Source organism: Carcharodon carcharias (assembly GCF_017639515.1).
Source record: "Carcharodon carcharias isolate sCarCar2 chromosome 24 unlocalized genomic scaffold, sCarCar2.pri SUPER_24_unloc_1, whole genome shotgun sequence".
NCBI lineage: Eukaryota > Metazoa > Chordata > Chondrichthyes > Lamniformes > Lamnidae > Carcharodon > Carcharodon carcharias.
In genome coordinates this window covers 3,944,184-4,014,549 of record NW_024470584.1, presented here as the reverse complement: position 1 = coordinate 4,014,549, position 70,366 = coordinate 3,944,184, and the positions used below count along the sequence as shown (strand labels likewise).

Here is a 70,366-nt window from a genome sequence, read left to right as displayed (position 1 = left end):
GAGATGGGCAGAGAGAGAGACGGAACAGGAGAGGGAGAGAGAGAGATGGAGCAGGAGAGAGAGAGAGATGGAGCAGGAGAGAGATAGAGATGGAGCAGGAGAGAGAGAGAGAGAGACAGAGCAGGAGAGAGAGGGAGAGACGGAGCAGGAGAGAGAGAGAGACGGAGCAGGAGAGAGAGGGAGAGACAGAGCAGGAGAGAGGGAGAGGGAGACGGAGCAGGAGAGCAGGAGAGAGTCAGAGAGCAGGAGAGAGGGAGAGATGGAGCAGGAGAGGGGGAGAGAGTGAGAGACGGAGCAGGAGAGGGAGTGAGAGACAGAGCAGGAGGGAGAGAGAGAGACGGAGCAGGAGAGAGAGAGAGACAGATCAGGAGAGAGATAGAGACGGAGCAGGAGAGGGAGTGAGAGACAGAGCAGGAGGGAGAGAGAGAGACGGAGCAGGAGAGAGAGATAGACGGAGCAGGAGAGAGAGAGAGACAGATCAGGAGAGAGATAGAGACGGAGCAGGAGAGGGGGAGAGAGAGACATAGCAGGAGAGAGAGAGAGACGGAGCAGGAGAGGGAGAGAGAGAGTCGGAGCAGGAGAGGGGGAGAGAGAGACGGAGCAGGAGAGGGAGAGAGAGAGACGGAGCAGGAGAGAGAGAGAGAGACGGAGCAGGAGAGAGAGGGAGACGGAGTAGGAGAGAGAGCGACTGGGCAGGAGAGAGAGAGAGAGAGAGATGGAGCAGGAGAGAGAGAGAGACGGAGCAGGAGAGGGGGAGAGAGAGAGAGACGGAGCAGGAGAGGGAGAGAGAGAGACGGAGCAGGAGAGAGAGAGAGAGACGGAGCAGGAGAGAGAGGGAGACGGAGTAGGAGAGAGAGCGACTGGGCAGGAGAGACAGAGAGAGAGAGATGGAGCAGGAGAGAGAGAGAGACGGAGCAGGAGAGGGGGAGAGAGAGACATAGCAGGAGAGAGAGAGAGACGGAGCAGGAGAGAGAGATAGAGCAGGAGAGGTGGAGAGAGAGAGACGGAGCAGGAGAGGGAGAGAGAGAGACGGAGCAGGAGAGAGCGAGAGACGGAGCAGGAGAGAGAGAGAGAGACGGAGCAGGAGAGAGAGAGAGAGACGGAGCAGGAGAGAAAGAGAGACAGAGCAGGAGAGGGAGAGGGAGAGATGGAGCAGGAGAGAGAGAGAGAGATACAGAGCAGGAGAGAGAGAGACGGAGCAGGAGAGAGAGAGACGGAGCAGGAGAGAGAGAGAGACAGAGCAGGAGAGAGAGAGACGGAGCAGGAGAGAGAGAGAGACAGAGCAGGAGAGAGAGAGAGACGGAGAAGGAGAGAGAGAGAGACGGAGCAGGAGAGAGAGAGAGACGGAGCAGGAGAGGGGGAGAGAAAGACGGAGCAGGAGAGGGGGAGAGAGAGACGGAGCAGGAGAGAGAGAGAGAGACGGAGCAGGAGAGAGAGAGAGAGAGACGGAGCAGGAGAGAGAGAGAGATGGAGCAGGAGAGGGGGAGAGAGAGACGGAGCAGGAGAGGGGGAGAGAGAGACGGAGCAGGAGAGAGAGAGAGAGACGGAGCAGGAGAGAGAGAGAGAGAGACGGAGCAGGAGAGAGAGAGAGAGACGGAGCAGGAGAGGGGGAGAGAGAGAGAGACGGAGCAGGAGAGAGAGAGAGACGGAGCAGGAGAGAGAGAGAGACGGAGCAGGAGAGAGAGAGAGAGAGACGGAGCAGGAGAGAGAGAGAGAGACGGAGCAGGAGAGGGGGAGAGAGAGAGAGACGGAGCAGGAGAGAGAGAGAGACTGAGCAGGAGAGGGGGAGAGAGAGACGGGGCAGGAGAGGGGGAGAGAGAGAGACAGAAAAGGAGAGAGAGAGAGACGGAGCAGGAGAGAGAGAGAGAGACGGAGCAGGAGAGAGAGAGAGAGACGGAGCAGGAGAGAGAGAGAGAGAGACGGAGCAGGAGAGAGAGAGAGAGACGGAGCAGGAGAGAGAGAGAGAGAGACGGAGCAGGAGAGGGGGAGAGAGAGACGGAGCAGGAGAGAGAGAGAGAGACGGAGCAGGAGAGAGAGAGAGAGACGGAGCAGGAGAGAGAGAGAGAGACGGAGCAGGAGAGAGAGAGAGAGAGACGGAGCAGGAGAGAGATTGAGAGAGACGGAGCAGGAGAGGGGGAGAGAGAGAGAGACGGAGCAGGAGAGAGAGAGAGAGAGACGGAGCAGGAGAGAGAGAGAGAGACGGAGCAGGAGAGAGAGAGAGAGAGACGGAGCAGGAGAGGGGGAGAGAGAGACGGGGCAGGAGAGGGGGAGAGAGAGACAGAGCAGGAGAGAGAGAGAGACGGAGCAGGAGAGGGGTAGAGAGAGAGACGGAGCAGGAGAGAGAGAGAGAAAGAGCAGGAGAGGGGGAGAGAGAGACGGAGCAGGAGAGAGAGAGAGACGGAGCAGGAGAGGGGGAGAGAGAGACGGAGCAGGAGAGGGGGAGAGAGACGGAGCAGGAGAGAGAGAGAGAGAGACGGAGCAGGAGAGGGGGAGAGAGAGACGGAGCAGGAGAGGGGGAGAGACGGAGCAGGAGAGAGAGAGAGAAGGAGCAGGCGAAGGGAGAGAGAGACGGAGCAGGAGAGGGGGAGCGAGAGACAGAGCAGGAGAGAGAGAGAGACGGAGCAGGAGAGAGGGAGAGAGAGACGGAGCAGGAGAGAGAGAGAGACGGAGCAGGAGAGGGGGAGAGAGAGACGGAGCAGGGGAGAGAGAGAGAGAGACGGAGCAGGAGAGAGAGAGAGAAGGAGCAGGCGAGGGGAGAGAGAGACGGAGCAGGAGAGGGGGCGAGAGAGACGGAGCAGGAGAGAGAGAGAGAGACAGAGCAGGAGAGAGAGAGAGAGACAGAGCAGGAGAGAGAGAGAGAGACTGAGCAGGAGAGAGAGTGAGAGAGACGGAGCAGGAGAGGGGGAGAGAGAGACATAGCAGGAGAGAGAGAGAGAGACGGAGCAGGAGAGGGGGAGAGACGGAGCAGGAGAGGGGGTGAGAAATACGGAGCAGGAGAGAGGGAGAGAGAGACGGAGCAGGAGAGAGAGAGAGAGACGGAGCAGGAGAGGGGGAGAGACGGAGCAGGAGTGGGGGAGAGAGAGACGGTGTAGGATAGAGTGAGAGACGGAGCAAGAGAGAGAGAGAGAGACGGAGCAAGAGAGAGAGAGAGAGAGCAGGAGAGGGGGAGTGAGATACGGAGCAGGAGAGGGAGAGAGAGACGGAGCAGGAGAGGGGGAGAGAGAGAGACGGAACAGGAGAGGGAGAGAGACAGAGCAGGAGAGAGAGAGAGACAGAGCAGGAGAGAGGGAGAGACGGAGCAGGAGAGGGGGAGAGAGAGACGGAGCAGGAGAGGGGGAGAGAGAGACGGAGCAGGAGATGGGCAGAGAGAGAGACGGAACAGGAGAGGGAGAGAGAGACTTGGAGCAGGAGAGAGAGAGAGATGGAGCAGGAGAGAGATAGAGATGGAGCAGGAGAGAGAGAGAGAGAGACAGAGCAGGAGAGAGAGGGAGAGACGGAGCAGGAGAGAGAGAGAGACGGAGCAGGAGAGAGGGAGAGGGAGACGGAGCAGGAGAGCAGGAGAGAGTCAGAGAGCAGGAGAGAGGGAGAGATGGAGCAGGAGAGGGGGAGAGAGTGAGAGACGGAGCAGGAGAGGGAGTGAGAGACAGAGCAGGAGGGAGAGAGAGAGACGGAGCAGGAGAGAGAGAGAGACAGATCAGGAGAGAGATAGAGACGGAGCAGGAGAGGGAGTGAGAGACAGAGCAGGAGGGAGAGAGAGAGACGGAGCAGGAGAGAGAGATAGACGGAGCAGGAGAGAGAGAGAGACAGATCAGGAGAGAGATAGAGACGGAGCAGGAGAGGGGGAGAGAGAGACATAGCAGGAGAGAGAGAGAGACGGAGCAGGAGAGGGAGAGAGAGAGTCGGAGCAGGAGAGGGGGAGAGAGAGACGGAGCAGGAGAGGGAGAGAGAGAGACGGAGCAGGAGAGAGAGAGAGAGACGGAGCAGGAGAGAGAGGGAGACGGAGTAGGAGAGAGAGCGACTGGGCAGGAGAGAGAGAGAGAGAGAGATGGAGCAGGAGAGAGAGAGAGACGGAGCAGGAGAGGGGGAGAGAGAGAGAGACGGAGCAGGAGAGGGAGAGAGAGAGACAGAGCAGGAGAGAGAGAGAGAGACGGAGCAGGAGAGAGAGGGAGACGGAGTAGGAGAGAGAGCGACTGGGCAGGAGAGAGAGAGAGAGAGAGATGGAGCAGGAGAGAGAGAGAGACGGAGCAGGAGAGGGGGAGAGAGAGACATAGCAGGAGAGAGAGAGAGACGGAGCAGGAGAGAGAGATAGAGCAGGAGAGGTGGAGAGAGAGAGACGGAGCAGGAGAGGGGGAGAGAGAGAGACGGAGCAGGAGAGGGAGAGAGAGAGACGGAGCAGGAGAGAGAGAGAGACGGAGCAGGAGTAAGAGAGACGGAGCAGGAGAGAGAGTTAGAGACGGAACAGTAGAGAGAGGGAGAGACAGAGCAGGAGAGAGAGAGAGACGGAGCAGGAGAGAGGGAGAGACGGAGCAGGAGAGAGGGAGAGAGAGACGGAGCAGGAGAGAGAGAGAGAGACGGAGCAGGAGAGAGAGAGAGAGACGGAGCAGGAGAGGGGGAGAGAGAGAGATAGAGCAGGAGAGGGAGAGAGACGGAGCAGGAGAGAGGGAGAGACGGAGCAGGAGAGAGGGAGAGAGAGACGGAGCAGGAGAGAGGGAGAGATGGAGCAGGAGAGAGAGAGAGACGGAGCAGGAGAGAGAGAGAGACGGAGCAGGAGAGAGAGAGCGACGGAGCAGGAGAGAGGAAGAGACGGAGCAGGAGAGGGGGAGAGACGGAGCAGGAGAGAGGGAGAGAGAGACGGAGCAGGAGAGGGGGAGAGAGAGACGGAGCAGGAGAGGGGGAGAGAGAGAGAGACGGAGCAGGAGAGGGGGAGAGAGAGACGGAGCAGGAGAGGGGGAGAGAGAGAGAGATGGAGCAGGAGAGAGAGAGAGAGACGGAGCAGGAGATAGAGGGAGAGACGGAGCAGGAGAGAGAAGGAGAGACAGAGCAGGAGAGAGGGAGAGAGAGACGGAGCAGGAGAGAGGGAGAGGCGGAGCAGACGAGCGGGAGAGAGAGAGAGACGGAGCAGGAGAGGGAGTGAGAGAGACGGAGCAGGAGAGGGGGAGAGAGAGAGACAGAGCAGGAGGGAGAGAGAGAGAGGGAGCAGGAGAGAGAGAGAGACGGAGCAGGAGAGAGGGAGAGACGGAGCAGGAGAGAGAGAGAGACGGAGCAGGAGAGAGGGAGAGACGGAGCAGGAGAGGGGGAGGGAGAGACAGAGTAGGAGAGGGGGAGAGAGAGAGACGGAGCAGGAGAGGGAGAGAGAGAGACGGAGCAGGAGAGAGAGAGAGACGGAGCAGGAGTAAGAGAGACGGAGCAGGAGAGGGAGAGAGAGAGAGACGGAGCAGGAGAGAGAGTTAGAGACGGAACAGTAGAGAGAGGGAGAGACAGAGCAGGAGAGAGGTTGAGAGAGACGGAGCAGGAGAGGGAGAGAGAGAGAGACGGAGCAGGAGAGAGAGAGAGAGACGGAGCAGGAGAGGGAGAGAGAGAGAGACGGAGCAGGAGAGAGAGTTAGAGACGGAACAGTAGAGAGAGGGAGAGACAGAGCAGGAGAGAGGGTGAGAGAGATGGAGCAGGAGAGCGGGAGAGAGAGACGGAGCAGGAGAGAGGGAGAGAGAGACGGAGAGGAGAGAGAGAGAGATGGAGCAGGAGAGGGGGAGAGAGAGACGGAGCAGGAGAGCGGGAGAGATGGAGCAGGAGAGAGAGAGAGACGGAGCAGGAGAGGGGGAGAGACGGAGCAGGAGAGAGAGAGAGATGGAGCAGGAGAGAGAGAGAGACGGAGCAGGAGAGGGGGAGAGAGAGACGGAGCAGGAGAGGGGGAGAGGGAGAGACGGAGCAGGAGAGGGAGAGAGAGAGACGGAGCAGGAGAGAGAGAGAGACGGAGCAGGAGTAAGAGAGACGGAGCAGGAGAGAGAGAGAGAGAGAGATGGAGCAGGAGAGAGAGGGAGAGACGGAGCAGGAGAGGGGGTGAGAGAGATGGAGCAGGAGAGGGGGAGAGAGAGACGGAGCAGGAGAGCGGGAGAGATGGAGCAGGAGAGGGGGAGAGAGAGACGGAGCAGGAGAGAGAGAGAGACGCAGCAGGAGAGAGAGAGAGAGACAGAGCAGGAGAGAGAGAGAGGTGGAGCAGGAGAGAGAGAGAGAGACGGAGCAGGAGAGAGAGAGAGACGCAGCAGGAGAGAGAGAGAGAGACAGAGCAGGAGAGAGAGAGAGGTGGAGCAGGAGAGAGAGAGAGAGACGGAGCAGGAGAGAGAGGGAGAGAAGGAGCAGGAGAGAGGGAGAGAGAGACGGAGCAGGAGAGGGGGAGAGATGGAGCAGGAGAGGGGGAGAGAGAGAGAGACGGAGCAGGAGAGGGAGTGAGGGACAGAGCAGGAGGGAGAGAGAGAGACGGAGCAGGTGAGAGAGAGAGACGGAGCAGGAGAGGGGGAGAGAGAGACAGAGCAGGAGAGAGAGGGAGAGACGGAGCAGGAGAGGGGGAGAGAGTGACAGAGCAGGAGAGAGGGAGAGACGGAGCAGGAGAGGGGGAGAGAGACGGAGCAGGAGAGAGTGGGAGAGACGGAGCAGGAGAGGGGGAGAGAGAGATGCAGCAGGAGAGAGAGAGAGAGACAGAGCAGGAGAGAGAGAGAGGTGGAGCAGGAGAGAGGGAGAGAGAGACGGAGCAGGAGAGGGGGAGAGAGAGAGAGAGAGCAGGAGAGGGGGAGAGAGAGACGGAGCAGGAGAGAGAGAGAGAGAGACGGAGCAGGAGAGAGAGAGAGAGAGACGGAGCAGGAGAGAGAGAGAGACAGAGCAGGAGAGAGGGAGAGACTGAGCAGGAGAGAGAGAGAGAGACGGAGCAGGAGAGAGAGAGAGAGAGACGGAGCAGGAGAGGGGGAGAGAGAGACAGAGCAGGAGAGAGGGAGAGACTGAGCAGGAGAGAGAGAGAGAGACGGAGCAGGAGAGAGAGAGAGAGAGACGGAGCAGGAGAGGGGGAGAGAGAGACAGAGAGCTACAGAGATAACAATGGACAGAGCTAGAGCGAAAGAAATGAGGGTAGGGAGGGGGTCCGGAGGGGAGGGGATGAGGGGGTGAGGGAGGGGAGCGGGTGAAGGGGTGAGGGTGGAGAGGGTTTGTGGGGCTGAGGTAGGTGAGGTGCGAGGAGGTGAGGGAGGGGTGGGGAGGGATTGAGGTGCTGAGGTAGGGGAGGGAGTGTGGGGCTGAGGGGTGAGGGGGTGAGGGGGTGAGGGTACGGAGGGGGTGAGGGGGTGAGGGTACGGAGGGGGTGAGGGGGTGAGGGTACGGAGGGAGTGAGGGCGTGAGGGATGGAAGGGGTGATGGTACAGAGGGGGTGAGTGGGTGAGGCTATGGAGAGGGTGAGGGTACGGAGGGGGTGAGGGGGTGAGGGTACAGAGGGGATGAAGGGGTGAGGGGGTGAGGGGGTGAGGGTACGGAGGGGGTGAGGGGGTGAAGGTACGTTGGAGGTGTGGGGGTGAGAGGGTGAGGGTACGGAGGGGGTGAGGGGGTGAGGCTACGGAGGGGGTGAGGGGGTGAGGGTACGGAGGGGGTGAGGGGGTGAGGGTACGGAGGGGGTGAGGGTACGGAGGTGGTGAGGGTACGGAGGGGGTGAGGGTATTGAGGGTGTGAGGGGGTGAGGGTACAGAGGGGGTGAGGGGGTGAAGGTACGTTGGAGGTGTGGGGGTGAGGGTATGGAGGGGGTGAGGGGTGAGGGTACGGAGGGGTGAGGGGGTGAAGGTACGTTGGAGGTGTGGGGGTGAGGGTATGGAGGGGGTGAGGGGTGAGGGTACGGAGGGGGTGAGGGGGTGAGGGTGTGAGGGTATGTAGGGGGTGAGGTGGTGAGGGTATGGAGGTGGTGAGGGTATTGAGGGGGTGAGGGGGTGAGGGTACGGAGGGGTGAGGGTACTGAGGGGGTGAGGGGGTGAGGGTACGGAGGTGGTGAGGGGGTGAGTGTATGGAGGGATTGAGGGGGTGAGGGTATGGAGGGGGTGAGGGGCTGAGGGTACAGAGGGGGTGAGGGTACGGAGGGGGTGAGGGTACAGAGGTTGTGAGGGGTGAGGGGTTGAGGGTACGGAGGGGTGAGGGGGTGAAGGTACGGTAGATGTGTGGGGGTGAGTGTATGGAGGGGGTGAGGGTACGGAGGAGTTGAGGGTACGGAGGGGGTGAGGGTACGGAGGTTGTGAGGGGGTGAGGGTACGGAGGAGTTGAGGGTACGGAGGGGGTGAGGGGGTGAGGGTACGGAGGGGGTGAGGGTACAGAGGGGGTGAGGGGGTGAAGGTACGTTGGAGGTGTGGGGGTGAGGGTATGGAGGGGGTGAGGGGGAGAGTGTACGGAGGGGGTGAGGGGGTGAGGGGGTGAGGGTATGGAGGGGGTGAGGGGGTGAGGGGGTGAGGGTACATAGGGGGTGAGGTGGTGAGGGTACGGAGGGGGTGAGGGTATTGAGGGGGTGAGGGGGTGAGGGTACGGCGGTGGTGAGGGGGTGAGTGTATGGAGGGATTGAGGGGGTGAGGGTATGGAGGGGGTGAGGGGCTGAGGGTACGGAGGGGTTGAGGAAACGGAGGGGTGAGGGGGTGAAGGTACGGTAGATGTGTGGGGGTGAGGGTATGGAGGGGGTGAGGGTACGGAGGAGTTGAGGGTACGGAGGGGGTGAGGGTACGGAGGTTGTGAGGGGGTGAGGGTACGGAGGAGTTGAGGGTACGGAGGGGGTGAGGGTACGGAGGTTGTGAGGGGGTGAGGGTACGGAGGAGTTGAGGGTACGGAGGGGGTGAGGGGGTGAGGGTACGGAGGGGGTGAGGGTACGGAGGGGGTGAGGGGGTGAGGGTACGGAGGGGGTGAGGGTACGGAGGGGTGAGGGAGTGAAGGTATGGTAGAGGTGTGGGTGTGAGGGTATGGAGGGGGTAAGGAGGTGAGGGGGTGAGGGTACGGAGGGGGTGAGGGGGTGAGGGGGGTGATGGTATGGTGGGGGTGAGGGTACTGAGGGGGTGAGGGGGTGAGGGTACGGAGTGGGTGAGGGGGAGGGGGTGAGGGTACGGAGGGGATGAGGGTACGGAGGGGGTGAGGGGTTGAGGGTACGGAGGGGTGAGGGGTTGAGGGTACGGAGGGGGTGAGGGGGTGAGGGTACAGACATTGTGAGGTGTTGAGGGTACGGAGGAGTTGAGGGTACGGAGGGGTGAGGGGGTGAAGGTATGGTAGATGTGTGGGGGTGAGGGTATGGAGGGGGTGAGGGGTGAGGGTACGGAGGGGGTGAGGGGTGAGGGGTGAGGGGGTGAGGGGTGAGGGTACGGAGGGAGTGAGGGGGTGAGGGGTGAGGGTATGGAGGAGGTGAGGGGGTGAGGGGGTGAGGGTACGGAGGGGTGAGGGGGTGAAGGTACGGTAGATGTGTGGGGGTGAGGGTACGGAGGGGGTGAGGGGTGAGGGGGTGAGGGGCGAGGGTACGGAGGGGGTGAGGGGGTGAGGGGTGAGGGGATGGAGGGGTTGAGGGGTGAGGGGTGAGGGGGTGAGGGGTGAGGGGACAGAGGGGGTGAGGGGGTGAGGGGACAGAGGGGGTGAGGGGTGAGGGGTGAGGGGGCGAGGGGTGAGGGGGTGAGGGGTGAGGGGTGAGGGTACGGAGGGGGTGAGGGGCGAGGGTACGGAGGGGGTGAGGGGTGAGGGGGTGAGGGGCGAGGGTACGGAGGGGGTGAGGGGGTGAGGGGCGAGGGTACGGAGGGGGTGAGGGGGTGAGGGGCGAGGGTACGGAGGGGGTGAGGGGTGAGGGGGTGAGGGGTGAGGGTACGGAGGGGGTGAGGGGTGAGGGGGTGAGGGGTGAGGGTACGGAGGGGGTGAGGGGTGAGGGGGTGAGGGGTGAGGGGATGGAGGGGGTGAGGGGTGAGGGTACAGAGGGGGTGAGGGGTGAGGGGGTGAGGGGTGAGGGTACAGAGGGGGTGAGGGGTGAGGGGATGGAGGAGGTGAGGGGGTGAGGGGGTGAGGGTACGGAGGGGTGAGGGGGTGAAGGTACGGTAGATGTGTGGGGGTGAGGGTACGGAGGGGGTGAGGGGTGAGGGGGTGAGGGGCGAGGGTACGGAGGGGGTGAGGGGGTGAGGGGCGAGGGTACGGAGGGGGTGAGGGGTGAGGGGGTGAGGGGCGAGGGTACTGAGGGGGTGAGGGGCGAGGGTACGGAGGGGGTGAGGGGGTGAGGGGTGAGGGGGTGAGGGGCGAGGGTACGGAGGGGGTGAGGGGGTGAGGGGTGAGGGTACGGAGGGGGCGAGGGGTGAGGGGGTGAGGGGGTGAGGGGTGAGGGGGTGAGGGGGTGAGGGGTGAGGGTACGGAGGGGGTGAGGGGGTGAGGGGTGAGGGTACGGAGGGGATGAGGGGGTGAGGGGTGAGGGTACGGAGGGAGTGAGGGGGTGAAGGTATGGTAGATGTGTGGGGGTGAGGGTACGGAGGGGGTGAGGGGTGAGGGGGTGAGGGGCGAGGGTACGGAGGGGGTGAGGGGGTGAGGGGTGAGGGTACGGAGGGGGCGAGGGGTGAGGGGGTGAGGGGGTGAGGGGTGAGGGTACGGAGGGGATGAGGGGGTGAGGGGTGAGGGTACGGAGGGAGTGAGGGGGTGAGGGGTGAGGGGTGAGGGTACGGAGGGAGTGAGGGGGTGAGGGGTGAGGGTACGGAGGGGATGAGGGGGTGAGGGGTGAGGGTACGGAGGGAGTGAGGGGGTGAAGGTACGGTAGATGTGTGGGGGTGAGGGTACGGAGGGGGTGAGGGGTGAGGGGGTGAGGGGCGAGGGTACGGAGGGGGTGAGGGGTTGAGGGGTGAGGGGTGAGGGGATGGAGGGGGTTGGTATCTCAGGGGCTACAATGGCTGAAACATTGAATGAATGAATAATTGGCCCGTGTTGGGCTAACCTGGGCTAACATTACAGGCGGAGACTCAGCCGACAGCCTCTCCAGATTCAATTCCATCACCCCCACCCCACGACCAGGAGGGGGCAGCGGAGACAACCTACAGCGAGATTCAGGCACCCACCAGGGCTTCGGAAGGAGGGATAGAGACGGAGGTGTAGCACAGGGAGAGAGGGAAGGTCGGTCACAGTGGACGGGGGAGAAGGGATGGAGGAGCGGAGTGGCTGAAGCTCCCACCTGGTGTTTCCCTGTCCCTTCGAAATGGGAACGCAGCCGTCGACGAGTCACTTAAAACACAACCTTAAAAACTGAACCAGGGAAAAGAACCGGAACCTGAACCTGAACAAACATCAAAGAACAGAATGAATTTTATTCACAGGAGACATCAAGTCTCAGAGTTCGGTGGGGGCAGGGTTATGAAACCAATGATCACCCACACCCCCCCTTATAATCACCCACATTACCCACATCACCCTTCTTATCACCCACACCCCCCCTTATAATCACCCACACCCCCTCTTATAATCACCCACATTACCCACATCACCCACACCCCCCTTATAATCACCCACACCCCCTCTTATAATCACCCACATTACCCACATCACCCTTCTTATCACCCACACCCCCCCTTATAATCACCCACACCCCCCCTTATAATCACCCACATCCCCCCTTATAATCACCCACACCCCCTCTTATAATCACCCACATTACCCACATCACCCACACCCCCCTTATAATCACCCACACCCCCTCTTATAATCACCCACATTACCCACATCACCCTTCTTATCACCCACACCCCCCCTTATAATCACCCACACCCCCCCTTATAATCACCCACACCCCCCCTTATAATCACCCACACCCCCCCTTATAATCACCCACATTACCCACATCACCCACACCCCCCTTATAATCACCCACACCCCCTCTTATAATCACCCACATTACCCACATCACCCTTCTTATCACCCACACCCCCCCTTATAATCACCCACACCCCCCCTTATAATCACCCACACCCCCCCTTATAATCACCCACACCCCCCCTTATAATCACCCACATTACCCACATCACCCACACCCCCCTTATAATCACCCACACCCCCTTATAATCACCCATACCCCCCTTATAATCACCCACACCCCCCCTTATAATCACCCACACCCCCCCTTATAATCACCCACACCCCCCCTTATAATCACCCACACCCCCCCTTATAATCACCCACATTACCCACATCACCCACACCCCCCTTATAATCACCCACATTACCCACATCACCCTTCTTATCACCCACACCCCCCCTTATAATCACCCACACCCCCCCTTATAATCACCCACATCCCCCCTTATAATCACCCACACCCCCTCTTATAATCACCCACATTACCCACATCACCCACACCCCCCTTATAATCACCCACACCCCCTCTTATAATCACCCACATTACCCACATCACCCTTCTTATCACCCACACCCCCCCTTATAATCACCCACACCCCCCCTTATAATCACCCACACCCCCTCTTATAATCACCCACATTACCCACATCACCCTTCTTATCACCCACACCCCCCCTTATAATCACCCACACCCCCCCTTATAATCACCCACACCCCCTCTTATAATCACCCACATTACCCACATCACCCACACCCCCCTTATAATCACCCACACCCCCTCTTATAATCACCCACATTACCCACATCACCCTTCTTATCACCCACACCCCCCCTTATAATCACCCACACCCCCCCTTATAATCACCCACACCCCCCCCTTATAATCACCCACACCCCCCCTTATAATCACCCACATTACCCACATCACCCACACCCCCCTTATAATCACCCACACCCCCTTATAATCACCCATACCCCCCTTATAATCACCCACACCCCCCTTATAATCACCCATACCCCCCCTTATAATCACCCACACCCCCTTATAATAACCCACACCCCCCCTTATAATCACCCACACCCCCTTATAAGCACCCACACCCCCCCTTATAATCACCCACACCCCCTTATAATCACCCACACCCCTCCCCTTATAATCACCCACACCCCCCTTATAATCACCCACACCCCCCCTTATAATCACCCACATTACCCACATCACCCTTCTTATCACCCACACCCCGCCTTATAATCACCCACACCCCCCTTATAATCACCCACATTACCCACATCACCCACACCCCCCTTATAATCACCCACACCCCCTTATAATCACCCACACCCCCCCTTATAATCACCCACACCCCCCCTTATAATCACCCATACCCCCCTTATAATCACCCACACCCCCCTTATAATCACCCACACCCCCCCTTATAATCACCCACCCCCCCCTTATAATCACCCACACCCTCATTATGATCACCCAAACACCCCCTTATAATCACCCACACCCCCCCTTATAATCACCCACACCCCCCACTTATAATCACCTCCACCCCCCCACTTATAATCACCCACATTACCCGCATCACCCTTCTTATCACCAACTCCCCCCCTTATAATCACCCACATCCCCCCTTATAATCACCCACCCCCACTTATAATCACCCACCCCCCCCCTTATAATCACCCACTCTCTGCCCATAGCCCTGTATCAATCCCAAACTAATCCCACTGCCCCGCTCTCTCCCCATAGCCCTGTATCAATCCCAAACTAATCCCACTGTCCCACCCTCTCCCCCATGGCCCGGTATCAGTCACAAACTAATCCCAGTGCAGTGCTCTCTCCTTGCATGACCTCTGACCCTTCAATTAGGTTAAACACTCCTTCCACATCTAATCTACTGAAACACTCTATATAATTTTATATAAATTTGATTTGCTCTCCTCTTAGCCTGCTGCACTTAACTGGAAACATTCATGGAATCGCTGTCTCAGTTCTCCATTCCTGACTCCAGCCTTGAATCCCATTGTTTTTTTGTATCACATTGGCAGATTTCCAGTCTTTTGTCATCCCAACAGTTTGAAAGAGTTTGAACACAAGGTATTGCCTGAACGGGAGAGAGGATGTAGATTAGGGAATAATGGATAACCAGGACCTAGTGCAGCACCAAATGGACCATCCTTCAAAGGCCTCATTAATCACACAGCTCTTCATTTTCCATCACTTTCTGGAATACCGCTCAGCCTAATTTTCAGGATGACAGGGAGAGAGAAATGAGAAAGAGCGAGAAAACGAGAGAGAGAGAGAGAGAGAGAGAGAGAGAGGGATATACAGACAGACAGAGAGAAGGATTTTCTGTGCCTGTCGCTGCCCAAATCTCCTGCCGGGATTCCCGACAGGATGGGGCAGGAACATCCTGGCCAGAGAGAGAGAGGGAGGGAGCAAGGGAGGCAGAGGGTCAGGGAGGCAGAGGGTGAGCGAGGCACAGAGAGGGGTGGGTGGGGAGAGTTAGAGAGAGAGGGAGAAAACAGAGAAAAACAGAGAAACAGGGTGAGGAAGGATTAGTGGGGCCAATGCAGAGAGATAGAAAGAGAGATCGGGAAATATTGAGAGAGAGGAGAGAAAAAGAGAGGCATGAAAGAGAGACATGTGAAACAAACAGGCACAGAGAGAGGGAGCAAGAGGACAGAATGAGAGGTACAGAGAGAGAAAGAGAGGGAGACAAAGAGTGAGAGAGACAAAGAGTGAGAGAGATAAGAGAAAGAGAGATATGAGAGAGGGAGAGGCACAGACAGAGGGATAGGCACAGACAGAGGGAGAGACAGACACAGGGAGACAGGGTGAGAGACAGAGACAAAGAGAGGAGAGAGAAAGAGAGAGACCCACGCACAAACTCACACACAGACACACTCTCTCATGCATACAAACACATACAGACAAACCAACTCACACAAACACACATCCTCTCACACAAACACTTTCTCACACCCACACACACACACACACACACACACAACACAGACACAGACTGAAATACACTCTCTCCCTCACAGAGACACGCACACAGACACACACATGCCCACACTCTGGGCCCACACACAGGATTCGAAGGGCGAGCCACAGACCGTTTATGCTCAGGTGCAGCCCCCAGTGAAGAGAGTGCGAGAGAATCGCCCTTCTCCTGAAGGAAATGAGATGGTAAAGGGGAACAGGAAACACGTTTCACCCCCATAGGCTTAATATTCGCTGCATCAGTGATCCCCACTCAATGTCCTGACATTTCCCTCATCCGTACCCCACCTGCTGTACTGAGCCCCACACATACATGCACAGCAAGATCCCAAGGTTCCACTGAGGACAACAGCTGCCTCACTTGTCTAAATAACCTCCAACACTTCGAGTGGTGAGTGCAGAGGGTACATGGGAACACTGGAAACTCTCAGCCCCCTCCCAAATTTCTCTCAGACACACACACCACCCCGATCGCAAAGTCTATTGATTGTTTCTTCACTGTCACTCGGTCGAACACCCTCACTTACCTGCAATGAGGGAATGAATAAAAAAAATTTAGAATTTCTTTCTAAAAGACATTTCTGCTCTTTCTAAAGTCTCCGAAGCAGATGGAGAGCCCTGAGTTACCATCCACAGTCTATGATATGATCAGGAACACTGGAGTCCCAATCCCTGAACCACTGGATGCAAAATGTGATTAAATTCGAACCCAGTTCAAACCAGGAGAGGCTGAGATCACTGCCTAGCCTGCACTGTCTGCAGTGAACACAGCCTGGGTCGACAGGAAGGGAGGCTATGGTTGGGTTTCAGCCTGACAACATAAAAGATTTCTCAGGAAGATAGACATATAATGTAATGTGAATTAATTCTAAAATATATGTGTCTGTGTATGTGTGTCTGTGTATCTGTGTATGTGTGTATGTGTGTCTGTGTCTGTGTGTCTGTGTATGTGTGTATGTATGTGTGTGTCTGTGTATGTGTGTATGTGTGTGTGTGTCTGTGTGTCTGTGTGTGTGTATGTGTGTATGTGTGTATGTGTGTGTGTGTCTGTGTATGTGTGTATGTGTGTATGTGTGTGTGTGTCTGTGTATGTGTGTATGTGTGTGTGTGTCTGTGTCTGTGTGTGTGTGTGTGTATGTGTGTATGTGTGTGTGTGTCTGTGTATGTGTGTATGTGTGTGTGTGTATGTGTGTGTGTGTCTGTGTATGTGTGTATGTGTGTGTGTGTCTGTGTATGTGTGTGTGTGTCTGTGTGTCTGTGTCTGTGTGTGTGTGTGTATGTGTGAGGCTTAATGTGGATTAAAGGCAGCTGGTCTGAAGATGTATCAAAAGATAAGCTAGGTTGTAAATGTTAAGTAAGTAAACATGGGGGAAGTTTAGGATGTAAGGTGTTAAAAGGGTATTTGCATTTTTAAATAAATCAGACTAGATTGTTTTCAAAGGAGAGGTGAAATGTATCACCTAGCCAGGTGAAGTTCAGGAACAGTGTGTTTATTTTTCCCAAAGATTTTTGGTAAAATTGGTACTGTGATAATTTTTTATGATCAGGGCGGTAAAGTCCAAAGATATAGTGAAACAATGGGAATTTGCATTCACAGGGGAAAATATGTATAAAGGAGAGAGGGCTGTGTGTAAGGGAGGCATTTTAAGATCTAACAAGTGTGAAAAGCCTTCAGCATCTATGCCTCAAGTTGCTATCTACAACGGATTGAAGTTAAGAAAACTCACTTTGAATTGGATTGTTCAGGGTATCATCATTCTTTGCCTGGGTATTTTAAAATGTGTGTGTGTTACTGTTTCCTGAATGAAAGTGTAACTGGGACTCAGATTAATTCGGGGATTTAGAAGTTATTATAGGAGTAATTTGTAGACATATGTATGTGCTTAAAATCATTTTTCTTGTTAATAACTGATTAATTTAGTTTTGTAATAAAAGCTGAGAGACTCAGTGGCCTTATTACTACTGAATTCAAAGCCCACATCTCACAACATACAAATTGCAAAAATAGTTGTGGCGTTTGTCTCAGGTTTCTCTGTGGGATTTGAACAACTCAGCATTTCCCATCAGCTGTGCCAGAATAGATGCCATTCAGCCCAGCTCACCTGTGTGACCTATTGTTTTACTTGTTTGATAATCCCTTAGGATTTGCCTTTGACACTCTCTCCATTATCGCCTCTCTAACTCTGAAGGGATAAGTCAGGCAGGTCTCTGTATATAGTAATGAAATGTTTGTTTAAGACAGAAAGACAGTAGAACGTGGATATATTTTTATATTTAGTTTTAATAGGTATCGAAGAACATAGATAAGAAAGAGGAACAGGCAGAGACCACATGGTCTCTCAAGCTTGCTTCACCATTCAGTGTGGTCAATTTCAACCTCAAATCTATTATCCACACACTCGCCATATCCCTTCATTCCCTGAGCGAACAAAAATCTGTCTGTCTCAGCCTTAAATATAACCAAGAGTGGAGTATCCACAACCCCCTGGCACAGAGAATTCCAAAGATTCACAACCCTCTGAGTGACAAAATGTCTCATCTCAGTCCGAGACGATCCTGTCGTTTGAGGCGGTGTTACCATGTTCCAAACTCCCCGGCTGGGGGAGACAGCCTCAGTTTTTACCCAGTCAAAACCCTTCAGAATGTTAAAGGCAGAAATTGAATGGTATTGTCACTGGACTAGAAATCCAGAGGCCCAGGCTCATGCTGTGGGGACTTGGGATCAAATCCCACCCCTGCAGCTGGTGAATTTAAATTCAATTAATACAAATCTGGAATTAAAGTGAGTCTAATGCTGACCATAAAACCATTGTCTGCTGTCAGGTTAACATACCTGCTCCACAAATCTCCTTTAGGGAAGGGAATCTGCCCTCCTTACCCGGTCTGGCCTACATGTGACTCCAGCCCCACAGCCATGTGGGTGACTCTTACCTGCTCTCCGAAATGTCCTAGCAAGGCCACTTAGTTGTATCAAACCGCTATGAAGCCTCTATAAAGGAATCAAACCGGACGCACCACCCGGCATCGAGCCAGACACCAGAAACCACAACGGCAAACTCAGCCCTGTCAACCCTGCAAAGTCCTCCTTACTGACATCTGGGGGCTAGTGCTGAAATTGGGAGAGCTGTCTCACAGACTAGTCAAGCAACAGCCTGACATAGTCATCCTCACGGAATCATACCTTACAGATAATGTCCCAGACACCGGCATCACCATCCCTGGGTATGTCCTGTCCCACCAGCAGGACAGGCCCAGCAGAGGTGGTGACACAGTGGGAAACAGTCAGGAGGGAGTTGTCCTGGGAGTCCTCAACATCGACTCCACACCCCATGAAGTCTCATGGCATCAGGTCAAACATGGGGCAAGGAAACCTCCTGCTGATGACCACGTCCCACCCTCCCTCAGCTGATGAATCAGTGCTCCTCCATGTTGAACATCACTTGGAGGAAGCACTGAGGGTGGCGAGGGTGCAGAATGTGCTCTGGGTGGGGACTTCAATGTCCATCACTAAGAGAGGCTCAGTAGCTCCACTACTGACCGAGCTGGCCGAGTCCTAAAGGACATAGCTGCTCGACTGGGTGTGTGGGAGGTGGTGAGGGAACCAACAAGAGGGAAAAACATACCTGACCCCATCCTCACCAAGCTGCCTGTCACAGATACATCTGTCCATGACAGTATCGGTAGGAGTGACCACTGCACAGTCTCCTCTGCTCTCTCTCTAGTGCAATCACATCCTTCCTATAATGTGGATTCCAGAACTGCACACAATACTCTAGCTGTGCCCTAACCAGCGTTTTATACAGTTCCAGCATAACCTCCCTGCTGTCATATTCTATGCCTCGGCTAATAAAGGCCATTTATCTATATATCCCAATAAATCCCATTTGCCTTCTTAATCACCTTATCTAGCTGTCCCACTACCGTAAGAGACCGGTGGACATGCACACCAAGGTCCCTCTGATCCTCGGTCCTTGCCAAGGTTCTACCGTCCATCATGTATTCCTGTGCCTTGTCTGTCCTGCCCAAGTGCATCACCTCACACTTATCCGGATTAAATTCCATTTGCCACTGATCAGCCCATCTGACCAGCCCGTCTATATCCTCCTGTAATCTAAGGCTATCCTCACTATTTACCAGTCCACCGATTTTCGTGTCATCTGCAAACTTACTGATCAACCCTCCTACATTCAAGTCTAACTCGGTTATATACACCACAAACAGCAAGGGACCCAACACCGATCCCTGTGGAACCCCACTGGACACAGGCATCCAGTCACAAAAACACCCCTCGACCATCACCCTCTGCTTCCTGCCACTCAGCCAATTCTGGATCCAATTTGCCAAATTGCCTTGGATCCCATGGGTTCTTACCTTTGTTATCAGTCTCCTATGTGGGACCTTATCAAAAGCCTTGCTGACGTCCAAGTAGACTATGTCAAATGCATTGCCCTCAGCTACACACCTGGTCACCTCTTCAAAAAAGTCATTCAAATTGGACAGACGTGACCCCCCCTTAACAAAACCATGCTGACTGTCCTTGATTAATCCCTGTCTCTCCAAGTGTAGATTAATTCTGTCCCTCACAATTGCTTCCAATAGTTTCCCCACCACTGAGGTTAGACTGGCTGGCCTGTAGTTCCCTGGTTTATCCCTTCCTCCCTTCTTGAATGACAGGACCACATTGGCTGTCCTCCAGTCTCTGGCAGCTCTCCTGTGGCCAGAAAGGTATTGAAAATTATTGCCAGCGCCCCTGCTATCTCCTCCCCTGCCTCACTCAACAGCCTGGGATACATTTCACCCGGGCCTGGAGATTTATTTAGTTTTAAGCCTGCCAGACCACTTAGAACCTCCTCCCTTTCTGTGCTAATTTCTTTCATTATATCACAGCCCTTCTGCCTGATTCCCATACCCACATCGTCCCTCTCACTTGTAAACACCGACAGAAAATGTTCATGGAGAACCCTACCTATGTCTTCTGGTTCCACACAAATGTTACCACTATGGGCCTTAATGGGTCCTATTATTTCCCTAGTTATCCTCTTACTCTTACTGTGCACGTAAAATAACTTTGGATTTTCCTTTATTTTACCTGCCAGTGTTTATTTCATGACCCCTTTTTGCTCTCCTATTTTCCTTTTTAAGTTCTCCCCCTACACATTCTATACTCCTCTAGGGCTTCCGCTGTTTTGAGACTTCAGTATCTGCCATAATTCTCCCTTTTTCTCTTTATTGAATCCTGTACATCCCTTGACATCCAGGGTTCCCTGGATTTGTTGGTCCTGCCCTTTGACTTTACTGGAATATGTTGGCCCTGTATCCTCCCTATTTCCTTCTTGAATGAGTCCCACTACTCTGAGCAGCTACTTTGAGGTCAATCTGCATCATAGTCACTTTGGCCAAATCATATCTGATCTTATTAAAATCGGCCTTCCCCCAATTTTGAACTCTGATTTCTGGCCCATCCTTGCCCTTTTCCAGAACATCCTTGAATCTAACTGAGTTATGATCACTATCTGCAAAATGCTCCCCCACTGATACCTCTACCACATTCTCTAAAGTTAAGTCCAGGACGGCACCCTCTCTGATAGGACCTTCTATGTACTGCCTTTAAAAGCTCTCCTGGATGTATTATAAGAATTTTGCTCCCTCTAAATCTATCACACTATGCATAACCCAATTAATTTTGGGTAAGTTGAAATCCCCCACTATCACTACTTATTATTTTTACACGTCTCTGAAATTTGCCTACATATCTGCTCTTCTATTTCTCTCTGACTGTTTGGGGGCCTATAGTACAATCCCAGCAATGTGATTGCTCCTTTTTTGTTTTTAAGTTCTACCCATATGGCTTCTTTTGAGGAGCTTTCGAAGATATCTTCCCTCCTCACTGCTGTGATTGATTCCTTGATCAATATTGTGATACCCCCTCCTCTTTTACCTCCTTCCCTATCTCCTGGAATATTGAGCTGCCAATCCTGCCCCCCTCTCAACCATGTCTCTGTGACAGCAATGACCTCATACTTACATGTGTTAATTTGTGCCCTCAACTCATCTGCCTTATTTGTCAGACTGCTTGCAAAATAAATACCATCCAACCTTGTCAAACTCCCTTGTGCCTTAGCTAGCCTATAATTTCTATGCCTTCAGGCTCTCTCTTCTAATGTTGGCTGTGCATCTCCTCCTGCTGAACCTCCTCTCAGGATCCCACCCCCCTGCCAAGTTAGTTAAACCCTCCCCAAAAGCATGAGCGAACCTCCCTGCATGGGTATTGGTCCCATTCCAGTTCAGGAGCACAACGTTCACCTTGTACAGGTCCCAATGTCCCAGAAACCTAAAGCCCTCCCTCCTGCACCGTCTCTCCAGCCACGCATTCATCTGGACTAACCTCCTATTTCTATATTCACTAATGCCTGGCACCGGAAGTAATCCAGAGCTTACTACCTCGTGAGTGGTTGTGGACAATTAAACAACTCACTGGAGGAGGAGGCTCCACAAATATCCCCATCCTCAATGATGGGGGAGCCCCACACATCAGTGCAAAAGATAAGGATGAAGCATTTGCTACAATCTTCAGCCGGAAGTGCCGAGTGGATGATCCATCTCGGCCTCCTCTGGAGGTCCCCAGCATCACAGATGCCAGTCCTGAGCCAATTCAATTCACTCCATGTGATATCAAGAAACAGCTGAAGGCACTGGATACTGCAAAGGCTATGGGCCCTGACAATATTCCAGCAATAGTACTGAAGACTTGTGCTCCAGAACTTGCCGCGCCCCTAGTCAAGCTGTTCCAGTACAGCTACAACACTGGCATCTACCCAGCCATGTGAAAAATTGCCCAGGTATGTCCTGTACACAAAAAGCAGGACAAATCCAACCCGGCCAATTACTGTCCCATCAGTCTACTCTCCATCATCAGTAAAGTCATGGACGGGGTAACAACAGAGCTATCAAGCAGCACTTACTCAGCAATAACCTGCTCACTGATGCCCAGTTTGGGTTCCGCCAGGGCCACTCAGCTCCTGACCTCATTACAGTCTTGGTTCAAACATGGACAAAAGAGCTGAACTCGAGAGGTGAGGTGAGAGTGTCTGACCTTGACATCAAGGCAGCAATTGACTGAGTGTGGCATCAAGGAGCCCCAGCAAAACTGGGGTCAATGGGAATCAGGGGGAAAACTCTCCACTGGTTGGAGTCATACCGAGCACAAAGGAAGATGGTTGTGGTTGTTGGAGGTCAGTCATCTCAGCTCCAGGACATCAGTGCAGGAGTGTCCTCGGCCCAACCATCTTCAGCTGCTTCATCAATGACCTTCCTTCCATCATAAGGTCAGAAGTGGGGGTGTTCGCTGATGATTGCACCATGTTCAGCACCATTCACAACTCCTCAGATACTGAAGCAGTCCATTTCCAAATGCAGCAAGACCTGGACAATATCCAGGCTTGGGCTGACAAGTGGTAAGTAACATTCACACCACACAAGTGTCAGGCAATGACCATCTCCAACAAGAGAGAATCTAACCATCACCCCTTGACATTCAATGACATCACCATCACTGAATCCCCCACTATCAACATCCTGGGGGTTACCATTGACCAGAAACTGAACTGGACCAGCCATATAAATACTGTGGCTACAAGAGCAGGTCAGAGGCTGGGAATCCTGTGGAGAGTAACTCACCTCCTGACTCCCCAAAGCCTGTCCACCATCTACAAAGCACAAGTCAGGAGTGTGACTCTTGCCTGGATCAGTACAGCTCCAACAGTACTGAAGAAGCTCAACATCTTCCAGGACAAAGCGAATTGCTTGACTGACACCACATTCACCACCTTCAACATTCAATCCCTCCACCACCGACGCACAGTAGCAGCAGTGTGTGTACCATCTACAAGATGCACTGCAGGAATTCACCAAGGCTTCTTCGACAGCACCTTCCAAACCCACGACCACTACCATCTAGAAGGACAAGGGCAGCAGATAGATGGGAACACCACCTCCTGGAAGTTCCCCTCCAAGTCTCTCACCATCCTGACTTGGAAATCTATCATCGTTCCTTCACTGTCGCTGGGTCCAAATCCTGGAACTCCTTCCCTAACAGCACTGTGGATGTACCTACACCACATGGACAAAATCCTGGAACTCCCTCCCTAACAGCGCTGTGGGTGTACCTACACCACAGGGACAAAATCCTGGAACTCCCTCCCTAACAGCGCCGTGGGTGTACCTACACCACACGGGGACAAAATCCTGGAACTCCCTCCCTAACAGCGCCGTGGGTGTACCTACACCACATGGACTGCAGCGGCTCAAGAAGGCAGCTCACCACCACGTTCTCAAGGGGCAATTAGGCATGGGCAACAAATTCTGGCCCAGCCAGCGATGCCCAGAGCTCATGAATGAGTAATAAAATCAGGTGAACCCACGTGATTGGATCAGTGTAGGTTGAAACCGTGTGCTGGAAAACCCTCTCCTTTTATTGAGGGTGAAATGCAGGGAATATTGGAGTGGGATGAAAGTTTAGACAATGGAATAGGACAATGATCAGGATAGACCCCAATAGCTGTGTATGTCCAGCTCTCTGATGGACAGGAACACCCAACTCTGTATGGACAGGACAATGTGTGCTTGTTTCTAACACACTGTCCAACTGGGTTACCAAGTAAGGATCAACTTCCCTTCATTAACAACCGAGAGAGCCAATCACTCCTGATCCCCCGGAGAATTGTTTATACACAATGACTACACAAACTGCTTTGGATGTATTTTCAAGCTGATTGTTCTTAAATATTATGATTTTATGTCGTTTTATTAAAATATTAACAAATGTGGTTAATACCAAACATATCACTGTCACTTGTCTGTTATCTGAATGATGGGAATAACCCTAACAAAAGCAGATTTAATCCTGATTTATTCCTGCAGCAATTAGCACAAGAAATATTTAAAAAACCAATTTGTTAAATTGTGCACTATTCTCTCATCTATCTCTCTAAAAATATCCAACTCCTCACTGATTCCAAGTCAGATCCTTGAGCAACTTCCAATGGGAGATTAGAGAATCATTGGGGAATAAGATAGACCATTTCATTATATAACAAACAGAGTACTGGATTCTCAGTTGTAATCGTGGATTTCGCTATTATAAGCAGCGATATTGGGCAGATAAATGTTTAATTCAGTATGAATAAAGTATCTCCTGAACAGCTCTTTTTCACATCAACCAGGAGCAATGCCACAGGACATCTGTCAGTAATACCCAGAGAACCTTGCACAGTGCAAGATTCCTAATCTGATCTCATGTCCAACATCACAGTAACCAGGAGCAATGCCACAGGAGATCTGTCTGTAATATCTATTTAACATTGCACATTGCTACAATCCCAGGAAGGACTGACAGTGTTTAAAGAGAAACCTCAACACCCAGTAATGAACTGAAAGAACTGCACCACATGGTTTCACTTTTTAAAACCAAACAAGCTTTATTGTGTTAAAGAACTTAAAGAAAGCAAGTGCTACAAACATAACATGATGCCTTTTATAATCACGCATTTCGTAAATCCAGTTTTTTACTTCCCACTAAGATATCTAAGATAATCCTGAAGATTGATTCACTTCTTCCGGGAACAGCTCAAATGTATGCCACAGCTCTCCAGAATTCACTTTGATTTCTTCTCAGTTTCCCACTCTGGCACTTGGGCTTCCAGAGGCTTATCTCTCTGTGAGGAGACCGCTGCCTTCTTGCCCTGACTTTGGGTGGTGAGATTGCTTTTAACCCAGTCTGCACCCACAGCTCCTTCACAACTCTTTCGGAGCTAACTGTTCGAGCTGACTGCTTTGTACCACAAGACTAACTGCCTTTCACTTTGAGGGTTACTGTAGATTTCTTCCTCTAGCTCCAAGCTCGACAAATCTTCCAGCTTCTTATCCCCTCATTAATTCCAAATGAGAATCAGCCTAAACAAAACCAAATCTGCAAGGGCCTTCTGTGAGAAAAATCCAGATCAATTAAACAGCCCAACCTTCGAATTCACGTGGCAACTCTCCCCAGCACCATGCATGTTCCAAACAGAAATGCAAACTAATTATCTTACCTTCAAAACAACCCATTGAATCTGCGAGACTAAGTGACTTAAGTTCGAGCTTTTATTGAGGTAGGTTTAGACCTTCTGGCTCTACTACAAACTTAGATATGGGTCATTGATTGTGGAAATTTTCTAACTACAAAATGCAAACATAGGTTCATTAACCCAGACTTGTTTGATTTGCATTTACATTAGGATTGTTCATCTGTTTCTTAATCTTGCTTCCCCATTTATCCACATTAAAATAAACCCACTCCCAGAAACTAAAAGCTAGATTCTAAAACATCTGAGTTATGAAACTGCATATTCACATCAGCGTTCATGAGGTACAACTTGTCAACACACCAAGCAGAAGCAACGCTATGGGGGATCTGTTAGTGATGTGTTAAATATTTAATGGTTCATGCAGTAGCTGGAGGGGGAAGTGGGGCAAACAGGCAAGTTGCAAGGTCACTCAGAGTCTAAATGCAACCCACTGATAAGTGAATGCTGGAAAATCCTGTACCTAATGGGAATAGGGTGTCAGGACAGGGGAGGTAGATTGATAGAAGTGAGCCGGTCAGATATCCAGGGGGAAATGAGTGGTTTTCCCTCACTGAACTGAACAGAATTTTCACACCTTTGAGGCATCAGATGTGGAGTGTGACAGGCAGGAGCTGAGATCTCCCTCTGAAGCAGGGATGATATCACACCTCCACTGTTCAGGCACAGAGAGATCCCAGAGGCAGCTGGAGGGGTATATTTTTCTAGTGAGGTACAAGGTCTAAGGGTCAAATCTCAGGCCCCAGGCCCCAGGCCCCATGTAGGGAGAGTGACGAGACTTCAGAAAGCAACACTGCAGCCCTGATTCTCTGAGTCTGAGTCCTAATTGTCAAATGGAGATTACAGAGTGATCTTAATAGATTGGATCAGGGGCTTAACAGAGAGAGTTTAAAGATACAGAGACGGAGACAGTCAAAGAGAGAAAGGGTCAATGGGAGAGAGAAACAGAGAGAGAGACAGGGAGAAAGTGAGAGACAGAGTCAATGCGAGAGAGAGACAGAGTGAAAAAGAGAAAAAGGGATTTAGAGATTGGTGTGAACCCAGGACACGCTGGAGGTAATATGGAAACTCCTGATCAGTAAAGCATCTCCATCCAGTCCCTGTCTCATACAGAGGAAGCAATGATACAACACTGTTAATGTAGTAAAGATGATTCACAGCCGAATTATTAAACAACATTTCACACCAAACTACAGAAGGTATGTCAAGGGACAGGTGATTCAAAGCTTGTGTCAAAGGAATAGATTTTATAGAGCATCTTCAAGGAGGAGAGAGATAGAGAGAGCGAGAGGGGGAGAGGTTAACGAGGGAATTCCAGAACTCAGGACCCCAGGCAGCTGAAGGCACAGCCGCCAATGGTGGAGCGATGGGAATCGGGGAATGGTCAAGAGGCCGGAATTGGAGGAGCGCAGAGATCTCGGAGAGTTGTAGGGAATGGAGGAGTTTACAGAGATAGGGAGGGTTGTAGTGGTGGGAGGAGGTTACGGAGATAAGGAGGGTTGTAGGGGCTGGAGGAGGTTACAGAGATAGGGAGGGTATTAGGGGCTGGAAGAGGTTACAGAGACAGGGAGGCTCGTAGGGGCTGGAGGAGGTTACAGAGATAGGGAGGGTTGTAGAGGCTGGAGGATGTTACAGAGATAGGGAGGGTTGTAGAGGCTGGAGGATGTTACAGAGATAGGGAGGGTTGTAGGGACTGGAGGAGGTTACAGAGATAGGGATGGGTGTAGGGGCTGGAGGAGATTACTGAGATAGGGAGGGTTGTAGAGGCTAGAGGAGGTTACAGAGATAGGGAGGGTTTGTATGGGCTGGAGGAGGTTAGAGATAGGGAGGGTTGTCAGGGCCGGAGGAGGTTACAGAGATAGGGAGTGTTGGAGGAGGTTACAGAGATAGGGAGGGTTGTCAGGGCTGGAGGAGGTTACAGAGATAGGGAGTGTTGGAGGAGGTTACAGAGATAGGGAGGGTTGTAGGGGCTGGAAGAGATTACAGAGATAGGGAGGGTTGTAGGGGCTGGAGGAGGTTACAGGGATAGGGAGTGTTGTAGGGGCTGGAGGAGGTTACAGAGATAGGGAGGGTTGTAGGGGCTGGAGGAGGTTACAGAGATAGGGAGGGTTGTAGAGGCTGGAGGAGGTTACAGAGATAGGGAGGGTTGTATGGGCTGGAGGAGGTTACAGAGATAGGGAGGGTTGTATGGGCTGGAGGAGGTTACAGAGATAGGGAGGGTTGTATGGGCTGGAGGAGGTTACAGAGATAGGGAGGGTTGTTGGGGCTGGAGGAGGTTACAGAGATAGGGAGGGTTGTATGGGCTGGAGGAGGTTGCAGAGATAGGGAGGGGTGTAGGGGCTGGAGGAGGTTACAGAGATAGGGAGGGTTGTAGGGGCTGGAGGAGGTTACAGAGATAGGGAGGGTTGTAGAGGCTGGAGGAGGTTACAGAGATAGCGAGGGGTGTAGCGGCTGGAGGAGGTTACAGAGATAGGGAGGGGTGTAGGGGCTGGAGGAGGTTACAGAGATAGGGAGGGTTGTATGGGCTGGAGGAGGTTACAGAGATAGGGAGGGTTGTCGGGGCTGGAGGAGGTTACAGAGATAGGGAGGTTTGTATGGGCTGGAGGAGGTTACAGAGATAGGGAGGGTTGTAGGGGCTGGAGGAGGTTACAGAGATAGGGAGGGTTGTGGGGCTGGAGGAGGTTACAGAGATAGGGAGGGTTGTAGGGGCTGGAAGAGATTACAGAGATAGGGAGGGTTGTAGGGGCTGGAGGAGGTTACAGAGATAGGGAGGGTTGTATGGGCTGGAGGAGGTTACAGAGATAGGGAGGGTTGTATGGGCTGGAGGAGGTTACAGAGATAGGGAGGGTTGTATGGGCTGGAGGAGGTTACAGAGATAGGGAGGGTTGTATGGGCTGGAGGAGGTTACAGAGATAGGGAGGGTTTGTATGGGCTGGAGGAGGTTAGAGATAGGGAGGGTTGTCAGGGCCGGAGGAGGTTACAGAGATAGGGAGTGTTGGAGGAGGTTACAGAGATAGGGAGGGTTGTCAGGGCTGGAGGAGGTTACAGAGATAGGGAGTGTTGGAGGAGGTTACAGAGATAGGGAGGGTTGTAGGGGCTGGAGGAGGTTACAGAGATAGGGAGGGTTGTAGGGGCTGGAGGAGGTTACAGAGATAGGGAGGGTTGTAGAGGCTGGAGGAGGTTACAGAGATAGGGAGGGTTGTATGGGCTGGAGGAGGTTACAGAGATAGGGAGGGTTGTATGGGCTGGAGGAGGTTACAGAGATAGGGAGGGTTGTATGGGCTGGAGGAGGTTACAGAGATAGGGAGGGTTGTTGGGGCTGGAGGAGGTTACAGAGATAGGGAGGGTTGTATGGGCTGGAGGAGGTTACAGAGATAGGGAGGGGTGTAGGGGCTGGAGGAGGTTACAGAGATAGGGAGGGTTGTAGGGGCTGGAGGAGGTTACAGAGATAGGGAGGGTTGTAGAGGCTGGAGGAGGTTACAGAGATAGCGAGGGGTGTAGCGGCTGGAGGAGGTTACAGAGATAGGGAGGGGTGTAGGGGCTGGAGGAGGTTACAGAGATTGGGAGGGTTGTATGGGCTGGAGGAGGTTACAGAGATAGGGAGGGTTGTCGGGGCTGGAGGAGGTTACAGAGATAGGGAGGTTTGTATGGGCTGGAGGAGGTTACAGAGATAGGGAGGGTTGTAGGGGCTGGAGGAGGTTACAGAGATAGGGAGGGTTGTGGGGCTGGAGGAGGTTACAGAGATAGGGAGGGTTGTAGGGGCTGGAAGAGATTACAGAGATAGGGAGGGTTGTAGGGGCTGGAGGAGGTTACAGAGATAGGGAGGGTTGTATGGGCTGGAGGAGGTTACAGAGATAGGGAGGGTTGTATGGGCTGGAGGAGGTTACAGAGATAGGGAGGGTTGTATGGGCTGGAGGAGGTTACAGAGATAGGGAGGGTTGTATGGGCTGGAGGAGGTTACAGAGATAGGGAGGGTTTGTATGGGCTGGAGGAGGTTAGAGATAGGGAGGGTTGTCAGGGCCGGAGGAGGTTACAGAGATAGGGAGTGTTGGAGGAGGTTACAGAGATAGGGAGGGTTGTCAGGGCTGGAGGAGGTTACAGAGATAGGGAGTGTTGGAGGAGGTTACAGAGATAGGGAGGGTTGTAGGGGCTGGAAGAGATTACAGAGATAGGGAGGGTTGTAGGGGCTGGAGGAGGTTACAGGGATAGGGAGTGTTGTAGGGGCTGGAGGAGGTTACAGAGATAGGGAGGGTTGTAGGGGCTGGAGGAGGTTACAGAGATAGGGAGGGTTGTAGAGGCTGGAGGAGGTTACAGAGATAGGGAGGGTTGTAGGGACAGGAGGAGGTTACAGAGATAGGGAGGGTTGTATGAGCTGGAGGAGGTTACAGAGATAGGGAGGGTTGTATGGGCTGGAGGAGGTTACAGAGATAGGGAGGGGTGTAAGGGCTGGAGGAGGTTACAGAGATAGGGAGGGGTGTAAGGGCTGGAGAAGGTTACAGAGATAGAGAGGGTTGTATTTGCTGGAGGAGGTTACAGAGATAGGGAGGGTTGTAAGGGCTGGAGGAGGTTACAGAGATAGGGAGGGTTGTGGGGCTGGAGGAGATTACAGAGATAGGGAGGGTTGTAGGGGCTGGAGGAGGTTACAGAGATAGGGAGGGTTGTAAGGGCTGGAGGAGGTTACAGAGATAAGGAGGGTTGTATGGGCTGGAGGAGGTTACAGAGATAGGGAGGGTTGTATGGGCTGGAGGAGGTTACAGAGATAGGGAGGGTTGTAGGGGCTGGAGGAGGTTACAGAGATAGGGAGGGTTGTATGGGCTGGAGGAGGTTACAGAGATAGGGAGGGTTGTAGGGGCTGGAGGAGGTTACAGAGATAGGGAGGGTTGTCGGGGCTGGAGGAGGTTACAGAGATAGGGAGTGTTGGAGGAGGTTACAGAGATAGGGAGGGTTGTAGGGGCTGGAGGAGGTTACAGAGATAGGGAGGGTTGTAAGGGCTGGAGGAGGTTACAGAGATAGGGAGGGTTGTAGGGGCTGGAAGAGATTACAGAGATAGGGAGGGTTGTAGGGGCTGGAGGAGGTTACAGAGATAGGGAGGGTTGTATGGACTGGAGGAGGTTACAGAGATAGGGAGGGTTGTATGGGCTGGAGGAGGTTACAGAGATAGGGAGGGTTGTAGGGGCTGGAGGAGGTTACAGAGATAGGGAGGGTTGTATGGACTGGAGGAGGTTACAGAGATAGGGAGGGTTGTATGGGCTGGAGGAGGTTACAGAGATAGGGAGGGTTGTAGGGGCTGGAGGAGGTTACAGAGATAGGGAGGCTTGTAGGGGCTGGAGGAGGTTACAGAGATAGGGAGGGTTGTAGGGGACAGAGGAGGTTACAGAGATAGGGAGGGTTGTGGGGCTGGAGGAGGTTACAGAGATAGGGAGGGTTGTAGGGGCTGGAAGAGATTACAGAGATAGGGAGGGTTGTATGGGCTGGAGGAGGTTACAGAGATAGGGAGGGTTGTATGGGCTGGAGGAGATTACAGAGATAGGGAGGGTTGTATGGGCTGGAGGAGGTTACAGAGATAGGGAGGGGTGTAGGGGCTGGAGGAGGTTACAGAGATAGGGAGGGTTGTATGGGCTGGAGGAGGTTACTGAGATAGGGAGGGTTGTAGGGGCTGGAGGAGGTTACAGAGATAGGGAGGGTTGTCGGGGCTGGAGGAGGTTACAGTGATGGGGACGAGGTCATAGTGGGGATTTGGACAGGAGATGAGTGACCTGTATAATAGGATCAGGAGCCAATGTCGATCAGGGAGCAGAGGGGGTGATGAGTGAATGGGACTCAGTGTGAGTTAGGGACACAGGGACAGCAGAGTTCTGGATGAGCTGGAGTTTATCGAAGGTGGAAGATGGGACACCAGCTGAGAAAGTGCTAGAATGTTTAATCCTGGCAGTAACAGTGACCGCGGGGTTGGAGTTTCAGCCGCTGAATCACCCCAGAACCTGGGGAAGCCCCTGTATTTGAATGAAAGGCCCAGGTGGGCACAGACCCCTCTTAAACCCCACGTCACTCAGAGCCGTGAAATTCAGTCTGTGAGGAGATCCCGGTGAGAATCCCTCCAGGAAATTCCGAGAGCTCTCATCCTGAACGTGGGACATTCCCACTCGGAATACTGGATCCCACTTCCTGCTCCAAATTCCTTTCATTCTCCATCTTGGCACTGGACAGACTGGCAGTGAACGCCCCCCTCGTTGGCTGCTGCTGGGATCTTGCTGTGCACGGTTGGGTGACCTGTGATTTTCCTGATGTAATGATGGTGGGTGGCTCTCTGGAAATAGCCCATGGGCGGCTGCGACTCTTTGAGGTTGTTCCCAAGGCTGTCGGAAAATTCTTCTCCTCTTCCTCATCGCCCACTCCCTCATCTCCCCGATTCCTCCTACTCCTCATCCATCCACCTCGGAGACAGGTCCCTGTGTCCCTCCTCCGGCAGCGCCTGAGTGACCTCCTCGCAACTCTGTGAAGGAGACAGGAGTCACAACGATTGGTATCAGGAGCTCCAGACCCTCCTTTCTGGGTGTGTGACGCTGAGGGAGTGTCCGGAGGGAGGGCGAGGGGAAAGTGAGGGGGGGGAGAGAGGAGGGAGGGGTGAGAGGAGGAGGGAGAGGAGGTGAGAGGGGAGGAAAGAGAGGGGAGGTGAGGAGAGGGATTAAGGGAATGAGTGAAAGGGAAATCGGAGAAGAGGGAACAGAGATAGGGGAGGGAAGGGGAGGGCAGAGGAGGGGAGAGTTGAGGGAAGGGAGAGCAGAGGTGAGGGTGAGGTGAGGGGAAGGAGATGGGAAGAAGGGAATGGGAGGAGGAGGAGGGAATGGGGAGAAGAGAGGGGAGTGAAGGAGATGAGAGGGGAGGAAGCGGGGAATACGGGAAGGGAAGGCGAGAGGGAGATGGAGACTGGAGGGTCGATGCAGGAGGGAACAGGACAGGAGGTGGGATGAGATGGGGAAGAGGAGGGGGTGTAAGAGGGAAGTGGGGAGGGGGAGGGTGATAAGTGAAGGAATCACCTACCTTCTCGAATTTGTCCTCGTGCTCTTTTGCCCCCCAAATCCGTGCCTGAGAGAAGAGAGAAGGAGGGACGTCAGTGACCCCAGTCCTGAGACAGTGATGGACCCCTGATCTCCATCTCTCTCTGTCACGTCTCCCCCTCTCTCTATCTCTGTCTCTCTGTCACGTCTCACACTCTCTCTATCTCTGTCTCTCTGTCACGTCTCACACTCTCTCTATTTCTGTCTCTCTGTCACGTCTCCCTCTCTCTCTATCTCTGTCTCTCTGTCACTTCTCCCTCTATCTCTGTCTCCCTGTCACGTCTCCATCTCTCTATCTCTGTCTCTCTGTCAAGTCTCCCACTCTCTCTATCTCTGTCTCTCTGTCACGTCTCACAATCTATCTCTCTCTCTGTCAAGTCTCACACTCTCTCTATCTCTGTCTCTCTGTCAGGTCTCCCTCTCTCTGTCTCTCTGTCACGTCTCCCTTTCTCTCTATCTCTGTCTCTGTCACGTCTCCCTCTCTCTGTATATCTGTCACATCTCCCTCTCTCTATCTCTGTCTCTCTGTCACGTCTCCCTCTCTCTGTATCTCTGTCACATCTCCCTCTATCTTTATCTCTCTCTCTCTGTCACTTCTCCCTCTATCTCTGTCTCCCTGTCACGTCTCCCTCTCTCTCTATCTCTGTCTCTCTGTCATGTCTCCCTCTCTCTGTATCTCTGTCTCACTGTGACGTCACCCTCTCTCTCTATCTCTGTCTCTCTGTCACGTCTCCCCCTCTCTCTATCTCTGTCTCTCTGACACGTCTCACACTCTCTCTGTCTCTCTGTCACGTCTCACTCTCTCTCTATCTCTGTCTCTCTGTCACGTCTCCCTCTCTCTGTATATCTGTCACACCTCCCTCTCTCCCTCTATCTCTGTCTCTCTGTCATGTCACCCTATCTCTCTATCTCTGTCTCTCTGTCACATCTCCCTTTCTCTCTCTATCTCTCTCTCTGTCATGTCTCCCTCTCTCTGTATATCTGTCACACCTCCCGCTCTCTCTCTATCTCTGTCTCTCTGTCACGTCTCACACTCTCTCTATCTCTGTCTCTCTGTTACGTCTCCCTCTCTCTCTATCTCTGTCTCTCTGTCACGTCTCCCCCTCTCTCTATCTCTGTCTCTCTGTCACGTCTCACACTCTCTCTATCTCTGTCTCTCTGTCACGTCTCCCTCTCTCTCTATCTCTGTCTCTCTGTCACGTCTCACACTCTATCTCTTTCTCTCTGTCACGTCTCCCTCTCTCCCTATCTCTGTCTCTGTGTCACGTCTCACACTCTCTCTATTTCTGTCTCTCTGTCACGTCTCCCTCTATCTCTGTCTCCCTGTCACGTCTCCATCTCTCTCTATCTCTGTCTCTCTGTCAAGTCTCCCACTCTCTCTATCTCTGTCTCTCTGTCATGTCTCCCTCTCTCTCACTCTCGCTGTCACGTCACCCTCTCTCTTTATCTCTGTCTCCCTGTCACGTCTCACTCTCTCTCAATGTCTGTGTCCCTGACACATCTCCGTCTCTATCTCTGTCTCTCTGTCACGTCTCTCCCTCTCTCTATCTCTGTCTCTCTGTCACGTCCCCCTCTCTCTATCTCTGTCTCTCTGTCACGTCTCCCTCTCGATCTTTCTCTGATACGTCTCCCTCCCTATCTATCTCTGTCCCTCTGTCATGTCTCCCTCTCTCTCTACCTCTGTCTCTCTGTCACGTCTCCCCCTCTCTCTATCTCTGTCTCTCTGTCACGTCTCACACTCTCTCTATCTCTGTCTCTCTGTCACGTCTCCCTCTCTCTCTATCTCTGTCTCTCTGTCACGTCTCACACTCTCTCTATCTCTTTCTCTCTGTCACGTCTCCCTCTCTCCCTATCTCTGTCTCTCTGTCACGTCTCACACTCTCTCTATTTCTGTCTCTCTGTCACGTCTCCCTCTCTCTCTATCTCTGTCTCTCTGTCACTTCTCCCTCTATCTCTGTCTCCCTGTCACGTCTCCATCTCTCTCTATCTCTGTCTCTCTGTCAAGTCTCCCACTCTCTCTATCTCTGTCTCTCTGTCATGTCTCCCTCTCTCTCACTCTCGCTGTCACGTCCCCCTCTCTCTTTATCTCTGTCTCCCTGTCACGTCTCACTCTCTCTCTATCTCTGTCTCTCTGTCACGTCTCACTCTCTCTCTATCTCTGTCTCTCTGTCACGTCTCCCTCTCTCTCTATCTCTGTCTCTCTGTCACGTCTCACTCTCTCTCTCTATCTCTGTCTCTCTGTCACGTCTCCCTCTCTCTCTATCTCTGTCTCTCTGTCACGTCTCCCCCTCTCTCTATCTCTGTCTCTCTGTCACGTCTCACACTCTCTCTATCTCTGTCTCTCTGTCACGTCTCCCTCTCTCTCTATCTCTGTCTCTCTGTCACGTCTCACACTCTCTCTATCTCTTTCTCTCTGTCACGTCTCCCTCTCTCCCTATCTCTGTCTCTGTGTCACGTCTCACACTTTCTCTATTTCTGTCTCTCTGTCACGTCTCCCTCTCTCTCTATCTCTGTCTCTCTGACACTTCTCCCTCTATCTCTGTCTCCCTGTCACGTCTCCATCTCTCTCTATCTCTGTCTCTCTGTCAAGTCTCCCACTCTCTCTATCTCTGTCTCTCTGTCATGTCTCCCTCTCTCTCACTCTCGCTGTCACGTCCCCCTCTCTCTTTATCTCTGTCTCCCTGTCACGTCTCACTCTCTCTCAATGTCTGTGTCCCTGACACATCTCCGTCTCTATCTCTGTCTCTCTGTCACGTCTCTCCCTCTCTCTATCTCTGTCTCTCTGTCACGTCCCCCTCTCTCTATCTCTGTCTCTCTGTCACGTCTCCCTCTCGATCTTTCTCTGATACGTCTCCCTCCCTATCTATCTCTGTCCCTCTGTCATGTCTCCCTCTCTCTCTACCTCTGTCTCTCTGTCACGTCTCCCCCTCTCTCTATCTCTGTCTCTCTGTCACGTCTCACACTCTCTCTATCTCTGTCTCTCTGTCACGTCACCCTCTCTCTCTATCTCTGTCTCTCTGTCACGTCTCACACTGTCTCTATCTCTTTCTCTCTGTCACGTCTCCCTCTCTCCCTATCTCTGTCTCTGTGTCACGTCTCCATCTCTCTCTATCTCTGTCTCTCTGTCAAGTCTCCCACTCTCTCTATCTCTGTCTCTCTGTCATGTCTCCCTCTCTCTCACTCTCGCTGTCACGTCCCCCTCTCTCTTTATCTCTGTCTCCCTGTCACGTCTCACTCTCTCTCAATGTCTGTGTCCCTGACACATCTCCGTCTCTATCTCTGTCTCTCTGTCACGTCTCTCCCTCTCTCTATCTCTGTCTCTCTGTCACGTCCCCCTCTTTCTATCTCTGTCTCTCTGTCACGTCTCCCTCTCGATCTTTCTCTGATACGTCTCCCTCCCTATCTATCTCTGTCCCTCTGTCATGTCTCCCTCTCTCTCTACCTCTGTCTCACTATCATGTCTCCCTCTCTCTCTATCTCTGTCTCTCTGTCATGTCTCCCTCTCTCTCTCTCTCTGTCACGTCTCCCTCTCTCTCTATCTCTGTCTCTCTGTCACGTCTCACACTCTCTCTATCTCTTTCTCTCTGTCACGTCTCCCTCTCTCCCTATCTCTGTCTCTCTGTCACGTCTCACACTCTCTCTATCTCTGTCTCTCTGTCACGTCTCCCTCTCTCTCTATCTCTGTCTCTCTGACACGTCTCACACTCTCTCTGTCTCTCTGTCACGTCTCACTCTCTCTCTATCTCTGTCTCTCTGTCACGTCTCACTCTCTATCTCTGTCTCTCTGTCACGTCTCACACTCTCTCTATCTCTGTCTCTCTGTCACATCTCCCTCTCTCTCTCTATCTCTCTCTCTGTCACGTCTCCCTCTCTCTGTATATCTGTCACACCTCCCTCTCTCCCTCTATCTCTGTCTCTCTGTCATGTCACCCTCTCTCTCTATCTCTGTCTCTCTGTCACATCTCCCTTTCTCTCTCTATCTCTCTCTCTGTCATGTCTCCCTCTCTCTGTATATCTGTCACACCTCCCGCTCTCTCTCTATCTCTGTCTCTCTGTCACGTCTCCCTCTCTCTGTATCTCTGTCACTTCTCCCTCTATCTCTATCTCTCTCTCTGTCACTTCTCCCTCTATCTCTGTCTCCCTGTCACGTCTCCCTCTCTCTCTATCTCTGTCTCTCTGTCATGTCTCCCTCTCTCTCTATCTCTGACCCTTTGTCCTGTCTCCCTCTCTCTCTCTCTCGCTGTCACGTCCCCCTCTCTCTCTATCTCTGTCTCCCTGTCACGTCTCCCTCTCTCTCAATGTCTGTGTCCCTGACATGTCTCCGTCTCTATCTCTGTCTCTCTGTCACGTCTCTCCCTCTCTCTATCTCTGTCTCTCTGTCACGTCTCTCCCTCTCTCTATCTCTGTCTCTCTGTCACGTCTCTCCCTCCCTCTATCTCTGTCTCTCTGTCACGTCTCCCTCTCTCTCTGTCTCTCTGTCACTTCTCCCTCTCTCTCTATCTCTCTCTCTCTGTCTCGTCCCCCTCTCTCTCTATCTCTGTCACCCTGTCATGTCTCCCTCTCTCTCTCTGTCTGTCTCTCTGTCACTTCTCCCTCTCTCTCTATCTCTCTCTCTCTGTCTCGTCCCCCTCTCTCTCTATCTCTGTCACGTCTCCCTCTCTCTCTGTCTCTCTGTCACTTCTCCCTCTCTCTCTATCTCTCTCTCTCTGTCTCATCCCCCTCTCTCTCTATCTCTGTCTCTCTGTCACCTCTCCCTCTCTCTCAATCTCTGTCTCTCTATCACGTCTCCCTCTCGATCTTTCTCTCTCACGTCTCCCTCCCTATCTATCTCTGTCTCTCTGTCATGTCTCCCTCTCTCTCTACCTCTGTCTCTCTATCACGTCTCCCTCTCTCTCTATCTCTGTCTCTCTATCATGTCTCCCTCTCTCTCTATCTCTGTCTCACTGTCACGTCTCCCTCTCTCTCAATGTCTGTCTCCCTGACACGTCTCCGTCTCTCTCTATCTCTGTCTCTCTGTCACGTCTCTCCCTCTCTCTATCTCTGTCTCTCTGTCACGTCACCCTCTCTCTATCTCTGTCTCTCTGTCACGTCCCCCTCTCTCTCTATCTATGTCTCTCTGTAACATCTCCCTCTCTCTCTATCTCTGTCTCTCTGTCACGTCTCCCTCTCTCTCTCTATCTCTCTCTCTGTCACGTCTCCCTCTCTCTCAATATCTGTCTCTCTGTAATGTCTCCCTCGCTCTCTATCTCTGTCTCCCTGTCATGTCTCCCTCTATCTTTATCTCTGTCTCTCTGTCACAACTCCCTCTCTCTCTATCCCTGTTTCCCTGTCACGTCTCCCTCTCTCTCTATCCCTGTTTCCCTGTCACGTCTCCCTCTCTCTCTATCTCTGTCTCATTGTCACATCTCCCTCTCTCTCTCTCTGTCTCTCTGACACGATCCCCTCTCTCTCTATCTCTGTCTCATTGTCACGTCTCCCTCTCTCTCTATCGCTGTCTCATTGTCACGTCTCCCTCTCTCTCTCTCTGTCTCTCTGACACGATCCCCTCTCTCTCTATCTCTGTCTGTCTGTCACGTCTCCCTCTCTCTCTATCGTTGTCTCTCTGTCACTTCTCCTTCTCTATCTCTGTCTCTCTGTCACGTCTCCCTCTCTCTCTATCTCTGTCTCTCTGTCATGTCTCCCTCTCTCTCTCTATCTCTCTCTGTCACCTCTCTCTCTCTCTCTATCTCTGTCTCTCTGTCATGTCTCCATCTCTCTCTATCTCTGTCTCTCTCTCTCTAAATCTATCTCTCTGTCATGCCTCACTCTCTCTCTATCTCTCTCTCTCTGTCACGTCTCCCTCTCTCTCCATCTCTGTCTCTCTATAACGTCTCCCTCTCTCTGAATATCTGTCTCTCTGTAATGTCTCCCTCTCTCTCTATCTCTGTCTCCCTGTCATGTCTCCCTCTCTCTCTATCTCTGTCTCTCTGACACGTCTCCCTCTATCTCTATCTCTGTCTCTCTGTCACGTCTTCCTCTCTCTCTATCCCTGTTTCCCTGTCCCCTCTCCCTCTCTCTCTATCTCTGTCTCATTGTCACGTCTCCCTCTCTCCCTCTCACTGTCTCTCTGTCACGTCTCACACTCTCTCTATCTCTGTCTCTCTGTCACGTCTCCCTCTCTCTCTCTATCTCTCTCTGTCACGTCTCTCTCTCTATCTCTGTCTCTCTGTCACGTCTCCCTCTCTCTCTATCTCTGTCTCTCTGTAATGTCTCCCTCTCTATCTCGGTCTCCCTGTCATGTCTCCCTCTCTCTCTATCTCTGTCTCTCTGACACGTCTCCCTCTCTCTCAATCTCTGTCTCTCTGACACGTCTCCCTCTATCTCTATCTCTGTCTCTCTGTCACGTCTCCCTCTCTCTCTATCCCTGTTTCCCTGTCCCCTCTCCCTCTCTCTCTATCTCTGTCTCATTGTCACGTCTCCCTCTCTCTCTCTCACTGTCTCTCTGACACGATCCCCTCTCTCTCTATCTCTGTCTCTCTGTCACGTCTCCCTCTCTCTCTATCTCTGTCTCTCTGTCACGTCTCCCTCTCTCTCTCTATCTCTCTCTGTCATGTCTCCCTCTCTCTCTATCTCTGTCCCTATGTCACGTCTCCCCCTCTCTCTATCTCTGTCCCTATGTCACGTCTCCCCCTCTCTCTATCTCTGTCTCTCTATAACGTCTCCCTCTCTCTCAATGTCTGTCTCTCTGTAATGTCTCCCTCTGTCTCTATCTCTGTCTCCCTGTCATTACTCCCTCTCTCTCTATCTCTGTCTCTCTGTAATGTCTCCCTCTCTCTCTATCTCCGTCTCTCTGTCAAATCTCCCTCTCTCTCTATCTCTCTCTCTCTGTCACATCCCCCTCTCTATCTATATCTGTCTCCCTGTCATGTCTCCCTCTCTCTCTCTCTGTCTCTCTGTCACGTCTCCCTCTATCTTTATCTCTGTCTCTGTCACAACTCCCTCTCTCTCTATCCCTGTTTCCCTGTCACGTCTCCCTCTCTCTCTATCCCTGTTTCCCTGTCACTTCTCCCTCTCTCTCTATCTCTGTCTCATTGTCACGTCTCCCTCTCTCTCTCTCTGTCTCTCTGACACGATCCCCTCTCTCTCTATCCTTGTCTTTCTGTCACGTCTCCCTCTCTCTCTATCTCTGTCTCTCTGTCACGTCTCCCTCTCTATCTCTGTCTCTCTGTCACGTCTCCCTCTCTCTCTATCTCTGTCTCTCTGTCACGTCTCCCTCTCTCACTCTATTTCTCTCTGTCACGTCTCTCTCTCTCTATATCTCTGTCTCTCTGTCACGTCTCCCTCTCTCTCTCTCTCTCTCTCTCTGTCATGTCTCCATCTCTCTCTATCTCTGTCTCTCTCTCTCTATCTCTGTCTCTCTCTGTCACGTCTCCCTCTATCTCTATCTCTGTCTCTCTGTCATGTCTCCCTCTCTCTCTATCTCTCTCTCTCTGTCACGTCTCCCTCTCTCCCTATCTCTGTCTCTCTGTCACGTCTCCCTCTCTCTCTCGCTGTCTCTCTGTCACGTCTCAATCTCTCTCTATCTCTGTCATTCTGTCATGTCTCCCTCTCTCTCTTTCTATGTCTCTCTCTGTCACGCCTCCCTCCCTATCTATCTCTGTCTCTCAGTCATGTCTCCCTCTCTCTCCCTCTGTCTCTCTATCACGTCTCCCTCTCTCTCTATCTCTGTCCCTATGTCACGTCTCCCCCTCTTTCTATATCTGTCTCTCTGTCACGTCCCCCTCTCTCTCAATCTCTGTCTCTCTATAACGTCTCCCTCTCTCTCAATATCTGTCTCTCTGTAATGTCTCCCTCTCTCTCTATCTCTGTCTCCCTGTCATGTCTCCATCTCTCTCTATCTCAGTCTCTCTGTCACGTCTCCCTCTCTCTCTCTCTCTCTCTGTCACGTCTCCATCTCGATCTCTCTCTCTCTGTCACGTCTCCCTCCCTATCTATCTCTGTCTCTCTGTCATGTCTCCCTCTCTCTCTACCTCTGTCTCTCTGTCACGTCTCCCTCTCTCTCTATCTCTGTCTCTCTGTCCTGTCTCCCTCTCTCTCCACCTCTGTCTCTCTATCACGTCTCCATCTCTCTCTATCTCTGTCCCTATGTCACGTCTCCCCCTCTCTCTATCTCTGTCTCCCTGTCATGTCTCCCTCTCTCTCTATCTCTGTCTCTGTCAAATCTCCCTCTCTCTTTATCTCTGTCTTTCTGTCACGTCTCCCTCTCTCTCTATATGTCTCTGTGTCATGTCTCCCTCTCTCTCTATCTCTGTCTCTTTCACAACTCCCTCTCTCTCCATCCCTGTTTCCCTGTCACCTCTCCGTCTCTCTCTATCCCTGTTTCCCTGTCACGTCTCCCTCTCTCTCTATCTCCGTCTCATTGTCACGTCTCCCTCTCTCTCTCTCTGTCTCTCTGACACGATCCCCTCTCTCTCTATCTCTGTCTGTCTGTCACGTCTCCCTCTCTCTCTATCTCTGTCTCTCTGTCACGTCTCCCTCTCTCTCTATCTCTGTCTCTCTGTCTCGTCTCCCTCTCTCTCTATCTCTGTCTCTCTTTCACGTCTCCCTCTCTCTCTATCTCTGTCTCTCTGTCTCGTCTCCCTCTCTCTCTATCTCTGTCTCTCTTTCACGTCTCCCTCTCTCTCTATCTCTGTCTCTCTGTCATTCTCCATCTCTCTCTATCTCTGTCTCTCTCTCTATCTCTGTCTCTCTGTCACGTCTCCCTCTCTCTTTATCTCTGTCTCTCTGTCATGTCTCCCTCTCTCTCTATCTCTCTCTCTGTCACGTCTCCCTCTCTCTCTATCTCTGCACCTCTGTCACGTCTCTCTCTCTCTCTATCTCTGCCTCTCTGTCACGCCGTCCTCTCTCTCTATCTCTGGCTCTCTGTCACGTTTCCCTCTCTCTCTATCTCTGTCTCTCTGTCACGTCTCCCTCTCTCTCTCTATCTCTCTCTGTCACATCTCTCTCTCTCTCTATCTCTGTCTCTCTGTCACGTCTCCCTCTCTCTCTATCTCTCTCTCTTTCTCTGTCCCTCTGTCACGTCTCCCTCTGTCTCTATCTCTGTCTCTCTGTCACGTCTCCCTCTCTCTCTTTCTCTGTCCCTCTGTCACGTCTCCCTCTGTCTCTATCTTTGTCTCTCTGTCACGTCTCCCTCTCTCTCTATCTGTGTCTCTCTGTTAAGTCTCCCTCTCTCCCTCTCTCAGTCTCTCTCTCGCTCTGTCTGTCTCTAACTTGAACTAACTGGAACCTCCCTCTCACACACCATCTCTCAATCATTATCTCCCCCCTCCTCCTCCCCCCTTCACACGTTCATTACCTCAATATCTCTTTCTGTTCGCACTCTCTCCCTTTCTGCTATCTATCTCTCACGTCAGTCTCTCAACCGTTATCTCTCTCACTCTTTCTTCATCTCACTATGTCTCACTGTGTCTCTGTTTCTGTCTTGTGCTTTCTATCTGTCTCTATTTTTTTCTCTCGCTTATTCATTCTCTCTGTCCATCTCTTTCTCTCTCAAGCCCTCTCTCTCTAACTGTTTATCTCTCTCTCTCCCTGTCAATATTTCTTGCTCTCTGCCTCTGTTAATCTGTAATTGTCTGTCTCAATCTCTTTTTCTATTTCTAATCAGCCTATTGCTGCTATCTCTGTCTCCCTCCTCTTCTCTCTCACCCTCTCCCTTCATCTCCCTCCCTCTCCCTCTCTCTCTCCCAGTCTCTGTCTCTCTCCCAGTCTCCCTCTCTCCCAGTCTCCCTCTGTCCCCCAGTCTCCCTCTCTCCCCCAGTCTCTGTCTCTCTCTCTCCCCCAGTCTCTGTCTCTCTCTCTCTTTCACTTTGTCCATGAATATTGATCAGTGACACTCAGTAAAATTCAGGAATGAGCTGCTGATTCTCAACCTTTGCTGCTCCGACTGATGACATGGACGATGACAATGACGAAGAGGAGACTGGTCAGAATGATAACAGAGATGGTCAGCTTCATGGGACAGGGAGAGCTGTAGGATGGTGAAGCTGGGGGAGAGGGAAATGATAGGGATTAAATAGAGGCAATTCAGAGATCAGTCAAACTTCCTGGTTCATCGATTCGTGGCCTATCACCTCATTCTCACTGTCTCAGCAGCAATAGCAGCAAAGAAAGGGACATCACAGGGTTAGATATACAGTAACGCTCCCTCTACACTGTCCCCATCAAACACTCCCAGGACAGGTACAGCATGGGGTTAGATAGAGAGTAAAGCTCCCTCTACACTGTCCCCATCAAACACTCCCAGGACAGGTACAGCACGGGGTTAGATACAGAGTAAATCTCCCTCTACACTGTCCCCATCAAACACTCCCAGGACAGGTACAGCACGGGGTTAGATACAGAGTAAAGCTCCCTCTACACTGTCCCCATCAATCTCGCGCAGGACAGGTACAGCACGGGGTTAGATACAGAGTAAATCTCCCTCTACACTGTCCCCATCAAACACTCCCAGGACAGGTACAGCACGGGGTTAGATACAGAGTAAATCACCCTCTACACTGTCCCCATCAAACACTCCCAGGACAGGTACAGCACGGGGTTAGATACAGAGTAAAGCTCCCTCTACACTGTCCCCATCAAACACTCCCAGGGCAGGTACAGCACGGGGTTAGATACAGAGTAAAGCACCTTCTACACTGTCCCCATCAAACACTCCCAGGACAGGTACAGCACGGGGTTAGATACAGAGTAAAGCTCCCTCTACACTGTCCCCATCAAACACTCCCAGGACAGGTACAGCACGGGGTTAGATAAAGAGTAAAGCTCCCTCTACACTGTCCCCATCAAACACTCCCAGGGCAGGTACAGCACGGGGTTAGATACAGAGTAAATCTCCCTCTACACTGTCCCCATAAAACACTCCCAGGACAGGTACAGCACAGGGTTAGATACAGAGTAAATGTCCCACTACACTGTCCCCATCAAACACTCCCAGGACAGGTCCAGCATGGGGTTAGATCCAAAGTAAATCTCCCTCTACACTGTCCCCATCAAACACTCCCAGGACAGGTCCAGCACGGGGTTAGATACAGAGTAAATCTCCCTCTACACTGTCCCCATCAAACACTCCCAGGACAGGTACAGCATGGGGTTAGATACAGAGTAAAGCTCACTCTACACTGACCCCATCAAATACTCCCAGGACAGGTACAGCACAGGGTTAGATACAGAGTAAATGTCCCACTACACTGTCCCCATCAAACACTCCCAGGACAGGTCCAGCATGGGGTTAGATCCAAAGTAAATCTCCCTCTACACTGTCCCCAACAAACATTCCCAGGACAGATACAGCACAGGGTTAGATACAGAGTAAATCTCCCTCCACACTGTCCCCATCAAACACTCCCAGGACAGATACAGCACAGGGTTAGATACAGTGTAAATCGCCCTCTACACTGTCCCCATCAAACACTCCCAGTACAGGTACAGCACAGGGTTAGATACAGAGTAAAGCTCCCTCTACATTGTCCCCATCAAACACTCCCAGGACAGGTACAGCACGGGGTTAGATACAGAGTAAAGCTCCCTCTACATTGTCCCCATCAAACACTCCCAGGACAGGTACAGCACGGGGTTAGATATAGAGTAAATCTCTCTCTACACTGTCCCCATCAAACACTCCCAGGACAGGTACAACATTGGACTGTGTAATACCTGAATGCAGTTGTTTATTTCTCTCTCTGTGACACTCACCGTTTACAGTTATGTTACAGACGTCTCTCAGTGTGATCTGTGCAGTGTCCTCACTGACTGGGTTCCTGGCCTCACACCTGTACACACTGTCCTTGGGCTCCCCAGTGAAATAAAGCTGTAACTCCTCTCCGGTTTTGGAAAGATGATGGGTGCTGTCGTTTCTCAATGCTTCACCTCCCCTCCACCATCTGAAGCTGATGTGATCGCCTGTGTTCACTGAGCAGGTCAGGGTCATGTTGCAGTTCCTCCTGTTCTGATCAATCGTGATGTTTGTTCCTGTCACAGACTCTGATATTCAGATGGAAAGACAAAAGACACATGAGGAAGGAATGTCGGCCCTTGTGTGACCCCTCAATATCCGAACCCTCACGCCGCTTCAGACCCTCACTAACCAACTGTGATCCCGGCTCATTCCTCCATCCCCCATTTTAACAGCTCCCTCAGCCACTGAGTTCAAACAGGTCCCATGTGTGGATATAACGGGTGGATGTACATCACACAGAGTGTGACACACACTTTCACTCCAATCACAGACACTCAGTCACTCCCTGTTGTGGGAGGATACAGCAAGTCTGGGGGGAGGTGGTAACACAGTGGTCTTTGGGTCAATAGACAAACCCCAAAGAATCCCATTGAAACAACAGAACTTCTCTCAGGGAATGTCCCTGTTTTGGGATTGTATCCTGGGAATTTTCTCTGGTTCACTGTCCTCGATGACTCTGGTCAGTGGTCCCTGTGTCCCTTATGGTCTGGAGTGTACTCGCTCTATCAGTTCTGTGTTCAGTTCAACTGTGTGGAGAGCCCAGGGTTATGATGAGAAATAGGTTTAAACTGGGACCTTTTGCACTGCTTCAGAATAAGAGTCTGATTGTGGGAAACGTGTATCAATTCCCCATCATTCAGAGAAATGAAATCGACTGGAAGAATGGACACCTCATTAAGAAATTAATTTCAATAACAATAATTGAGGTGGGATAGACTAGCAAAGGGATCTTTCCATACGGACAGAGACATCTCTAAATGTACCTCTGCAGGTCAGTAAGACCATGAGCACCTCAAACTCAGCAGCAGAGTGTATTTGTGGAGGGGTCAGAATTGAAAATCAGAGAAATTAGGATGAACCTTTATCAGATTTTAGTTAGACCACACTTGGAATACTGTGCACAGTTCTGGTCTCCATATCCCTCAGTTAGACCACACTTGGAGCACTGTGCACAGTTCTGGTCTCCGTATCCCTCGGTTAGACCACACTTGGAGCACTGTGCACAGTTCTGGTCTCCATATCCCTCAGTTAGACCACACTTGGAGCACTGTGCACAGTTCCGGTCTCCGTATCCCTCGGTTAGACCACACTTGGAGCACTGTGCACAGTTCCGGTCTCCGTATCCCTAGGTTAGACCATACTTGGAGCACTGTGCACAGTTCCGGTCTCCGTATCCCTCGGTTAGACCACACTTGGAGCACCGTGCACAGTTCCGGTCTCCGTATCCCTAGGTTAGACCATACTTGGAGCACTGTGCACAGTTCCGGTCTCCGTATCCCTCGGTTAGACCACACTTGGAGCACTGTGCACAGTTCTGGTCTCCGTATCCCTCAGTTAGACCACACTTGGAGCACTGTGCACTTTTCTGGTCTCCATATCTCTCGGTTAGACCACACTTGGAGCACCGTGCACAGTTCCGGTCTCCGTATCCCTCGGTTAGACCACACTTGGAGCACCGTGCACAGTTCTGGTCTCCATATCCCTCAGTTAGACCACACTTGAAGCACTGTGCACAGTTCTGGTCTCCGTATCCCTCGGTTAGACCACACTTGGAGCACTGTGCACTTTTCTGGTCTCCGTATCCCTCGGTTAGACCACACTCGGAGCACTGTGCACAGTTCTGGTCTCCGTATCCCTCGGTTAGACCACACCTGGAGCACTGTGCACAGTTCTGGTCTCCATATCCCTCAGTTAGACCACACTTGGAGCACTGTGCACAGTTCTGGTCTGCATATCCCTCGGTTAGACCACACTTGGAGCACTGTGCACAGTTCTGGTCTCCATATCCCTCGGTTAGACCACACCTGGAGCACTGTGCACAGTTCTGGTCTCCGTATCCCTCAGTTAGACCACACTTGGAGCACTGTGCACAGTTCTCATCTCCATATCCCTCGGTTAGACCACACTTGGAGCACTGTGCACAGTTCTGGTCTCCGTATCCCTCGGTTAGACCACACTGGGAGCACTGTGCACAGTTCTGGTCTCCGTATCCTTCGGTTAGACCACACCTGGAGCACTGTGCACAGTTCTGGTCTCCGTATCCCTCGGTTAGACCACACTTGGAATACTGTGCCCAGTTCTGGTCTCCGTATCCCTCGGTTAGACCACACTTGGAGCACTGTGCACTTTTCTGGTCTCCATATCTCTCGGTTAGACCACACTTGGAGCACTGTGCACAGTTCTGGTCTCCGTATCCCTCAGTTAGACCACACTTGGAGCACTGTGCACAGTTCTGGTCTCCATATCCCTCAGTTAGACCACACTTGGAGCACTGTGCACAGTTCTGGTCTCCATATCCCTCAGTTAGACCGCACTTGGAGCACTGTGCACAGTTCTGGTCTCCATATCCCTCAGTTAGACCGCACTTGGAGCACTGTGCACAGTTCTGGTCTCCATATCCCTCGGTTAGACCACACTTGGATCACTGTGCCCAGTTCTGGTCTCCGTATCCCTCGGTTAGACCACACTTGGATCACTGAGCCCAGTTCTGGTCTCCGTATCCCTCGGTTAGACCACACTTGGATCACTGTGCCCAGTTCTGGTCTCCGTATCCCTCGGTTAGACCACACTTGGATCACTGTGCACAGTTCTGGTCTCCGTATCCCTCGGTTAGACCACACTTGGAGTACTGTGCAGAGTGTTTGATAGGGTAGATATGCTGAGGGTGATTCCACTTGAAGGTGAGTCCAGGACTTTTTGTTTAAATTGATCATGGGATGTGGGTGTTGCTGACTAGACCAGCATTTATTGCCCATCCCTAATTACCCTTTAGAAGGTGGTGGTTGTCTTGTTTTGTGTTTCAATGATGCACACAGGCTGTCGGTATCGTTGCTGAGCTAACTCTATCCATAACACATTTTCCTAATGTAAACACATATCTGCACTAACTGAATTCTATCGAGATAGATTCCAACATGTGCCCTCTGACCTTCCACTCCCAGTCAGGTGACCCCCCCTATCTAGTACTGAGTCTGTACAGTAACTAATACTGGAGACCACGGCCACAATCAACTATTATCATCACATTCCCCTCTTTTATAAAGAAAGCAAAATTTTATACAACTGAAAGACACAAAGTCTCTTATCTATTCTTTCTCACTCTGTTTTGATCAGTCTATTTTGCATTTTACTCATCTCTGGATCTTTCTAGTTTTTCTGACAATTCTCCCTCTGGATGTTCTGAATGGTGACAGGGGTGGTTTTGAAGGACAAGGGGCCTTCTCCAGCTCTGTGTCTCTAACACCCCTTGGATAGTTTTCAGGTCTCTCAGGCTTTGTCTGGTTATCTGTTGCTTCACTGCTGCGTTCTGGATTTTGATCTTCAGCTACATTTTCTGGTTCAGAGCAGGGTTGTGTTTTATTTGTTTTCCGTAAGAATTCCCGGTTTCTCCTGTACTGTTGTCCGTTTGGAGTCTGCATTATGTAAGACCTTAGTTCTCCTGTGATTCCTGTATCTCCAGCAGGATTCCAGATCCCTTCATGTTAAATCCTCACTGTCTGTCCCATGTTCAGGTCAGGCAGAGGTCAGGCACCTCGATCACGGTACAGTTTCTGCTTCTGCTGTCTCAGTTTGAGGTCCTGCATGCTCTAGCTCACTGGCTGTGGAAATAACAGTTGGGGCCCAGTCAGAAACTTAGTTCTTAGTCTTCTCTCCATCAGGAGCTGTGCTGGAGATGATCCAATGCTCTCGAATGGATTATCCCTGAAGTCCAGGTTGGGGTCTCTTCCATCCACCTTTACCTTCTTCAACAGGTGATTTCTGGTCTGCATGTTACGCTCCACCATTCTGTTGGGCTGTGGATATTTGAGATTTGACATAGTGTGGCAAAACTCCCAGTCCCAGCCAAATTTGCAAAACTGAGTGGCTGAGAATTGTGGACAGTTATCTGAGGTGAGCACTTCAGGAATGCTGTGGTGAGAAGAAACAGATTTAACACCCGAAGGGAGAAAGGGTTCTGAGGAATGGGGGGAGGATCAGGAGGGAGAGGGTTACGGAGAGAGTTAAGCAGGTACCATTCAGCTCAGGGGAGAAGCTGGTTTTGCTTTAAGATCTACCGAGAGTTAAAACTCTGCATAGCAACCCAGATTTTTGTTCCAAACTGTGGGAAATGCAGGATTTCCATGCAATGCACCCCCTCGATACCCACATACTGGTGATGGTGAAATGCCCAGGGGATATCTGGGGAAGATTACCCCTGCAGTTTAGAAATGGGGACTGGGTGAAACCTGGGGATGTCCCAGATTGGGAGGAGGTGACAGCCCTGCACAGGGACTTTGAGGAGGCAGTTAAGGAAGCCTTGGGGGAGGGGGAGACAAATTGGGGGTGTATAACGTCCGTAGTACAGAAGAAGCGTGTGTCCTTAATGGGCTATGCAGAGCGGAAGTGGGAGACGTCTGTACAGTTTTCAGGACAATCACATCCTGTGCTGGATGATGGGATTTTCCTGAAAATGTGGAAGGATGATTGGGACCCAAAAGATCCACTGATGAGTTTTCTGTAAATTAAAACAATGAATTGATCTAAGTTACAGGAGCTGCTTGTGCTGAAGAGAGAGAAAGAAAGAGAGAAAAGGGGGGTTACCCCTACGGTGTTAATAAGCAGTGACAGGAGCTGGAGAAATGTCAGCTTCCGTCAGTTTGATTGTCCCTATAGGTGGAGCCTTCAAGTTCCCTTTACTCCCCCCACTGCTATTTGAAGTTTTGTTTCGAATATGAGAGTTTTCAGTGGTTAAAGAGGGTTAGATGAAGCAACATTTGTACCACCCCCTTGCAGACTAGTATTACCAGCTTCCAAGCTGACTGGGATTAATATATACGAGTTACATTAACTGATACGAGTTAGTATTCTAAAATTCTGAGGGAAAAACTACCTGAAGGTCAAGGGACTCTAGGAAAACCAAAATGCATAAACACATGGTCTAGGTGGTTCCAATAGATTAAAAAGGGTTTCTTTTGATGAGATGAATTAAATATGAAAGGAAATCTGCATCCCAACAGCAGTGTAATTTGAATTTGGTACGAGGCTGGACATGTAAAGGACAGTGTTATTTAACAGGTTACTTTTGAATCTCAAGGATGCTATCTAAGGTAATGAATGTGTTGATAAACATCTGGGAATAATAACTTGGCTACAAATCAATACACATAAGAAAGAAGTAGTTTTAATCTTGACAGTGTAAAATACATTTCTTACAAAGTTTACAATTTGAAGTGTGGTTCCTGATAATTTCTCCAAAGGGAATTTTCATTTTAAAAGATTTGACAACAATTGGCTCTAATTCAAATGCTGCAAGCTTCTGTATCTGTTAGTCTGTTCCCATAATATGAAGCGAAGCTCAAGACCTTGACAAAGTTTGGCAGAAATCCAATTTTTGGCCACGTTAATGAATCTGGGATAATTCTAAAAGAAACGGGTCAGACACAATTTGGTGGGTGACCTTTGAGACAATAAATTGTTGTTTGGGAAGAAGATAAGGAACATTTCAATGTCTGATTTCTGTTTTTAAAACTGTTGTGAGAATAGTTTATTTATTTTAAAGTCTCTCCAGACAACCTTAACAAGATAAGATGGGATCTGCTGCATGTGTAAAATGGTATGATGCAGGTTGTAGACAGAGTAAGGGAAAGAAGACACAATATACAAACTTTTTTAAGGGCAGTGAATTTGGCAACCTGGCCATCGATCTAGAGACAGAGATCCTCCTTGACATGGAATAGTCAACACGGCCTAAAGAGCAAGGAAACATTATAAATGATCAAGACAAGAGGGAAACTGACATCAAGAGAACCTTAGGATGATCATGGTCAGGGGGAAAAAACTGAGAGGTAAAACTTTGTGGAATATGTAGTTCAGGAATTGAAATGTAAGGAGAAGTAATACTTAACAACAATTTACCACAAGATGGGGATACAGATAACTATCACTGGGAGTGAAGATACTGAGTCTTTGAAAGACAGGATAAGAAGGTGCATTGTAGAGTTGTGTAGACAGTTTAAGGAATTGAGGTCCGACATGGGACAGCAGCAGGAGACAGTAGACTGGAAGGAGTGGAGGGGGCCTATCCAGATGGATTCAGTTCAGAGAACTCATTTCACAGGAAGAGTCATTATAGAAATGTATAAATTTAAGTATAAACAGTAATTCCACATTCCCTACAAGCCACAGAGCTCGGGGATGGTGGAAAGGATGAACTGAACTTAGAAAAAACACATCAATCACAAAAGCAATTCAAGGGACAGGGAACAGCCCAATATTCTAATGCCCCTTAGGGCCAACCCAAGCAGGACAACCAAGTTCACCCCATTTGAAATAATGACCAGGAGAGCAATGCAGTTACCCAAGGGAATCATAGTAGGAGTGGGAGATGTAGGATCACTAAAAGGAAGGATGTGAGACTATGTGAGGGAAATAAGTTAGCGATTGCATGGTCCGGACCCTGAGCTTTAAGCTTAAGGAGATTCTAGAACAGGGACAGAGAATTCATAACACCCAGTGAGATATAGACCAGGACATGACACGGTTAATCCAAAGCCTGGCTACTGTGCTCAAAAGTCATGCAGGGACTATCAACAAACGGATTGAAATCGGGGGAAATATTTCAGACAAAGCGAGCAGAAATGATGTTTGCAGCCCCTATGGATCCTGGGCACTAGAACAAGCCCGAGAGAATTTAAGACAGATTCATGAAGGGGGAGTTCCTTTATGGGTAGCTAATGAGCATTTATTTAATCTCTCACAACACAAGGATCATGACTTGACCGGTTGCCAGCTCAGGGGTTTAGCACGTGTTTATAGAATGAATGTTGAACGTATAGTGAATAGTAATATGTTAATAGGCATTCTATTAGTAATACCTGTTAAACCTATGTCAGCACTCGGCAGGACATTATATAGAGTAGAAAATATTGGGGTTATAAGGTGGGATTACTACATTAGGTATCATGACATTCCACCATATGCATTAGACATAGAAGGGAATATAGTAAACACCACGTTGGTAGAGTGTAGTATAGAGGCCACCACATTAGTATGTGTACACCCAATATATGAGATACAGGAAGCGAAGAGTGGATTTAAAGCAGCAGCAAGCTGTACAATGGAAAGTATATGGGCTGCAAAAGAGCCGACCAATGTTGCATATACAGGGAATGGGAGATATTGTATCACCATGGGGCAGGAAGGAATCCAATATGGGGGTAACCAGATATGCCCCATCTACAATCATTCAGTGTGTCTACACCCACAGGCACCAGCAAGGGTAGGGGAAGTGGAACTGGTCGAAATATACAAGAGAGGAACAACTACTATTCAGGCAATGGAAAGCCTTAAGGATAGCCTGACACAGTATTTGAACCAGTTATTCTCTGAGTTTCCCTATTACCTGAGCACCTAACCACGAATTGGAGACAGGCTCAGCAGATATACGGAACTTACTAGAAACTGCAGCAACAGGTTAGAGCCTAAAAAGAGGATATGGAGCAAATAGGTTCCTCCACAAATAGGTGGTGGTGGAATTGGGCCTCAAACGTACAGATAAACGCCTGGATTTGGATTATCTCCCATGTCCCAGTCATATCTCAGCTGATATTGATTATCTATCTAACATACTTGATTCATCGCACCCGGGGGTCACAAAAAATGTGGCGCTGGGGGAGCTTTAACAGTCGGAGGAGGAACTTAGTCAGCCTGAAGCCTGAATTGAACGGCCAGATGATACAGGGGGTCTGACAGTACCTTTTACAACCCAAAGCTGGATGACTGACCAGCATCAATGGGCAGTGATGGGTAAAGGGACGGACAGTACCACTGTAGTTGGCTATCTTGGGCTAGGCCAAGGGCCAAAAGGGGGGACTGTTAGGGGGAAGAAAGGAAATGAGAATTTATGGTGAGGGAGAATTTATTGAAAAGGAGAGAATTACTTCAAATCTCCAGGCTGCCAGGGTTACCAAGCACATTGGCAGTTAAAGGTTACCAGATGAACCTTGCACAGCTTTAGGGCCTGCAAACCACAGAAAAGCCTTGGAGCCAGACTGCAGTCAGAGCATTGGCAATTACAGCTAAGAGTAAGTGTGCTCTTCAACAGATAGGGGAAGAACAGAGGGTCCTAGTTTAGGTAGGAGGGAAGGTCTCTGCCTGGGTGAAACATAGGGACATATGATGCATGTACCTGTTACCAGAGATGTCTAATGTAAACTTATATGTTGACGAGATCAGAATCTGGAATCTGTTCTTATACGTGGCCAATAATGTAGAAATATGTTGAACACTTGTAATTTAGCAGAGTGCTATCTCAAGCTGCATTGAGATGGTTCTCTCCTTGCAATTGCTCGAATAAATGATTGTGACCTGTACCTGAGACTCCTGTGGTCCGTTTGTCAAAGTGACCACAACAATCAGACTCTAGATCCATGTCTCTGCCACAGACAAACTGGTGGAAGGCTTCTCGGCCAAACATAATTGCTAGCATTTCTTTCTCTATTTGGTACTTGCTGCTGCTTCATTGCCCGTGAAGCATTTGTCACTGGTGCCTCATTTTGCAAGAGGACAGCTCCCAGGCCAGACTTTGAAGTGTCCACTGAGACCTTGACCAGCTGAGTGAGGCTGTAAAACTGTAACACTGGCGCCTGGGTCAGTGTTCACTTCAGACTGCTCTAAGCTATCCTGGTGACATTGTTCCCAGTGCCATTCCACAGCAGTTTATACAAGTTCTCTGAGAGGTGCTGACAGGCCTGACATTTTCAGAATGAATTTCCCAAGATTGGTCACCATTCCCAAAAACCTCTCCAAGTCTTTCTTACATTCTGGTGGGGGGCATGTCCACAATTGTTTCCATTTTACTCGGGTCCAGCTTCAGTCCCTCACTTGTTAGCACTTGTCCCAAGTACTTGAATTCATGGAGACCTATTTTGCTCTGTTCCTTCTTCAACTTGAGGTTCCTTTCTCTCACTCTGGCCAGCACCTGCCTCAGTCTGGGGTGGTGTTCTTATTGTGAGACTCCCCAGACCAGCACATTGTCGATATAGGTTTCCACACCCTCGAACCCTTCAAACAGCTGCTTCACTGTTCTGTGGAACACCTCCGGAGCTGAATTAATACCAAAAGGTAAGCATAATAATTTGTGTCGCCTGTACAGTGTGTTGAAGTTACAGAGATAGAAGCTGTGTTCATCCAGTGTGACCTGCCAGAATCCTGAATTCACATCCAAGACTGAATAGTATTTAACATCAGCGAGCTTACACATCATCTATTCCACTGTGGGCAGCTGGTAATGCTCTCTTTGTACTGCCTGCTTTAGGTCTCTGGGATTCAGACAGACTCACAGGTTCCCATCTGATTTTCCTACAATTACAATGGGATTAACCCACTTTGTCCGTTCTTCAATTTTCTTGCAGATGTGAAGATTCTCCATTCTGTCCAACTCTGCTTTCAGTCCCTCTCTCAGCGTTACTGCTATTTTCCCGGGGTGGGGGGTGTGTATTTTGGGTGTCACAGTTTCGTCAATCTTGATGGTGTGTTCTCCTTTTAGGCAGCCGATCCCCTGGAACACACCTTTCCACTCGCTCAGGATGTGATCAGTGGTGACAGTCATTATTCCCCTGATTAGCTTCAGATTTTCACAAGCTTTGTCTCCGAGAATGGGCTTGACATCAGTTTTCACCACTATGGATGGGAGTGCTTGAGCCTGTTGTATTTGTTTCATTTTCTGTCTGTACTTGACTTCTGGTGTAGTGTTTTCACCTGTATAAGGAGACAGTGTCACTGCTGTTTTAGTGAGCTGTTTCTCTTTGCTTATCTTACGATACAGGTTTATGGGATTGACATTTGCTTGTGCACTTGGGTCACGCTGTGAATTCACCATCATGTTGGCAATTTTTAAATCAAACTTCCATCGTCTCCTTTGGAATTTGTTCTAACTGCAACAACGAAAAGTTCACTTCAGTGTCTGTGTCAATCCTGTGCAGTTTCTTCAGTTTACACATCTTAGAGAAGTGATTTGGTTTATCACAGTCTTACACTGCTTCCCATAGGCTGGGAAACTGTGTGATAAATGCTTTGTTCCGCATCAGCTGCATTTAAATGTTTTAATAGCACTTTTGATCATTTTACGTTCAGACTGTCAATTTGTTCTTTCCCAAGGCTGTTTCTGTTTAGCTGCATCTAACTGTTAACCGTGTGTGGCTTATCATCCTCTGTCATCTGTTTAATCTGACATTTGATTGTCTCTCCCACACTTTAGGTACTCATTGCTTTCTCCAGCTTGAGATCAACTTCTCTCAAAAGCCGTTCTCTCAGAAAGTCATTTACGATTCCACTAATTATTCTATCCCGGATAAGTGATTCTTCAAGCAATCCAAATTCACACATTGAGCTAATTATCTCAGCTCCGTTACACACGGACTAATGTTGTTACCAACTTGTGTCTACTTTCCGGTGAGAGTTCCCTCCAAACTGAGCTGAATCGGTGGTTTCAGAATCTCCATTGTTGAGTTTAGTTTAGTTCCGACAGCATGTCTTGTTTGTGTTTCAATGATACACACAGGCTGTCGACATCATAGCTGAGCTAACTTTATTAATAACACATTTTCCCAGCAGGACTAACTGAATTCTATCTAGACTGATTCCACCTTCAACCCCCAGGTCAGGTGACCCCCATCTAGGAGAGAGGCCTAGCAAGCCACTCAATTGTAATAAACCTCTACACCCGGCATCGACCCAGACACCGGAAACGACAACGGCAAACTCAGCCCTGTCAACACTGCAAAGTCCTCCTTACTCACATCTGGGGGCTAGTGCTGAAATTGGGAGAGCTGTCTCACAGACTAGTCAAGCAACAGCCTGACATAGTCATCCTCACGGAATCATACCTTACAGATAATGTCCCAGACACCAGCATCACCATCCCTGGGTATGTCCTGTCCCACCAGCAGGACAGGCCCAGCAGAGGTGGTGACACAGTGGGAAACAGTCAGGAGGGAGTTGTCCTGGGAGTCCTCAACATCGACTCCACACCCCATGAAGTCTCATGGCATCAGGTCAAACATGGGGCAAGGAAACCTCCTGCTGATGACCACGTCCCACCCTCCCTCAGCTGATGAATCAGTGCTCCTCCATGTTGAACATCACTTGGAGGAAGCACTGAGGGTGGCGAGGGTGCAGAATGTGCTCTGGGTGGGGACTTCAATGTCCATCACTAAGAGAGGCTCAGTAGCTCCACTACTGACCGAGCTGGCCGAGTCCTAAAGGACATAGCTGCTCGACTGGGTGTGTGGGAGGTGGTGAGGGAACCAACAAGAGGGAAAAACATACCTGACCCCATCCTCACCAAGCTGCCTGTCACAGATACATCTGTCCATGACAGTATCGGTAGGAGTGACCACCACACAATTTTGGTGGACAATTAAACAAATGACTGGAGGAGGCTCCACAAATATCCCATCCTCAATGACATCGGAAATATAGGTGAGATGGTCAAATGGGTAAATAAGTGGCAGATGGAATTTAACCCTGTAAAGTGTGAGGTGATACACTGTGGAAGGAGTAATTTGACAAGGAAGTATTCAATGAACTGCATGACACTAGGAAGTTCTGAGGAACAAAGGGACCTTGGTGAGTGTGTCCATAGATCTCTGAAGGCGGAGGGGCATGTTAGTGGGATGGTGAAAAAGGCATATGGGACACTTGCCTTTATCAATCGAGGCATAGATTACAAAAGTAGGGAGGTGATGTTGGAGTTGTATAGAACCTTGGGGAGGCCACAGCTGGAGTACTGTGTGCAGTTCTGGTCACCACATTATAGGAAGGATGTGATTGCACTGGAGGGGGTGCAGAGGAGATTCACCAGGATGTTGCCTGGGATGAAACGTTTAAGTTATGAAGAGAGGTTGGATAGACTTGGGTTGTTTCCGTTGCAGCAGAGAAGACTGAGGGGTGACCTGATCGAGGTGTACAAGATTATGAGGGACAAGGACAGGGTGGATAGGGAGCAGCTGTTCCCCTTAGTTGAAGGGTCAGTCATGAGGGGACATAAGTTCAAGGTGACGGACAGGAGGTTTAGGGGGGATGTGAGGGTAAACCTTTTTACCCAAAGGGTGATGAGGGTCTGGAATGCACTGCCTGGGAGGGTGGTGGAGGTGGGTTAGTCTCACATCATTTTATCAATGACCTTCCTTCCATCATAAGGTCAGAAGTCGGGATGTTCGCTGATGATTGCACAATGTTCAGCACCATTCACAACTCCTCAGATACTGAAGCAGTTGATGTCCAAATGCAGCAAGACCTGCACAATATCCAGTTTAGAATGTAAGGTGTAAAAGGATCTTTGCATTTTTAAATAGTCTAGACTGACTTGAATTCAAAAGAGGGATTCAACCAGCAGAAGTTAAGAAACAGGGTGTTTACACTTTCCCAAAGATTGCTGGGAAAATTGGTTCTATAAATTTTTATAAGTAGAGAGGTAAAGTCCGAAGACAAAGTGAAACAATGGGAATTTGTATTCAAAGGGGAAAATATGTACAAAGGAGAGAAGTGAAGGATTCTCAAAATTCCCACATTTTTCATATCATCAACAAGGATATGACTTTTGGAATGTTATGGCAGAGGATCCAACTGCTGGGTTAAGTGTCGAAACCGGCAGACAGGAGTCTAGGACGAGAGGAGACAGAATTCACATGCTTCCCTTTAAAACAATCAACCAGAGAAAGACTTCATTTTACACAAAACTAAAGCCCATCAAAAACCTTTCATAAATAATCACTACTAAATACAAAGGCAGGAAGGCCACAATCAATGCAATTATGCGAACCCATCAATACTCCACACATACAATGGCTTTCAGTTCGAGACTAGTTCCGGGGGCAGGGAGACAATGATAAACATCATGCGAGCCCATTAAAAACAACGAGACAACATTCACCTGAAGAGGCCCACCAGAATCAGACAAAGAACTAACCTTGATTTGGTTTCAGATAAGAAATTCGATAAAAAACAGTATAACTGGGCCACCAGTTGGGAAGGGAGAGCTGACACCGGTGTGAGCAGTTTTTGGAATGGTTGAAGCAGAGTTTAAGCAGGGAGAGGGAGCTGAGCCAAGCAGAGGAAGGAGATCTGGAGGTTTGCAGACCCACAGACAACATTCCGGGGAGGGGCACAGGGTGTCAGGCTCAACCGAAGACAACAAGGCCACAACTGCAGCCCTCCACGAAGATCGAACACCCACAGGCTCATCCTCCACCCAACTGAAGACCCTTTACAGATTCCACAGACCAGGACCACGAGGGGACGACAGGCACCAGAGGACACAAAGAGCGTCTCCCAAAACTGCAACCGCTTACCTGGCTGGATCTCACACTGTCAAGGAACCCGGGTGGGTGAGCATGACCCCTGACCTCTCCTAGTGCAATTTAGTTAGGTTTTGGGGGTGGGACAAGGGTAAGGGGATTAGTAGCGTGATTTTCCCTCATTATGCCGTGTGTTTCCCATTCTTAACTAAGTGTACTTTGTAATTCTGTATAATCTCAGTGTAATCCGAATGTTATAAGTTCATTTGTGACTTCAGTAAACACAGTTTATTTTCTTGCACCAACACCAGTTGTCTGCTGCACTTTGTCACAAACCCAAATAAGTCTAAGGTCTAGAACCCAGCGAGTGGGAGAGATCCGAACCGCTTAGAGGTCAGAGGTGAAGCTGACACACACCACCACCCCCTACAGAAGGCTGAGTGTAAAGGAAGGTGGTCTAAGATCTAACTAGTGTGAAAATCCTTCAGCCTCTCAGCCTCTCTGTGCTGTCTATAAGGATCTGAAGCTGGGGGAGATGCTGGGCCAGGAGGTTACAGACTGTGGTGGTATAGAATCCTGCTGCTGAAAGGCTGTTCCCCTCTGGATGGAGAGCCGAGAACACAGGGTCCGAGTCTCAGGATAGGGAGGGGTCGGACATTTTGGACTGAGATGAGGGGAAATTTCTTCACTCAGAGGGCTGTGAATCTTTGGAGTTGTCTAACCCAGAGAGCAGTGGATGCTCAGTCTTTGAGTAGATTCAAGGCTGAGATGGACAGATTTACAGACACTGAGAGAATCTAGAGAGAGTGGGATCCAGGGGGAATGTGGATCCAAGGGCAGAGAGCAGCTGTGATGTTTTTGACTGATGGAACAGGTTTGTGGGGGTGAAGGAACTCGTCACTAATATTTCTGACATTCCAACATTCGGGAATTTTCCCCAGCCTGAGACAGCCACACCCCCTCTACCTGAACAGGAAATCCAGGACAGGAGCAATTTAAGAAATCGGGAAATATCTATCCCCAAACAGGAATGTGATAAGTTTCAGCAAGAGGTGAAAGGCAGGTGTGTCAGATAGAATCTCACTCACCGTACACGTCCAGTTGTACCGTCTGTGAAGATTCCTTTCCTGAATCTAGAACAACAGAAACCTCATAGACCCCAGTGTCCTCTCTCTGTAACTCACTGATCTGCAGACTCAAATCCTCTGGATGAACTTTAAATCGTTTCTTGTACTCCTCAGTATGAAAATATTTAATGATCCCGTTTGTCCATCTCACTATTCTGTGTTTAGATGAAATTCGCTTCCATTCAACCTCGTAAAGCTTCGATCCGTGTGAGATCCCCATGGACAGGGAGACTGACTGACCCAGGGACCCATTCACTGGGAGTCGGGCAGCCTGAATCTGAACTGAGGGAACAAGAGGAGACAGTCAGTGTGTGTGCAACAAGACAGCTCAGTGACTGAAGGAAGTATGTCAACTGATAGAACCATACAGTACAGGAGGCCATTCAGCCCATCGTGTCTGTGCTGGCTCTTTAACAGAGTGATCTAATTAATCCCACTCCCCCTCGCTCTGTCCCCATCTCCCTGCAAATTTCTCTCTTTCAACTATTTCTCCAATTCCCCTTTGGAAAGTCCCGATTGAATCTGCTCCCACCGTCCTTTCAGGCAGCTCATTCCAGATCCCAACAACTTGCTCTGTGAAAACATTTCTCCTCATCCTCATCCCCCTCTGGTCCTTTTCCCGATTCTCTTCAACCTGTGTCCCTCTGGGCACTGACCCTGCTGCCACTGGGAACAGTTTCTCCCTATTTACTCTCTCCAAAACCTTCCCCATTCTGAACGTCTCCATTAAACCTCCCCCTGAACCTTCTCTGCCGGAAGGAGAACGATCCCGGGTTCCCCAGTCTCTCCACATGGAGTGAAGACCCCTCAGCTGTGGGAACGTTCTGGAAAATCTCCCCCACACATGGAGCCAAATGAGGAAGCAAACCAGAACAGGGAGAGAGAGTGAGGCACAGAGAGAGAGAGAGAGAGTGAGAGAGAGAGGGAGAGAGAGAGACAGAGAGAGAGAGAGAGAGAGAGAGAGAGACGGACAGAGAGAGACAGAGAGAGAGAGAGAGAGAGATGGACAGAGAGAGACAGAGAGAGAGAGAGACGGACAGAGAGAGAGAGAGAGAGACGGACAGAGAGAGAGAGAGAGAGAGGGAGAGAGAGAGAGACAGAGAGAGAGGGAGAGAGGGAGAGAGAGAGAGACAGAGAGAGAGAGAGAAAGAGATGGAGAGAGAAAGTGGGAGATAGTCACACACAGAGAGAGAGAGGGAGAGAGAGAGAGAGGGAGAGAGAGAGAAAGAGAGAGAGACTGAGAGAGAGAGAGGGAGCGAGAGAGAGAAAGACTGAGAGAGAGAGAGAAAACCACAAACTCTTGTGCTGAATAAAACTCACCGAGTGATATGGAGAGTGCCAGGGAACAGCAGACTAACCATTTACTGATCTCCATCTTCCCTCAGTAACAGGAAGCAGTGGGGGGGGCTGAGAGACTGGGCCCAATCTTGGGGGTTGGGCTGTGGTTTTGGTGGTGATGGTGGAACTGGAGAGACAGGTCCGGTCACAACAGCCCCAGTGAACACCTTCTCTCAGCTCCCTCCTGATCACAGGGGCTGTTAACAGCCAGGAAGAGGATTGGGCTGGGATAGGATTGGGTGGTGGGCTAGGGGAGGCTTCACTGGGATATTGCGGGCTCTCAGCCGCAGGCCAGTGTGGGTGAGTAGTGTGGCCATTGGAGTGGGAGCGGCAGAGGATGGACCTTGTGGAAGACAGGGAACCAGACCTTGACTAAGCATTTTCGGAATGAGATAGACCAAAGCGCTGACTCCAGGGCCACAGTTATTCAGTATCAGCGCAAGTGAAGAGGGAGCACTCCATTCCCCTGCTTTGTCGGGGGTGCTGGGGGAGATTGAGTTCCTTCCCTGTAAAGTGCCCAGTGTGGATCATTCCGGTACCTTCTCCCTCTCAATCCTCCCAAACACTGGGACTCCAGCCAGAGCCTAGGCTGACCCTCACCCTGACCTGTGGGGGGGCGGGGGTGTGAGCAGACAGGAGACAGGGGGGTGTGTGTGAGCGGACAGGAGACGGGGGGGTGGGTGTGAGCAGACAGGAGACGGGGGTGTGGGTGTGAGCAGACAGGAGACAGGGGGTTGGGTGTGAGCAGACAGGAGACGTGGGGGTGGGTGTGAGCAGACAGGAGACGGGGGGGTGGGTGTGAGCAGACAGGAGACGGGGGGGTGTGGGTGTGAGCAGACAGGAGACAGGGGGGTGGGTGTGAGCAGACAGGAGACGGGGGGGGGGTGGGTGTGAGCAGACAGGAGACAGGGGGTTGGGTGTGAGCAGACAGGAGATGGGGGGTGGGTGTGAGCAGACAGGAGACGTGGGGGGTGGGTGTGAGCAGACAGGAGACGGGGGAGGTGGGTGTGAGCAGACAGGAGACGGGGGGGTGTGGGTGTGAGCAGACAGGAGACGTGGGTGTGGGTGTGAGCAGACAGGAGACGGGGGGGTGGGTGTGAGCAGACAGGAGACGGGGGGGTGTGGGTGTGAGCAGACAGGAGACAGGGGGATGGGTGTGAGCAGACAGGAGACGGGGGGGGGGGTGGGTGTGAGCAGACAGGAGACAGGGGGGTGGGTGTGAGCAGACAGGAGACGGGGGGGTGTGGGTGTGAGCAGACAGGAGACGGGGTGGTGTGGGTGTGAGCAGACAGGAGACGGGGTGGTGGGTGTGAGCGGACAGGAGACGGGGGGGTTGGTTGTGAGCAGACAGGAGACAGGGGGGTGGGTGTGAGCACACAGGAGACGGGGGGGTGGGTGTGAGCAGACAGGAGACGGGGGGTGCGTGTGAGCAGACAGGAGACAGGGGGGTGGGTGTGAGCAGACAGGAGACGGGGGGTGGGTGTGAGCAGACAGGAGATGGGGGGTGTTGAATGTGAGCAGACAGGAGACGGGAGGTGGGTGTGAGCAGACAGGAGACAGGGGGGAGGGTGTGAGCAGACAGGAGACAGGGGGGTGGGTGTGAGCAGACAGGAGACAGGGTGGAGGGTGTGAGCAGACAGGAGACGGGGGGGAGGGTGTGAGCAGACAGGAGACGGGGGGGTGGGTGTGAGCAGACAGGAGACAGGGGGGTGGGTGTGAGCAGACAGGAGATGGGGGGTGTTGAATGTGAGCAGACAGGAGACGGGAGGTGGGTGTGAGCAGACAGGAGACAGGGGGGAGGGTGTGAGCAGACAGGAGACAGGGGGGTGGGTGTGAGCAGACAGGAGACAGGGTGGAGGGTGTGAGCAGACAGGAGACGGGGGGGAGGGTGTGAGCAGACAGGAGACGGGGGGGGGGTGGGTGTGAGCAGACAGGAGACGGGGGTGGGGAGACGGGAAAGAGAGTTTCCCACCCTGAATCGGTCCTGCGTAGGGAATAAGAGTCAAAAGTTGGGGCCCGAGGCCTTGGTCAGGGTTTGGGGGAGTCGGGTTCAGGGACACTGTCTGGGAGAATGGCCTGAATTCAGCTGGGGGTCAGGGTGTGTGTACAGGGGTCAGAGTTTGGGGTCAGGGTGTGTGTACAGGGGTCAGAGTTTGGGGTCAGGGCGTGTGTACTGGGGTCAGAGTTTGGGGTCAGGGCGTGTGTACAGGGATCAGTGTTAGGGGTCAGCGTGTGCAGTCAGGGGTCAGAACTGGCTGCCAGTGTATGTGGCCAAGGGTCAGAGCTTGGGGTCAGGATTGAGGGGTCAGAGTTTGACTTGCGCCCTCCTGTCTCGAGCGGTGACCTCTGGCAATGATTTGGGACATGGGTCTGATTGAACAGCCCGTGTGAGGTCCGGGGGCCTAGGTCACATGTGTGGAGAAGGAATTTCCTGATTGGAGGATCCCAATTGGGTGGGTGGGGGTGGGAGAGTTGGGAGGGATCGCTCGCCTCTATCCAGGGATGGTTGGTAGTGCCTGAGGATGAAGGGGACTGGACATGAGACACAGGGAGTGAGACCAGAGGGAGAGGGATGAGGCCAGAGGGAAAGGGAGTGAGACCAGAGGGAGAGAGACCAGAGGGAGAGTGAGTGAGAAAGAGGGAGATGGAGTGAGACCAGATGGAGAGGGAGTGAGACCAGAGGGAGAGGGAATGAGGCCAGAGGGAGAGGGAGTGAGAAAGAGGGAGAGGGAATGAGACCAGATGGAGAGAGACCAGAGGGAGAGGGAGTGAGACCAGAGGGAGAGGGAGTGAGACCAGAGGGAGAGTGACCAGAGCGAGAGGGAGTGAGGCCAGAGGGAGAGGGAGTGAGACCAGAGGGAGAGGGAGGGAGACCAGAGGGAGAGTGACTGAGACCAGAGGTAGAGGGAGTGAGACCAGAGGGAGAGTGAGTGAGACCAGAGGGAGAGGGAGTGAGGCCAGAGGGAGAGGGAGTGAGATCAGAGGGAGAGGGAGAGAGACCAGAGGGAGAGTGAGTGAGACCAGAGGGAGAGGGAGTGAGGCCAGAGGGAGAGTGAGTGAGACCAGAGGGAGAGGGAGTGAGACCAGAGGGAGAGGGAGTGAGACCAGAGGGAGAGAGACCAGAGGGAGAGGGAGTGAGACCAGAGGGAGAGTGAGTGAGACCAGAGGGAGAGGGAGTGAGGCCAGAGGGAGAGTGAGTGAGACCAGAGGGAGAGTGAGTGAGACCAGAGGGAGAGGGAGTGAGGCCAGAGGGAGAGGGAGTGAGACCAGAGGGAGAGTGAGTGAGACCAGAGGGAGAGGGAGTGAGACCAGAGGGAGAGTGAGTGAGACCAGAGGGAGAGGGAGTGAGACCAGAGGGAGAGAGACCAGAGGGAGAGGGAGTGAGACCAGAGGGAGAGGGAATGAGACCAGAGGGAGAGTGAGTGAGGCCAGAGGGAGAGGGAGTGAGGCCAGAGGGAGAGTGAGTGAGACCAGAGGGAGAGGGAGTGAGGCCAGAGGGAGAGAGAGTGAGGCCAGAGGGAGAGGGAGTGAGGCCAGAGGGGGAGGGAGTGAGACCAGAGGGAGAGGGAGTGAGGCCAGAGGGAGAGTGAGTGAGGCCAGAGGGAGAGGGAGTGAGGCCAGAGGGAGAGTGAGTGAGACCAGAGGGAGAGGGAGTGAGGCCAGAGGGAGAGGGAGTGAGACCAGAGGGAGAAGGAGTGAGGCCAGAGGGAGAGAGACCAGAGGGAGAGGGAGTGAGACCAGAGGGAGAGTGAGTGAGACCAGAGGGGGAGGGAGTGAGGCCAGAGGGAGAGAGACCAGAGGGAGAGGGAGTGAGACCAGAGGGAGAGGGAGTGAGACCAGAGGGGGAGGGAGTGAGGCCAGAGGGAGAGAGACCAGAGGGAGAGGGAGTGAGACCAGAGGGAGAGGGAGTGAGACCAGAGGGAGTGAGACCAGAGGGAGAGGGAGTGAGACCAGAGGGAGAGGGAGTGAGACCAGAGGGAGAGTGAGTGAGGCCAGAGGGAGAGTGAGTGAGACCAGAGGTAGAGGGAGTAAGACCAGAGGGAGTGAGACCAGAGGGAGTGAGACCAGAGGGAGAGGGAGTGAGACCAGAGGTAGAGGGAGAGAGACCTGAGGTAGTGGGAGTGAGACCAGAGGGAGAGGGAGTGAGACCAGAGGTAGAGGGAGTGAGACCAGAGGTAGAGGGAATGAGACCAGAGGGAGAGGGAGTGAGACCTGAGGGAGAGAGACCAGAGGGAGTGAGATCAGAGGGAGAGTGAGTGAGGCCAGAGGGAGAGGGAGTGAGACCAGAGGTAGAGGGAGAGAGACCAGAGGTAGTGGGAGAGAGACCAGAGGGAGACTGAGTGAGATCAGAGGGAGAGTGAGTGAGGCCAGAGGGAGAGGGAGTGAGACCAGAGGTAGAGGGAGTGAGACCAGAGGGAGAGAGACCAGAGGGAGAGAGACCAGAGGGAGTGAGATCAGAGGGAGAGAGACCAGAGGTAGAGTGAGTGAGACCAGAGGGAGAGAGACCAGAGGGAGTGAGATCAGAGGGAGAGAGACCAGAGGTAGAGGGAGAGAGACCAGAGGTAGAGGGAGAGAGACCAGAGGTAGAGGGAGTGAGACCAGAGGTAGAGGGAGTGAGACCAGAGGGAGAGAGACCAGAGGGAGTGAGATCAGAGGGAGAGGGAGTGAGACCAGAGGTAGAGGGAGTGAGACCAGAGGTAGAGGGAGAGAGACCAGAGGTAGAGGGAGTGAGACCAGAGGGAGAGAGACCAGAGGGAGTGAGATCAGAGGGAGAGGGAGTGAGACCAGAGGTAGAGGGAGAGAGACCAGAGGTAGAGGGAGAGAGACCAGAGGTAGAGGGAGAGAGACCAGAGGTAGAGGGAGTGAGATCAGATGGAGAGGGAGAGAGACCAGAGGTAGAGGGAGAGAGACCAGAGGTAGAGGGAGTGAGATCAGAGGGAGAGGGAGAGAGACCAGAGGTAGAGGGAGAGTGACCAGAGGTAGAGGGAGTGAGATCAGAGGGAGAGGGAGTGAGACCAGAGGTAGAGGGAGAGAGACCAGAGGTAGAGGGAGAGAGACCAGAGGTAGAGGGAGTGAGATCAGAGGGAGAGGGAGAGAGACCAGAGGTAGAGGGAGAGAGACCAGAGGTAGAGGGAGTGAGATCAGAGGGAGAGGGAGAGAGACCAGAGGTAGAGGGAGAGAGACCAGAGGTAGAGGGAGTGAGATCAGAGGGAGAGGGAGTGAGATCAGAGGGAGAGGGAGAGAGACCAGAGGTAGAGGGAGTGAGACCAGAGGTAGAGGGAGTGAGACCAGAGGGAGAGGGAGTGAGATCAGAGGGAGAGTGAGTGAGACCAGAGGGAGAGGGAGGGAGACCAGAGGGAGAGTGAGTGAGACCAGAGGTAGAGGGAGTGAGACCAGAGGGAGAGTGAGTGAGACCAGAGGGAGAGGGAGTGAGGCCAGAGGGAGAGTGAGTGAGACCAGAGGGAGAGGGAGTGAGGCCAGAGGTAGAGGGAGTGAGACCAGAGGTAGAGGGAGAGAGACCAGAGGTAGAGGGAGTGAGATCAGAGGGAGAGGGAGAGAGACCAGAGGTAGAGGGAGAGAGACCAGAGGTAGAGGGAGTGAGATCAGAGGGAGAGGGAGTGAGACCAGAGGTAGAGGGAGAGAGACCAGAGGTAGAGGGAGAGAGACCAGAGGTAGAGGGAGTGAGATCAGAGGGAGAGGGAGAGAGACCAGAGGTAGAGGGAGAGAGACCAGAGGTAGAGGGAGTGAGACCAGAGGTAGAGGGAGTGAGATCAGAGGGAGAGGGAGAGAGACCAGAGGTAGAGGGAGTGAGACCAGAGGTAGAGGGAGTGAGATCAGAGGGAGAGGGAGAGAGACCAGAGGTAGAGGGAGAGAGACCAGAGGTAGAGGGAGAGAGACCAGAGGTAGAGGGAGTGAGATCAGAGGGAGAGGGAGTGAGATCAGAGGGAGAGGGAGAGAGACCAGAGGTAGAGGGAGTGAGACCAGAGGTAGAGGGAGTGAGACCAGAGGGAGAGGGAGTGAGATCAGAGGGAGAGTGAGTGAGACCAGAGGGAGAGGGAGGGAGACCAGAGGGAGAGTGAATGAGACCAGAGGTAGAGGGAGTGAGACCAGAGGGAGAGTGAGTGAGACCAGAGGGAGAGGGAGTGAGGCCAGAGGGAGAGTGAGTGAGACCAGAGGGAGAGTGAGTGAGACCAGAGGGAGAGGGAGTGAGGCCAGAGGTAGAGGGAGTGAGACCAGAGGGAGAGGGAGTGAGACCAGAGGTAGAGGGAGTGAGACCAGAGGTAGAGGGAATGAGACCAGAGGGAGAGGGAGTGAGACCAGAGGGAGAGAGACCAGAGGGAGTGAGATCAGAGGGAGAGGGAGTGAGACCAGAGGTAGAGGGAGAGAGACCAGAGGTAGAGGGAGAGAGACCAGAGGGAGACTGAGTGAGATCAGAGGGAGAGTGAGTGAGGACAGAGGGAGAGGGAGTGAGACCAGAGGTAGAGGGAGTGAGACCAGAGGGAGAGAGACCAGAGGGAGAGAGACCAGAGGGAGTGAGATCAGAGGGAGAGAGACCAGAGGTAGAGTGAGTGAGACCAGAGGGAGAGAGACCAGAGGGAGTGAGATCAGAGGGAGAGAGACCAGAGGTAGAGGGAGAGAGACCAGAGGTAGAGGGAGAGAGACCAGAGGTAGAGGGAGTGAGACCAGAGGTAGAGGGAGTGAGACCAGAGGGAGAGAGACCAGAGGGAGTGAGATCAGAGGGAGAGGGAGTGAGACCAGAGGTAGAGGGAGTGAGACCAGAGGTAGAGGGAGAGAGACCAGAGGTAGAGGGAGTGAGACCAGAGGGAGAGAGACCAGAGGGAGTGAGATCAGAGGGAGAGGGAGTGAGACCAGAGGTAGAGGGAGAGAGACCAGAGGTAGAGGGAGTGAGACCAGAGGTAGAGGGAGAGAGACCAGAGGTAGAGGGAGAGAGACCAGAGGTAGAGGGAGTGAGATCAGAGGGAGAGGGAGAGAGACCAGAGGTAGAGGGAGAGAGACCAGAGGTAGAGGGAGTGAGACCAGAGGTAGAGGGAGAGAGACCAGAGGTAGAGGGAGAGAGACCAGAGGTAGAGGGAGTGAGATCAGAGGGAGAGGGAGAGAGACCAGAGGTAGAGGGAGAGAGACCAGAGGTAGAGGGAGTGAGATCAGAGGGAGAGGGAGAGAGACCAGAGGTAGAGGGAGAGAGACCAGAGGTAGAGGGAGTGAGATCAGAGGGAGAGGGAGTGAGACCAGAGGTAGAGGGAGAGAGACCAGAGGTAGAGGGAGTGAGACCAGAGGGAGAGGGAGTGAGACCAGAGGTAGAGGGAGTGAGACCAGAGGTAGAGGGAATGAGACCAGAGGGAGAGGGAGTGAGACCAGAGGGAGAGAGACCAGAGGGAGTGAGATCAGAGGGAGAGTGAGTGAGGCCAGAGGGAGAGGGAGTGAGACCAGAGGTAGAGGGAGAGAGACCAGAGGTAGAGGGAGAGAGACCAGAGGGAGACTGAGTGAGATCAGAGGGAGAGTGAGTGAGGCCAGAGGGAGAGGGAGTGAGACCAGAGGTAGAGGGAGTGAGACCAGAGGGAGAGAGACCAGAGGGAGAGAGACCAGAGGGAGTGAGATCAGAGGGAGAGAGACCAGAGGTAGAGTGAGTGAGACCAGAGGGAGAGAGACCAGAGGGAGTGAGATCAGAGGGAGAGAGACCAGAGGTAGAGGGAGAGAGACCAGAGGTAGAGGGAGAGAGACCAGAGGTAGAGGGAGTGAGACCAGAGGTAGAGGGAGTGAGACCAGAGGGAGAGAGACCAGAGGGAGTGAGATCAGAGGGAGAGGGAGTGAGACCAGAGGTAGAGGGAGTGAGACCAGAGGTAGAGGGAGAGAGACCAGAGGTAGAGGGAGTGAGACCAGAGGGAGAGAGACCAGAGGGAGTGAGATCAGAGGGAGAGAGACCAGAGGGAGAGGGAGTGAGATCAGAGGGAGAGTGAGTGAGATCAGAGGGAGAGGGAGTGAGACCAGAGGTAGAGGGAGAGAGACCAGAGGTAGAGGGAGTGAGATCAGAGGGAGAGGGAGTGAGACCAGAGGTAGAGGGAGAGAGACCAGAGGTAGAGGGAGAGAGACCAGAGGTAGAGGGAGTGAGATCAGAGGGAGAGGGAGAGAGACCAGAGGTAGAGGGAGTGAGATCAGAGGGAGAGGGAGTGAGATCAGAGGGAGAGGGAGAGAGACCAGAGGTAGAGGGAGAGAGACCAGAGGTAGAGGGAGTGAGATCAGAGGGAGAGGGAGAGAGACCAGAGGTAGAGGGAGAGAGACCAGAGGTAGAGGGAGTGAGATCAGAGGGAGAGGGAGAGAGACCAGAGGTAGAGGGAGAGAGACCAGAGGTAGAGGGAGTGAGATCAGAGGGAGAGGGAGTGAGACCAGAGGTAGAGGGAGAGAGACCAGAGGTAGAGGGAGAGAGACCAGAGGTAGAGGGAGTGAGATCAGAGGGAGAGGGAGAGAGACCAGAGGTAGAGGGAGAGAGACCAGAGGTAGAGGGAGTGAGATCAGAGGGAGAGGGAGAGAGACCAGAGGTAGAGGGAGAGAGACCAGAGGTAGAGGGAGAGAGACCAGAGGGAGAGGGAGAGAGACCAGAGGTAGAGGGAGAGAGACCAGAGGTAGAGGGAGTGAGACCAGCGGTAGAGGGAGAGAGACCAGAGGTAGAGGGAGTGAGATCAGAGGGAGAGGGAGTGAGACCAGAGGGAGAGAGACCAGAGGGAGTGAGATCAGAGGGAGAGAGACCAGAGGGAGTGAGACCAGAGGGAGTGAGATCAGAGGGAGAGAGACCAGAGGTAGAGTGAGTGAGACCAGAGGGAGAGAGACCAGAGGGAGTGAGATCAGAGGGAGAGAGACCAGAGGTAGAGTGAGTGAGACCAGAGGGAGAGAGACCAGAGTGAGTGAGACCAGAGGGAGAGAGACCAGAGGGAGTGAGATCAGAGGGAGTGAGATCAGAGGGAGAGGGAGTGAGACCAGAGGGAGAGGGAGGGAGACCAGAGGGAGAGTGACTGAGACCAGAGGTAGAGGGAGTGAGACCAGAGGGAGAGTGAGTGAGACCAGAGGGAGAGGGAGTGAGGCCAGAGGGAGAGGGAGTGAGATCAGAGGGAGAGGGAGAGAGACCAGAGGGAGAGTGAGTGAGACCAGAGGGAGAGGGAGTGAGGCCAGAGGGAGAGTGAGTGAGACCAGAGGGAGAGGGAGTGAGACCAGAGGGAGAGGGAGTGAGACCAGAGGGAGAGAGACCAGAGGGAGAGGGAGTGAGACCAGAGGGAGAGTGAGTGAGACCAGAGGGAGAGGGAGTGAGGCCAGAGGGAGAGTGAGTGAGACCAGAGGGAGAGTGAGTGAGACCAGAGGGAGAGGGAGTGAGGCCAGAGGGAGAGGGAGTGAGACCAGAGGGAGAGTGAGTGAGACCAGAGGGAGAGGGAGTGAGGCCAGAGGGAGAGGGAGTGAGACCAGAGGGAGAGTGAGTGAGACCAGAGGGAGAGGGAGTGAGACCAGAGGGAGAGTGAGTGAGACCAGAGGGAGAGGGAGTGAGACCAGAGGGAGAGAGACCAGAGGGAGAGGGAGTGAGACCAGAGGGAGAGGGAATGAGACCAGAGGGAGAGTGAGTGAGGCCAGAGGGAGAGGGAGTGAGGCCAGAGGGAGAGTGAGTGAGACCAGAGGGAGAGGGAGTGAGGCCAGAGGGAGAGAGAGTGAGGCCAGAGGGAGAGGGAGTGAGGCCAGAGGGGGAGGGAGTGAGACCAGAGGGAGAGGGAGTGAGGCCAGAGGGAGAGTGAGTGAGGCCAGAGGGAGAGGGAGTGAGGCCAGAGGGAGAGTGAGTGAGACCAGAGGGAGAGGGAGTGAGGCCAGAGGGAGAGGGAGTGAGACCAGAGGGAGAAGGAGTGAGGCCAGAGGGAGAGAGACCAGAGGGAGAGGGAGTGAGACCAGAGGGAGAGTGAGTGAGACCAGAGGGGGAGGGAGTGAGGCCAGAGGGAGAGAGACCAGAGGGAGAGGGAGTGAGACCAGAAGGGAGAGGGAGTGAGACCAGAGGGGGAGGGAGTGAGGCCAGAGGGAGAGAGACCAGAGGGAGAGGGAGTGAGACCAGAGGGAGAGGGAGTGAGACCAGAGGGAGTGAGACCAGAGGGAGAGGGAGTGAGACCAGAGGGAGAGGGAGTGAGACCAGAGGGAGAGTGAGTGAGGCCAGAGGGAGAGTGAGTGAGACCAGAGGAAGAGGGAGTAAGACCAGAGGGAGTGAGACCAGAGGGAGTGAGACCAGAGGGAGAGGGAGTGAGACCAGAGGTAGAGGGAGAGAGACCAGAGGTAGTGGGAGTGAGACCAGAGGGAGAGGGAGTGAGACCAGAGGTAGAGGGAGTGAGACCAGAGGTAGAGGGAATGAGACCAGAGGGAGAGGGAGTGAGACCTGAGGGAGAGAGACCAGAGGGAGTGAGATCAGAGGGAGAGTGAGTGAGGCCAGAGGGAGAGGGAGTGAGACCAGAGGTAGAGGGAGAGAGACCAGAGGTAGTGGGAGAGAGACCAGAGGGAGACTGAGTGAGATCAGAGGGAGAGTGAGTGAGGCCA

The 70,366-nt window shown here is 52.2% G+C and overlaps 1 protein-coding gene across 1 annotated transcript; it reads right to left on the bottom strand.

Moving 5' to 3' along the window:
* Positions 1 to 30,706: 30,706 nt before the first annotated feature.
* LOC121273489 (signaling lymphocytic activation molecule-like) lies at positions 30,707 to 59,825 on the bottom strand. Its single transcript, XM_041180661.1, has 6 exons — positions 59,777 to 59,825; positions 58,418 to 58,738; positions 43,791 to 44,078; positions 41,969 to 42,082; positions 32,044 to 32,088; positions 30,707 to 31,495 (listed from the first exon to the last, which is right to left on the bottom strand). Exons 2-6 carry the CDS (start codon positions 58,674 to 58,676, stop codon positions 31,425 to 31,427), a joined length of 777 nt encoding a protein of 258 aa, XP_041036595.1. The 5' UTR covers positions 58,677 to 58,738; positions 59,777 to 59,825; the 3' UTR covers positions 30,707 to 31,424.
* Between the last annotated feature and the right edge of the window lie 10,541 nt (positions 59,826 to 70,366).

What these genes read in the sequence shown, in the direction of transcription:
- LOC121273489 (XM_041180661.1), bottom strand. Translation starts at nt 58,676, where the DNA reads ATGGGGATCTCACACGGATCGAAGCTTTACGAGGTTGAATGGAAGCGA. An exon ending in CATCAGTCGGAGCAGCAAAG is followed by an intron (nt 32,089 to 41,968) that starts GTTGAGAATCAG and finishes CTCTTCTCTCAG; the next exon opens with GCACGGATTTGGGGGGCAAA. An exon ending in ACGAGGACAAATTCGAGAAG is followed by an intron (nt 31,496 to 32,043) that starts GTAGGTGATTCC and finishes TCTCCTTCACAG; the next exon opens with AGTTGCGAGGAGGTCACTCA.